This window comes from Fundulus heteroclitus, chromosome 5 (genome assembly GCF_011125445.2).
Source record: "Fundulus heteroclitus isolate FHET01 chromosome 5, MU-UCD_Fhet_4.1, whole genome shotgun sequence".
NCBI lineage: Eukaryota > Metazoa > Chordata > Actinopteri > Cyprinodontiformes > Fundulidae > Fundulus > Fundulus heteroclitus.
The window spans coordinates 17,675,633-17,747,721 of record NC_046365.1 but is presented as its reverse complement, the minus strand read 5'-3'; the positions used below and the strand labels follow the sequence as shown (position 1 = coordinate 17,747,721).

The window sequence follows — 72,089 nt, the reverse complement described above, 5'->3', positions numbered from 1 at the left end:
TCATGGCGGGATGAAAAACCGACATCTGATAGATTAAAATGAAACTAAAAACACTAAAATAGATTACAGAAATCCAATGTTGTACTCCCTATTGATTGGATGTTTATTTTATTTGACAGTTACCAGAAAGGGAATGGGGGAAGAGAGAAGGGAAATGGCATGTGGCAAAGATCTCTGGATTGGGGCTTGAGCCCATGACAACCCTCCATATGTAGGGTCAGGTTTTTCTGCCCCTTCACCACCGCCGCACCACAGAATGATCGTATTTGTTGTCAAAAACTCAAACTCTTCCTGGGTGAATGCTTGTCTTCTACCATCAGCTTGATACCAAGTGAAACCATGTCACCGTGATATAATTATACTCAAGTGAAAGCCAAAGTGCCCTACTTAAACATGCCAGTCAGGCTCATCCACATTTTTTTAACCGCTCTGCTGCCTACACAGTCTGAGGCTGTTCTGCACTTTGCATGACAGGCAGGGACGCCTGATTAAGGAAGAGGGATGCTTCCTGTCTGCCCGATCGATGCCAAGCCCCGTTTCCTCCTCCTCCTCCTCCGGAGAGAGAGAGACCAATAAAGGGCGGTAGACAGAAGGCTGCAAGAATCGTGTCAGGTTACGAAACTATTCAGGCTGCTGATGCAATCCTGCCACGCAGATCTCAGGCCTCCCATCTGCTCAGAACCTTTCAAAGGGTTTGCGGGGCTCACAAGCGCACACTCAAAACGTAATAAAACCCACTAAGTGAAACTGAAGGACAGATCATCATGACTGCGCGGGGAGACATTATCACCCCTTACAAGCTATACATGAAGTTTAGATTTTGCCAAGAACTTCTTTGCATTGTGTTTAGGCTGAGCTAAAACGCAGCATTTGGAAAATGATCCAGCACATGTCAGCTACCTGGTAACATTTACCCTGGGACTTCAGTTTAAGTTAACGTTACTTGTTAGATGTGGGTCTTCCTACTTATAATGTAAAACTAGCGCGTGTTCCACATAAAACTGTGTAGATGTGTAGCGTGCATATTTGAATTGATTGCCTCTTTTTCTCTGACAACGGAAACAAAGCAAGTAGAACAAAGTATGTGATCACAGGGACACGTCTGACCTGCTTGGGTAAAGCCTGGTAGGATGGATCATGTGATGGTGGCCGGTAGGCAGTGGCATGTGATGAATGCAAACACGGTGTTTTAACACGGAAGAAACGCTGATCTGATCTCACTCTGACTTACTTCCAAGTCACAGAATGTCAGAAACTGAAACATACATTTCTGTCTATTCACTAAGATTTTTAGATATATCATCATGTGAAGTAAATGTTGCAATTTCACATTGATTTCAACACACGCCTTGCTAGAATATTCAGTTATAGATTAAGCGTTTTATCACTTTTTAAATTTATTTAGATTTACTTAATGATATTAGCATTTAAAGAAAGGTGACTATACCTTTTGGATCATAACTCTGGATAACAATCATGCTATTTTTTGGGCATGTAGATTAGTTTATTCATTTATTTAATATCATTGATATTATTTAAGTTGTACAGCTCTAACTAATGTGAGTTTTGTTTTCAATAAATTATTTCTGCAAAGATTTGAGGTTTGCAGAAATAATTTCTTGCATGCTGTGATCTTTTACAGGTTGGTGGTGAGGAGCAGAGCTAAACCTGGAGCTTGTACCTGCTGAATCCGTCCACCGTTCATTTCGGGGTCTGTTTAGGGATCTTCTTGTAGAAGCCAATCCTCTTACCTTTAGCGTTTGTATAAATAATTGTCTTTTAAATCCAGCAGATATCTTGAAGTCTTTAGTCCTGGTTCGGTCCGAGTGAAACGTTCCTCGTGACACAAGCCTGACATTGTAAACAATCCGCCCGTGTCCTTATCAGCACCAGAGATGTTCTCCAAACATACCTTTGCTCAACATGGTCACATTTTGTTTTTTAAATCTTTACTGTTTCTGATGTGATCCAAAAGATGCCATGATGCTTGATATCTGTATTTGTAAACTTGCCTGGCTGATTTCTGAAGAATCTTTGATCATGGTTTCATGCAGATCGTGTTTGTGGAAGTGGAATGGGACCGTGTTATAGCCCCAGGCTTGATTTTCTTTTGCAGCCAAACTAAATTCTTTTTTTGTTCTTGCATTCTCATGAGCCGTGTTCTCTAACACTTTTTTAAATATTATTTTACTTGGTCTTCAGCTGACCTCTATTGTACTGAATCCCAGTCTGATTTAGAAAATGTGAAAAGCAGAAACAATATCCTCCATGCGATGATCTTTCCTCACAGCCTTTCCCTGTCTGGTGTAGACCAAACTGAATTGACTCTATTGATGTTTACAGCCATTTGCACACAGAAAATGACTGGATCATTATTAGTTTACATAAATACTGGGTTAATGCTGCTGGGAACAGATGTTAGGTAGAGCTTTAATGAAGCATTTGGTCAAAATTTTAATCCAGTTTGCTGGATTATATCCAGTGATGCTGTTTGAATATGTTAAGGTGGGCGGGCTGTGTTCATGACTTTAGTTCAAACTAGAGAAGGAATTGACTTTGATGCAGTTAGCTGTTTATCTTCTGGTTTGTTCTACTTGTTTCATTTGTGCTGTCTCATAAAATAACAAAAAAAAAAAGAAACATCAATAAGAGTTGGTCTTAACATCATTAAACAATGTCTCATTAGACATAGTGAACATTTGTATTGGTTCTTTTTAAATTTAGAAATTAAACATACAATGCCTTTAATCCTAGATATTACTTGGTAAGTAATCCAGGTTGTGGGTGATTCTTTTCAACCCAGTTTTTGGAAACCTAAGAACCAGAAATTCATCACCCAAACCCATGACCCAACCTGATTTTTTTTTTATCCGCCCAGGTCTGTATCAGAGTTAGCAAAATAAAATCAACAATCTTTAGTGAATATGAGCATGTGTTGCTGCCAATTATTGTACTCACAATATTTCTAAAAATATGATCTCTGCATCATTAATCCTTTGCTCATCATTTTTATAAACCCATCATCATGAAAATACACTTAAATAAAATAATTTTGATATTTGCTGGTGCCTGAACTCATATGAGCTTTATTTAAACAACATCTAATCTGGTATCTTGCAAGAGTAATAATACCCCTTGCTCATTTTTGTATTTTCTTGCATTACCACCATAAATATTAGTCAATATTAGTGTTTTTTAGATAACTATAGAGGCATGGCAGTCTGTCTAATTTGACAGCTCTTGCAAGAAGAGCATTAAACAGCGAGGCAACCAAGAGGCTCATGAAATCTGTTGAGGAGCTGCAGAGAACCACAGCTCAGGTGGGAGAATCTGCTATTATAGTCACACCACAAATCTGGCTTTTATGGAAAGTGGCAAAAGGAGAGTCATTATCAATCCTGTTTGTATTTTGCCACAAGCCATGTAGGAGACACAGCACACACGTGGAAGATAGAGCTCTAGTCAGATGACAGCAAAAAGGAACTTTTTGACCTAGATACTACAGTATGTGTGAGGAAAAACTGATCACACCATCCTCACTATGAAGATAAACAAACCAGCTGAGTGTAACAGGAGAAACCAACAATATGGACATGAAAACAGACAGCTTAAATACCGGGGAGGAGAGGGAGAGAGAAAACACGAGGAACAGGTAGAGTTAGTCAGATGACTATAGGACACCGGTGAGAGCAACGAAGGTTGAGAGCTGAAGGAGAAGGAGAATGATAGACAGGACAGACAGATCCCAGGAACTAAAAGAGTCAATCCAAAACCATCAAACTTCCTGGGGATCTTGAGAAAACCAGTTAAAAGCTTGCAAAAGACTTAGACGAATGGGGCAGATGCATGCAAATGTGCAGCACATCTTTCTGATTTCTACTGAAACAAATCAGATACCAATTAGGATTTTCTACCACTTCACAGCTGTGCAGTGGTTTTTAAAGCACATGGACTTGTTGGTGGTTACGTGAAAAAGTGTGGGAAAAGTTCAAGGTCTCATGAATATCGCCACAGAGCCGCATGGTGAAGTGAAAGATAGTTTAATACAGAAACAAAAAGGCAAAGACAAGGACCTGGAAAACAACAAGGAACAAACCAGAACAAGGGGTAGCATAACGGAGGAGCCGACCAGGAGGAAGAGGAGACCAGCAGTTTAAAGGGAGTTTAAATAAGGGAGGAAACAGAGGGGTGGACATGAGAGAGTAATTAGCAACAATGACATGATGGTAATGAGCTGAGAGAGACAAGAAGGAAAGGCAGAACCTAACAAGAATAAAAAAAACACAATAAATAAAGAGACTCTATGACTAAATGACCCCACTAATGACTGAAATAAAGACAGAAGACAGGCAGGTTGGAAGCAAAGATCTGATAGAAGTAAGAATAAACTAAATCCATAATGCACCGAATACTAAATAATGACAGGAAACAAGAAGGAAACAACAGAATCTACAGACTAATAAATAATACTAAAAGGTGAAAAACCGAGAGACTGCACGAATCCCCAGGAACCTAAAAATAGTCAAACACTTGGGGATTGTGAAACAAGGTTTATCTGTACTTTTGCAATGTGCTGTACATGTTGGACAAATGTACAGCACCTTTGTTTGACCTTGGATTAGAAAATGCTGTTCTCTCTAACAATTCCCAAACTCATGTCCTAAGTAACTAGTTGTTTAGCAGAAACGAGAAGGGTCATGTGTCAGCATTAGCCGTCAGTCCCTAAGAAAGATCCCATACCTGAAAACCTGCACCTGTGAGAAAAGAGGCCTAAGGGGAGTTTAGGTTTGGTATTTTCAAGCTTGCTGAAATGTGGCCGTTAAATGTTAAAACAGATATTTAAACAAACAAAAAAAAAATCTGTGTCATTTAAGGGTCACTTCCTTTGCTACAGGAGTTAAAAAAAAACGCTTTTCATTTCTGTGACATTCTAAGTTTGTCCTTTTGGCTAAACAGTGCTCTGCTCCGTATGGTTTCCGGCGTGGGAGTTCCCATGAAAGTGGAGACAAGGGTTTTCACTGTTTAGCCCAGTGAAAGGGATCCAATGGACAAGTCCAGAAAGAACAGAAAAAAAAAAACACAGAGTATTGTGTTGCTCGGTTAGGAAAAAGGATACTTTGGTCTGTGCCATACAACATAGGGATATTTATCACTCCAAATGATAGTGATCCAGAGAAGAGATGTGAAAAATAGGTTAGAATAGGTGGGTTATGGTTCTAATGTCCAAATCATGGCAATTACTTGTTTACTTATTTTCAAAGTCGCACAAGGTTATAGTTACCAAACAACACCAATAAGTCACAAAATGCTAATAGTGTATGTGCATGAATAAGATACTATATGCTGGTAAATCATTAACTGAACCTTTAAATATTAAACCGTTTTCAGATTTAGTGGCCTGCAAGATATCTGTTAAAGGTCTCTGTTAAAAATATAGTCTTTTATTTATTTATTTATTTATTTATTATTTTTGTTTTGTTTTTTGTTGCCTGTGCACAATTTCATAATGAAAAATTAGCTTCAGTTCCTTAACAAATATGGAGATTAGTTTTTACCTAAAACCTTGGCTCCTCGCCCAGCCTATTTTGGAGCAGTTCCTTTTTGTTACTAACTATTTAATCAATACTCTGACTGTAGATATGGGCAATTATTTTCCCCCAGCATATATGGGTGAGTAGATTTTATTTATTGATATAATTTCGTGAACTAAACAATTAACACAGATCTGCCCTGTTTGAATGCCATGTTCCCTTGTCTTTCCCATTTTGAAGGGATGCAAAGGAAATGGGCCCCACCAACACGGGTGGTGAGCCCATGTAAGCAAGGCCCCTGGAGCAGGGACTATATCAATATACATCACTGTGATGTGCGTGGCGAGTCACATCGGCCATATCGGAGACTACAGCTGATTAGACAGACTGATGTCATGTCTCCATGGCTGCCTGGCACAAACCTGCCTGACGGGCAGATGAGAGCGGCTCACATGTTTCCTCTTTTGCTGATGTCATCGTTTGGTCAATATTTGCATTGATCCTGTAAATATGTAATACTGCTCATCAGCTGGATCCAACAACAGAGCAGGTTAATGGTTTACTGAAAACACCTCGGTGTGTGTGTGTGTGTGTTTGTGTGTGTGTGTGTGTGTGTGTGTGTGTGTGTGTGTGTGTGTGTGTGTGTGTGTGTGTTTGACAACTCTTCCCACCACGATGCAGGCTGGACTAGAAAATAGTGCAAAAGAGCACACAGTGTAGTTCTATTTCAGGTAAACAGAGCTGCTGCAGATAAGGCCAGAATATGTGTGTGTCAGTGTGTGTGTATTTACTTTCATCTGAGTGAGAACATCTTTTTCATATTTTACCACCTAAGTGGAGACATTAATACTATATTTAAAAAAATGACAACCTTTATTTTTGGTCTACACCTTTTTAGGCTAGGGGTTAGGTTTAGGTTTAGCACTAAGGTGTAAATTATGTTTAGGTTAGGTATACTGGTAAAAGTTAGGCTTAGGGTCAAAGTTAGGCCATTGAAAGGGTTGAAAATGAACGGAAGTTAAGGCAATGTCCTCAGTAAGTATTTAAAACAAGGATGTGTGTGTGTTCTTGTATTTGCAGCTCAGTGAGAACATTTTCTGCTCATTTTACTAATAAAGTGGGGACTTTCATGTAAAGTTTTTTTTTTTTTTGGAGGGGGGCTTGGAATTAGGTTTAGGACTAAGGTGTCAATTAGGTTTAGGTATAAACCTTAAACGGTTAAGGTTAGGGTTAAGCCATAGGAAGGCTTAAAGATGAATAGAAGTCTATGGAAGTCAAGGCACGGTCCTCAGTAAGTATTTAAAACAAGGATGTGTGTGCGCCTGAATGCGGTTGTGCGTGCGTGCGTGCAACAGGTAGTGAGAGGTTTTCTATTTCCAACAAAGCGTGACATGTGATGTGCATTGTTCACAGAAGAGGAAGGAAGAAGTGCTACAGGAAAGCCAACACACTTTGAGTTCAGCCAGTGTGACTGTAACCCCCCTGCTGACAGCTGATGTCATTTTGCCTGAAGTGCAGCATTCCCAGTGGCTGACTGCACTCTAGGACAGGTGGAGCCAGTTTTTTTTTCTTCTCCTTCTCCTTGAAATGTGAATATGTGTTAAAACAAAATAGCTTTGTCAGCAGCTGTGATGCCATTATTGTTGTTGCTTTTGCATCCCATGCTTTTCTCACTTTGTACAGTCCAACTCCTTCAAATCTTTAGTTGAATCTTTATCATTAGCGTAAAACAACTTCAGGGACGAGTTGTTCTTATATCTTAAACTGATATAAATGACATAAAGTTCTTTTTTTTCTTTTTTTTTTTCCAGTCCTCCCGGCTAATGTCTTGTTTGTGTGCCAGGCCGGAACACTTGGATGGCCACTCCTCTGTGCCAGGCTACGGGGCACAGTTTGCATATGTGGCTTCACCCCCGAGGGAGTATCTTTCTAAGCACATAGTAACACAACAGGTGCCCAGTACAGAGCTGAGCACTCTTACTGGCTGGTTAAGTGTTGAAATTTAGCCCCCTTTAAGCCATAGGTGTCACTTTTATGACCTGGATGTTGTGTTGGTTGTATCTCCAGTAATAAGTTTGCACTTTAGTTGCTATAGTTTTGTCACCTGGGAACATCATTAGCCGGCGTACCTTTAAGTTTAGCGCTGTACTCCGTCTTGTCGGACTGACTCCTCCTCACCAGCGTCCCCAGGTTGATGTCACCTTTGGCCATGTCATCAGCCACTATAGTGTCCGTCTTTCTCCTCTCCAGGTACCGGAGGAACACGGGCCGGTTTCTTCTCTTGATCACCCTTTCCTTGTCCTTCTCGCTCCCGCCGGCCTCCCTGGGTTCCATGGTGAGCCTGTCAGTTCCCCCCTTTTCTTCAGGTCAGCGAAGGAGAACAGGAGGGTAGAAAGAGAGAGAGAGAGAGCGCCTGCCTGGGAACTGCAGCAGGTGTACAGTTCACTGTGTCCCGACTGCCTGCTCTGCACAGGTAGCTCAGCTCCTCCCCATCTACCTGTCACGAGGGCCACACCTCTGCACTTACCGCGCTAGGCTTTCCTCCCTTTGGACCATCACAGCTACCCACCAAAAGGACATCATGTACTTTGTCTTCATTTAGAAGGTTTGAAGGAAGGGACAACCTGTTTGAAATGATCTCTTCGCTCCTAAACTGAAATAAAATGGAAAGGGGAGAAAAAAAAATGTCTCTGACTTACTGATGAGGTGCCACCTGCTGATGAGGAAGTTAAATAAGGTAGTCATGCAAATGGCCTGGATATAAAACACACTGGGAATTTATACTTCCTATTTACACAATAGTGAATGAGAGCAGTTTCAGATGTCTTGTGCTTTTAATCGTGAACAGGTACACATGTGCATCTCTACAAACAGAAATATGATTCAAAAGTTCATTTATTGGGCTATTCAATTCAAATGGCCCAACTTATGTATTTAGTACACACAAAGTGATGTATACATATGTATCTATCTATCTATCTATCTATCTATCTATCTATCTATCTATCTATCTATCTATCTATCTATCTATCTATCTATCTATCTATCTATCTATCAGTGATGTATACATATGTATCTATCTATCTATCTATCTATCTATCTATCTATCTATCTATCTATCTATCTATCTATCTATCTATCTATCTATCTATCTATCTATCTATCTATCTATATATATATATTCCTGTTAATGTTTATGAATATGGCTTTTAGTCAAAATTCCGTTCCTCTGAAAACTAACTATAAGAAATGATTTACAGAAATATTGACCTACTAACAAGTATGACCATGTACTGTATAGTATATACCCTCAGTACTTGGTTGGGCAGACTGATGTCGTCCTGTGGGATGACTTGCTACATTGGGGCAGCATAACATGGAGGCGGAACATCTGTAGCCCTGCTGAGGTGTTGGTGATAGTGGCTTTTGGCTTGTCTGAGTCTGGTGTCTCTTCTTCCTCTTGACAATAACCCACATATGTTCTCCACGAGAGGCCAATTGCTGGTCTGTTACGCAGATTGATACCGTGGCGATTATATCGCATATTGGTACTTTTGCCGGTGTGGGCAGGCACCTGCTGGGAAATGAAATCAGGATCTCCATGAAGCTTTTCAGAGGGAAGCATGGTGTGCTCTAAGATCTTCTAGGCAGCTTTTGCCAACTTTGGACTTGATCAACCACAGCTGACCAACAACCAACTGCACTCCATGGCGTCCCACATCATCACTGATTGTGGAAACAAGCAACTGGGTTTTTGGTTCCACACTTTCTTTAGACTCTGGGACCTTGATTCCCAAATGACATGCACATTTTACGTTCATCTGAAAAAAAGGACTTTGGACCACTCAGTTTTTTCTCCTTATCTCAGGTAAAACACATCTGACAATGTCCCTAAACACAAGCAATACTACAGCTGTTGCCCATGTGCTGGAGCTATCTGTGAGTGGTGACTCTTGAAGCCTTTTAACTTTTAAATGGCTTTGTAGTTCCTTCTATTAACTTTGGGTTGAATATTTTAATGGGAGTTGAGATACCACTGAATCTAAGTCGGCATCTTAACTGCAGATTTAATTAAACAATTGCATGATAGATACAAATAGCATCTTCCTGTGTTAACTTTCTAGGGCCAGTCAGACGGTCCCTGAACATGAACTGGCAGGAAGTCATCCACATACAAGAAGTGTGATTGAGCCCATCTTGGAAACTGATTGAGTTATTCCTTTTGGGACTTGACTCATTAATGATTCAAGTGATGGCAGGGATGTATCCCTGCCGCCCCTTGACAATGCCATTTTATTGCTCTCCACACAGCATTGTTGTTGTTTTCTCCCTGGTACCAGCAGAACGCATTGTACATTGCTGTGAAAAAGTATATGCCCCCAAAAAGATTTATTTATTTATTTTCAGTCACATTTAAGTGTTTCTGATAATCAAACACATTTTAATGTCATAAAGGCAGTTTTGAAATAAAGATTTCATTTTTATTTTGTAAAGCTGAGTTCAGTATCATCAGCCACACGCCAATCTGATTGCTGTCAAACTTGTAGAATCAAGAAATCACCTAAACAGCAATCTGAAATAAAAGGCCTTGATAAGCAATACATCATGCCCTAAGCTAAAGAATTTCACGAACAGGTGAAAAAAGAAGTCATTGACATCTATTGGTCTAAGGAGGGTGGCAGAATAATTTCTAAGGCTTTGCGATTACAGTGAGAACCATGATCCACGAAGAGAGGAAATATGGATCAGGGGAGAACCTTCCCAGAGGCGGCAAACCTACCAAAATTGCTCCAAGAACGCAGTGACAACTCATCCAGGACGTCACAAAAGAACCCAGAACAGTATCTGAAGCACTGAAGGCCTCGCTTGCCTTAGTTAAGGTCATTGTTCATGACTGAACCATAAGTAACAGGCAGAGTTACTGTGTGTTAAAACACACAATCTACACAACCAGAACAATGATCCAAAGGACACCAGCAATCTTTTATGCTTAAAAAAAAAAACAGCTGATGCCATGAGTCAACGTAATCCGTCGATGATGGGTAAACCAGCATTGGCAAAGGTAACCAAAGAGCAGTTGTGCCTTATTTTCCTGCTTTCTCGCTTAAAAAAAACGCACAGATACAGCGTATACAATAGTAAGAAGAATGAGTCATGTTGCGCTTCCAGGGAGGACTTGTTTAGGTAAACCATACAGACTCAAACACCGTGAAGAAAAAGCCAAGAGAGAAAACAGCATAATCTGTTTGCATAGTATAATTGCTTTGTGCCAGGGGAGCTATAGGGCAGCGTCTTGTTGTTTAACATATAGTGCAGTTTCTGTAGCTTGCTGAAAGACAGAGGTGTACTCTTTTAAACTTAGCTAAACTATACAGACAACAATACATAGCCTCAGAGAGCCCATGCCCTTCTACTGCAGAACAGTAAATCTGTTTTGGCTTTTTATTTCTGTCTTTTCTTTTTCTTTTTTTTTGGCTGTCTACGTAGATTTACCCCCCAAAAAAAGGTATTTAAAATTTAAGCTTGCAGCTCAGTGTAATAAAAACCGAGCCTGGAACTTACTTTTATAGATTGTTGTCAAAGCTCCATTGGTGACATTAAGAAAAAACATCTGAAGATTTTGATAAAGCAGCTTTTATGGCCGGTATGTTGGCAGCTGTGTTCGTCATTTGTTTGAAGAGAGACCAACTATAAAGGACGCACATCAAGGTGAGCGGGAGGGGTGTTTGTTCAAGGTATATATACGTGTGGACTTTGATCGTGATGTATTGTGGAGATTAAACCTTAGAAAGAAAATAAAGAACAAAAGGGTAGGCTGGGGGGGAGATTAGGGCTAGAGTAGAGCCTTTGTTTGGATCATAAATCGTAGCTCATTTCGTAGCTCATTTATTGAATATCTTGATGTGGATTAATGTTCAAAAAGTTACACATCTCACTAGCAGGTGTACAATCCCTTAAATCTAGAGTTCTATCCGGTAAGAAAATTGTACTCAGCTTTCAAATTCTTTGCGAACATGGGGATATTTAGTTGATCTGAGGTGTAGTTGTGGCAGAGGACCCAATAATGTGATCATTTTTGGCCATTTTAAAATGCAATAAAGCCAATACATTAAAAAAATAATATTAAGGAGTATTATGTTATTGGCTGTTTTTATTTTATGTAAATTTTTATTTTACCAGGAAAATCCCATTGAAGTTAGAACCTATTTTTCAATGAAGTCCTGGCCAACAGCACCTATAAGCACTCTAAAAAGGGAAAACTTAAATCAGTTACTTCAAGAGGTAACAACTGAATTAAGTTCACCCAATGAATTTTATTTAGTCCATAAGTTGTTATTTAAATAAATGAAGTTGGTAAACTAAATTCAATTACTTGTTACCAATTAAAGCAATTCATTTAAGTTGTTTCTTTTTATTTCTTTTTATTTTTTTCATGTCCTGTCTGGCAGTGTAGCATTAAGAATTGCTGTCTTAATGCCAAAGGAAGCCCAACAGATTTTTACTTTCAGGATTACTACTTTTGCCATAGTGCTCCGCTTAATTTAAATATGCAAGAAGATTTATTAGATCTTATTCTGGGACTATTTCATGTTCAATGGACATAAAAAGATAGAAGAAAAAAAAGAAGGAAAAAAGATGAGACAACATTTGAGTTGTTTTCAACATTCTCTTTTTAGAGTGTACCACAAAGTGATCAAGTGACCAAATTCATCCATCCATCCATTTTCAAACACGCCTATCCTTTGTGGGGTCGCGAGGGGTGCTGGGATCAAATTCTTCTTACAGTAATTAACTAATTAATCAAAGTGAATTAAGTGCTGTGTTGTACAGTTGCTTGATACATGTATATGTTGACTAAGACATTCATATTTTTAAAAACTGAACTACACAACGGTGGCGAAACAGTGTTTCATTTCCATGAAATGCGGTGCTGTTTTTGTATTACATCACTGGCTGCAGTCATTACATTTTCAAAGGATTTTAACACAATGTAACTCCAAAAGTTAAAATGTCATTGGTTTAAACGCATTATTACACTATTAGCAAGATGTTGCATTGTTGTCTTTATTACTTTTGAAGTGGCCTGAATTCATAGCAGACATTACACTGCTGGCCATTATTAAAGGACTGGTTGCTTGCTGCAGGGCCACGATAATTGAACTTACAGGGAACTAAACGCACTCATACATTCAAGAAGTCATTACAAATAAAATCTAAACAAGGGGAAAATAAACACAGACAGAGTTGCAATCTGGACTGGGTGACAGGAATCACACACACAGGCAGACTTTAAAGGAATAAGGTAATAATGAAATATCTTTTTTTTAACCTCACAAATTTATCGATAAAACATGTAGAGACAATAAAAAAACGATCACTGGTGCGGACCACCAATCAGTGTCTGCAATAGTGGTGGGAATTAAGGAACCTAGAGGAAATTTTTACAAAAAAGGCAAGACTTAACCAGACATTCAGCAAAAATAAGAAAACAGTGGACACAACAGACCAGCACAATAAAATCCATCGCTTTGAAATTATTTTGTCAACAAAAAGCTTTCAGTGACACACTGTTGTTGGTATGCTGAAGTGCATCAGGGAGCAAAGATGACAGCTAGATGGCAGTAAAATAAAGCAACTGCCTTTGAAAGGTGGACAAGTAAGAGACTTTTAAAGGGAACTTATAAATACAGATTAATGTCAGAAAAAAAAAGAGAGTTCAGAACCCACTGGTCCGTTAAGAGGAGGCGTCTGTTGTCACTTATATGCAAATCTGGCTGCATGTACAACGGCCAAATGAAACTTCAGCAGCAGGAACGGCTGCCACTGAGAAATCGTGTTACAGTTTTCTGAACAGTCCAATTTTGCACACATACAAAACCTTGGGAACATCAGTCTATACTCAGAGTTGTAGCCATTATGGAATAACCAATCACTCCTTCAGCTTTAGGGTCTTTAAATTGTGAAGCTAAATTCAAACTCCTCTCTGTTCTGTAAAGGTAAATGGTGTTCTGAGCATCAGAGAAACAGAGAAACAACCTGTAGGGAGTCAGTGCTCCCTACAGGTTGTCTGAACATTAGTTTTACCATTGACAGCTCAACTTTCTGAGAGCAGCCAGGAAATGTCCTCTGTAAGCTCCTTGAAGGTTATTGCTGACTTTTACAGTGTAATATTTGGAGAACCGTCCACTAAAGACTGCTGGAGAGAGGCACCAGCTCGTCTGTGACCCTGCAAGGACAAGCAGGTGTAGACATTGGATGGATGGATTACAACAATTTATTTTTCCAACACTTCAGTTTAAAACACCAGCCGTTTTTTTTCCTACCCTTTGGCAATCCCAGAGGGACATTTAACCTTTATGTTATGGATAGGAAAACATGTTTCTACACAGCAATGATGAAACCAATTTTTATTTATGCTTTTCAATAGGTCTGGGCGATATGGCCTAAAATCCACATCCTCATATATTAAGCAGTTCACTACCACTAACTATGGATGTGTTATCATGGATGATAACCCACCCCAAAGGAAAAGTAAAGAATGTGATGGGCCGTACTTCACAGCCAGTTATGTTGATGGTACGATTCCCCTGGACAATCATCACAGCTACATTATCTCAACAGATGTGCCTCCCAACAACAACAAATATCTCTAAAATGGCATGTAGGATAAAAAATAAAATGATAATAATAACCCCTATGGAGCAGCCGCACCTGTGGTCAACGTTATACAAAGACACCTCCATTAAAATGTGCACATTTACCGGTTGCCAGGTGCAGCCTGTGCCCAAACCACTGCACTCACATGCATCTATTGAGCTTGGCAGCTTCAGCTACGTTTGGGCCATTGTCTGTAGTAGTCATGACTCGTGACAAGGGCCTCTTCCTTGATGTCCCGTGCAGACAGCATCGATCTTAAACCTTGTCCAACCATCTCCCCGGGATTGTCTGGAAAATAAGCCTTCTTGATCTCTTTCATGCTCCGTTCATCGTTGCAGTAACGTACTGTCAGACTATTGCACGGGTCCATTGTGCAACTGGACCAGAGATGAGATGTGGAACCTGGTGCTTGGGTCCAGCATCAGCAAGTCCTCTTCAAAGCGCCCCAAAGCCTAAATGAAATGAGTGCTGCTGTGTGATTGGCTGGTTTGCTAGAGTTCAAAGGCAACTTTGTATGTGGAAGTTCGAGTTTCGGTCTAAATTTGACCATGTGAGAGAAGTTTGTTTTTTTCCTCTTTTTTTCTTTTTCTTTACTACACTAGAGCACTGAGCTATATAATACACTGGAGTGCTAATCGCCGGCTGTTAGAACGAGTCGCCTTGAAGCAACCTGCCGCCATATTGGTACTCCCTATTTCCCCTCAGTAACTAGGGAATATGTGCGCTACAGCATCGAATAACGATGATTTTCTGATATTCAGGGGGGACTCAAAACATTTAAAATGTCAAATGCCATATACTTTTATGTTATGTTCTAAAACTATCAAGTACTGAGAAAGTCATGTGCTGAAATATTTTGCATTTTATTTATTTAAATATATATATATATATATATATATATATATATATATATATAACATTTATAAATATATGAATAACAATACACAAAAACATATATATACATATATATACATATATATATATATATATATATATATATATATATATATATATATATATATATATATATTTCAGCACCTAATTTCCCAGTACTTAACAGTGTTAGTACATCCACTGACTGTAGAATTACCTGTGAAACGTTTTCACACAGCCAGAAAACTGCTTGTTGTTGGAACCAAATCCTATGGGATTCTGTGACAGTAAGGAGTAGCAAGATGGCGGCCAGTGACTTCAGTTTTTCGGCAAAATCAGCACTCCAGTGTATTATATAGCTCAGTGCACTAGAACCCTTTTATTTTGAAAATCTAACCGCCCGCCTCGGGTACCACGTTTCCCGGACGCGGAGGAAATAGCAGGACGGGAAGCAGGAAGTACTGATCGGGGCGGAGAAGTGTGTCCATTATAATGAGAGCGCCGCTGCTCCGCTCCTCGCTCGGCTGCTTGGCGACTCTTTTCGGTGCGTCTCCGGCGTCCAGCATTGATAAGGGGGTCAGACGCACAGCAGCAGCAGCCCTGCCACATCTGTGTTATTCCAGAAAAGCCATGCATTATCAGACAGAGGAGCGAGGACACCCGAATTCTGCAGACTACCGCATTTATTTTAGTAAGTCCGTCCCCGCCGCGATGAATGGAGCCATATATGCTCGGATTTACTTGAGGGGATCACTGACCCGGATCTGAAATGTTTGACCTACAGGTGCAGCCGCAGAGCTTTGTGGGCGTGTTGCCTTTATTTACCACCAGGGCTTAGTGCGTCCTCAGGGCCATCAGATTATCAGATAGTAAATGGAAAAGTGAAGCAGTGATGCTTTGGAACATCATCGCCACTGTGTTGCATGCATGTAATATTTCCTGTAACCACTGCTGCTGTGCCGAGACGCTCTGCTTGCGTCCGAACTTCTTCTTCTTGAATTTTATTGGCGGTTGGCAAACAGCAGTATGGTGCACTACCGCCATCAACCAGTAAGGAGTGTGGACCAGAACTAACAAGCTAATAAAAAGGGGGGGAAAAATATACACTGCTGAAAAAAAATACATTTATAAATAAAGGGAACACTAAAATAACACATCCGAGATCTGAAAGATTGAAATATTAAATACTTTGTTATTTACATGGTTGAATGTGCTAACAACAAAAATCACACGATCAATGAAATCAAATTTATTGACCAGTGGAGGTCTGGATTTGGAGCCACACTCAAAATTAAAGTGGAAAAACACACTACAGGCGGATCCAACTTTGATGTAATGTCCTGAAAACAAGTCAAAATGAGGCTCAGTAAGGTGTGTGGCCTCCACATGTCTGTATGACCTCCCTACAATGCCTGGCCATGTTCCTGATGAGGTGGGATCTCCTCCCAGACCTGGACTAACATATCCACCAAGGGCCATTTGTGTCCCCTTGGAATAATTTGAATGGGTAAGAGTTCTGGCCCTTAAGCAAAAGGAACAGAAACAGATGGGCACTTTTTGTAATTTTTGAAGGTTGATGTCATAAATGACAAATTTATAGTTGGTTAAGTGTTGGGTACTAAACAAAGTATTATCTTTTAAGGGCCATGTTTTTTTTTTTTTCCTATTGTTTTTCTTCTTAGTAAGTAGGGCCAAAAACATCAAGGCAAGGCAAATTTATTTATATAGCACAATTCAGTACAGGGACAATGCAAAATGCTTTACATGATTAAAATATAGCAAATTAAAACAGAATAAAAGCAAGTAGGAATAAAATGTAGATAGAAAATAGAACAAAAAAGTGGTGATTCAGTTAACTAGAACAGTTGAAGGCAATCCTAAACAAGCTACTATTTCCTTGAAAACAGACTTGGGTGTATGGACTTAATTTTTGGAGAAAAAAAAAAAGAGTTATTGTGTTTGTTACTGGGTAGAGACTAAAATCGATTTCTAGAGCAATCAAACAGAAAACATTTGACCCAAAAAGTTGGAAAACTGTTTTTTATAATATGTTTTTTATACTTTGTTTCAATAAAATACCACATTTTAAGTTTATTCCTGGGCACATCAAAGGAAAGTAATTCCTAATATTATTTAAAGGTTTTATTTTGGAAGGGGGGAAGAAGTGCTTTCAGCTTCTCAAGACACGTTGGCTAGTCTTTTTAATTTTATATTTTTCTGTTTAACTCATGAATTAGTTTCCATCAACAATATAAGCAGAAAAAAAGGGAAATAAATAAGGTTTATAAAACTTAGAATCAAGAGATATCACAACTAAAAAAAAATTCTGCTGGTGGTGTCACGCCTGTCGTTATGGACTGACTGCACAGGACCACATGTAGCTCTGCTGTAAATCAATAAAAAAAAAAAAAAAACTCTTTTTGGCATCTTTGTGACTCTTTGTCGCTTTTATGCTGATGATATTCAGCCGTTTTTCCAAAGACGTCTACGAGGAAAAGTACAGTCGGTACGAAACTGGTTTGATTTCCTGCTAACTCCATCGTTATCGCGCTGCTCTTTAGGCATGCAGCTCTTTGCCTTATTTGATTAACAAATGTGTTTATTGTCTCCTAGAAACCTCTGATGGGAAATACATTTCACCTTTCCATGATATTCCGCTTGTAGCCGAGTCAGATCAGGTAACTGGTTCCCCAGCTGGGCTTTTGGTTTCCGCCGAATTCTAACGTCCGAACAATAAATCACTGTCATTCTCGTTCGTCTTTCCCAAAAGAATGACGACGTGCCAGCTAAAAAACCCAAGAGCGAGAGAAAGGTATTGTCCTTTTAAATATATACTCTAAGGCTATTTTATGCATGCGCGCTACGTCTCGGGTTTTAGCTGTCCCCGTCTCTTCCAGGTGCTGTACAACATGGTGGTGGAGGTGCCTCGGTGGTCCAACGCCAAAATGGAAGTAAGTGAAAAGCTTCCTTGTTTATCTGTGCACAGCCTTCATATGTGTTTACATCCTGTTTAAATCTGCAACAAAACAAAAATGATTGCTACGATTTCATGACATTTGCTCTGGGTCATGTCTCCTATCGTAAACATTTGCTCTGCGTAGGCTAGTTTAAGGCTTTCATCTTGCACAACACAGTTTCTTAGAGCGTGATTATTGTCTTTTCTGTTCACATGTTGAATATTATTTAAGTTACCAAATTGTAAAGGAAATGTGTGCCTTTTAATAAAATCCAAGAAGTTCACAGTTGATCTCTTTCTGGATGGAGAACAGTAGAGCCCCTGGTAACAGCCTTCTACTTCCTTCTTGTTTACCAGTGGCGCATCTGACTTCCTAATTCCTGATGCATATTCATGAGTACGGTTCCCAATCAGTGTTGAACTGCATTCCTTAGCAGGAGATGGAGTCTAATTCATAAAAACCGGCTGCCGGATATTAGGATGCTATTATGATTAGTTAACATTTTCACCGCTGTTATTGTCTTCTATCTTCACCACGGCCTTCGTGAATCAAACGTGCGTCCGACAGAAAAATAGGTGAATGCTCCTTTTCGTGCTCATTTCAGGATTTAAGGCAGGTCTCAGCCTGAAGTTTAAACCGTGTGGATTCCGGTGCAGTGGAGGAAATCTGTTTTTTGGAAATTTGTTGACCCTTACTAGTGCAAGATTTTAGGGAATATGTTATATTTGGTTATTTGTTTCCCAGTTTGCTTTGAAGACTTTGAAGGCTGATTGGTGAAAAAAAAACCAACACATTTTTAGACATCTGTGGCTGAGCAGAGGATTTCTCCGTAGGATGGCTGCTGTACTCCTGGGCTGTGTGCGGGATTAACTGCTGACCGTTGCAGAGGGCATTTAATAAGCCTGGAGCAAGATCACGACTAGCCTGTAAGGAGATTAAAGCCGTCTGCGCTGCGGGTAAATCTCACAGTGTTGTCCGCTGAGACAACGGTTTCCTGAATCAGTCGCTATCAAGTCGAGTCGCTCCTCTAATGTATGTTATGATGGAGTTACGTTGGGTCCAAAGCGAGCGCCATCTAGGTGGGAGTTGTTGGACGGTGGGATGTTTCAGCAGGAAGTCTGTAGTGGGCATTAGGACTCTGGTGACTAAAGCAAAGATGGGTCCGCTCACATCAGGGGAGTGGTGGCCTAGTGGTTAGAGTGTTGAGCTTGGGTCCCAGAGGTTCTGAGTTCAACTCCCACTGCCTGCACTCTGGGTCCCTGAGCAAGACCCTTAACCCCCGACTGCCCCGCACTGACGACTCGGACCCAGAACCTCATCCAGCACGTCTACAGCCAGACTTTTTGTGGAACAGTTGCCATAAAAATGTTAAAATGTTAACCCCAGTGTTGTAGTCAAGTCACTATGCCTCGAGTCCGAGTCCAGGTTCGAGTCACCAGTGTTCAAGTCCGAGTCAAGTCCAAGTCATTAAAAAAAAAATCTGAGTCCGAGTCGAGTCCACTACTCATCCGAGTCGAGTCCGAGTCGAGTCACTTATTGATCCAAGTTCGTTGTAGGAACATGCCGTGACGTGACGTATGACATGAATCAGTAACATTCCATTGCACTAATAACTCTTTCGCTGTAGTTACCCTGGTTTTACTCGGTAAAACTACCGCTTTTTCCAAGTCTAAGACGTCTCCTAACCATGGTTTTTAAACATTGTTGTTATGGAACGCGCAACAGCGACTCGAGGTACGCTGATAGGCCGCATATGAAGGATGTTAAAGCCGCAAGCGGCGTCGATCGGCCCTCGCAGCCAAGCGCACTCCGGCCTATTGGCCACCGCCGCGGTGCCGGCCGGCCGGCTGGGTTCGCGCACCGCCGGCCGCCCGCCACCGCAGATGCTGTCACGCATTTTCCTCGCCCGTCCACCGGGCGATTCCCACAAAACGCGTTCGGCAGCGTTCCCCCATTACTCACAACAAATCTGGTGAAGATCGGTCGATGCAGCGAGGAGATACAGCCGTTGGATAATGATAATGCATTTGGCCACCGGACCGGACTAAATTGTTCGGCGGGCCGGAAAAATTATACCGATTCCTGGACGGTGACTACAAACAGAAAAAAAAACGGCCGATGACGCAATGAACGCCGAGCAGGAGAAAAACATCGACTTACCTTTCTATCAACTCGGCCCGTTTTTCCAGGCTTTCCGAGCCCTCGACACTCAAGCCATCGTTTGAGCTGAACGTTGGTATGTTGTTCCACAGTTCTACCAGTAAAATGAGCGCCTGGACATCCTTTTGTGATAGTTTAACAGCTGAAAAGTCGGTCATATCGTTGTATCTGTTGCATGTGTAATAGCTGGTTGCTACGTGCGCTCTCACACTGTTTGCCCAACCTTAGCGGCAAGGGGCGTTGCTCATGAGATGGTGACGTCACGTGCGCGGTACGACATTTAGATATTAAAATCATACATCAAATAATATTCTAATGACATATTAAAATTATAGCCTAATGATATATAAAAAAGTCGAGTCTTTTTCTCAATCTCCGAGTCAGAATGATCTGAATGTAGGAGTCCGAGTCCAAGTTCGAGACATCAGTGCTCAAGTCCAAGTCAAGTCACGAGTCTTTAAATTTAGCTAATGACTCGGACTCGAGTTCGAGTCTCGGACTCGAGTACTACAACACTGGTTAACACATCCAAAGACTTTATGTGAGGACTTACATTTTAGGTCATTAATCGTCTGCTGAGGTGCCGTTGCTCAAAAACCTGAAAGAAATCCATAGTTTTTACCGTCTTTAATTTATTCATTTCACTAATTCTGTGGGCGAGGCGTGGTCTTTAATTTATTCATTTCACAATGAGGCGTGGTCTTTAATTTATTCATTTCACAATGAGGCGTGGTCTTTAATTTATTCATTTCACAATGAGGCGTGGTCTTTAATTTACGAATGTTTAAAGCTACAACGTCATTCGTGCCTGTTAATTCGTATGCTGGGAATGGCCCATAATACACACCTTTACTGGAACAGGATGTTCAACCTGTCCGTTCATCATTTCTAAAGCTCAACCTACTCCAGTTCTTGATAAATAACGGCTAACGTCCTCTCCCTGAGCTTTTTGATGGTTGTCACCAATCCGTAGTGTTCAGTAGTTTACAATTATACTATCTTTTTTAATCCACAGCATGTAAAGTATTATAGCTGCAGAATATCACATCTGAGCGGTCATCTGTGGCTTTGACGTCGCAGACGCTGACCTCTTGCTGCCAGTTGCGAATCAGTGTGGAGCTTAGACATAAATGCATATTTCTAAATATTTATCACTTTCTCCAGATTGCAACAAAGGAGCCGCTGAATCCGATCAAACAAGACGTGAAGAAGGGGAAGCTGAGATATGTCGCCAACGTATTTCCCCATAAAGGATACATCTGGAACTACGGGGCCCTCCCACAGGTGAGCAGAAGCACATAGGGGGGCTGCAGCATTTTAATTTTAATGCACGCCGTGACTTTTAGAGGCACGCTGACGGCTCTGTTTCATTAAGTCAAGGATTTTCTCTTTTATCCGTTATATTCTGTTAATCGTGCTGTGTTACCATCCCAGTCTGCGTCGGTAAAGCACCGGTTGTACACGGCAGACGTTTCTGCAGTGTCCTTTTTGCATTTTATTGCCTATTTTGTCAGCTGTTTAACGCTAGTCGTAAGGTGTGACTTTCCTCCTTGCTTTTGGACTCTTCCTCGGCAAAGACCTGGGAGGATCCCAACCAGAAAGACGAAGAGACGAACTGCTGCGGTGACAATGATCCCATCGACGTTTGCGACATTGGCACCCAGGTAAGCACCGGCACAGGTGTCTGCATACGCTGCAATCTACGTCCACATTGGTAAATGCCAGAGACGTGTGTACTTTTGGTTCCTGCGTCTAACGTTTACCCGTTGACCTGTCCTCCAGGTGTGCTCTCCGGGTCAGGTGATCCAGGTAAAGGTTCTGGGCATCCTGGCAATGATCGACGAGGGAGAGACGGACTGGAAGGTCATCGCCATCAACGCGGACGATCCAGATGCCGAAAAGCTCAACTGTGAGTGTCACACAAGCACGAGCTGGCAACGGTTTAGCACAACCCACCATTAAATCTGTGCTTTACCGACCTGGAGAATACCAGAAGGTTGACTAGTTTGGAAATTCACTTTCTGTACGAGGAATAAATGAACATTTAATTATTATGTCAAATGATATCATACTAGAGTCTGGTAAGATTTAGGATAAGATGATTCAGACTAAGATGGGAATTTCATATATATTACATAGATTCATTACACACAGTGATGTTTCAGTGCTGTTCATTTTAATTATTATGTCTTACAACTAATTAAAAAAACAAATACAGATCCAGTTTTAACGTTTGAATCTTCCATAAGACCCATAGGAACATATTCTAATGCAGAAAGACTGTCTTACTGGAAAGCAGTTCTATGTAATGCACAGGACACGGACTGAACACGTTGTCGGGCCTCCTTTTGCGTGATGTAATGCATCAATGCAGCGTGGCACAGAGGCGATCAGCCCCTGGTGCTGCTGAGGTGACGTAGAAGCCCAGCGTGGGTCTGCATTGGTGGGTCTGCTGTGCCTCGTCCTCCTCTTGCTGATGGTCCTAGCCTGGTTGCCTAATGGCGAGTGGGTGGGTGGGTGGTGCACCACTCATTGTGGGTGGGTTAAACACTGCCCCTCCGTGGGACCATTGCTTAGTTTCACGCCAGACGTTCCATCCAGAACATGTGATACTCTGGTCTAAAGCGCTGATTATGGCAACTTTATTCTGTGCCTCTATAGACTTTCTCTAGACTCTGGGACCTTGATGGCTAAATTAAATGCCACGCTTATTTCAAAAGCAGACTCCAGTTCAGTACTTGTTTTCCTTACCTAAGGTAGGTTTGATTTAATTGTTTTTTATTGTAAAGAGAGGTTCAGATGGTGACCTCACATTAGCTCTCTGGATGTATCTCCAGTACTATTCACCCATCAAGTTTTCATTGTCAACATGGATCTGCTGACATTCGGTGCTCTCTAAACATACTGTGTGTATGTTTAGGGCTCTGGGTTTTTTTTCCACTCGGCGTAATTCTTCGAATCCGTAGAAACCCGCCTCTGTAGGTTTGCACTTGAGATTCATCTTTTTGTTTACGCTTCATCTGTTTCATGGAAAGCTGAATATTCCTCTGACTTATTAATCTAAAAATAAATAAAATGTTTTATCACTCCTCCCCTCAGGTATCGAAGATGTTCGCAAGAGCCGACCAGGTCATCTGGAGGCTACCGTTGAATGGTTTAGGAAATACAAGGTACCCGACGGAAAGCCTGAAAACCAGTTTGGATTCAAGGGGGAATTCAAAGACAGGGTCAGTTTTGAAAATAAACAGCGGAGCAGCTGCGTGAGGCTCAAACTGAATGTGCTGACAGGGATTTCTCTCTGTTGACAGGATTTTGCTGTTGAGATCATTAAATCCACCCATGAGCACTGGAGGGCACTTGTGCACAAGCAAACAGATGCAGGAGGGATTGAATGGTAAAGCAAAGACGTGAAAAGCGGAGTATGGAAAGTTGAGCTTACATCACAGGCTTGTTACTTTTTTGTTTTTTTCCTCAGCAAAAACTTGTCCTGCTGTGACAGCCCGTTCCGGTTCAGCGCCGACGAGGCCCGAGCCATCGTTAAGTCGGTGAGAAAAAACAAAAAGAAAGTGTTTCATCGTTGTTTTTTGCTAATTTTATTTAGTCGATTTTTTTTTATTCCAAAAATGGATTATCAAACAACTACAATGAAGTGCACAAGTTTTATCTAAACAGGGTCAGAAATCCACACACGGGTTCAAGCTTAATGCATTTATGTTTCAGATTAGTTCGGGGTCATTCCTGCGGTTTAATGTTTGATTTATGCCTAATTTATAGATTCAAAGAACACATTATGTTTGGGATTGTTCTTCTGTTGGGCCACAGAATTCATCCATCCAGTCCAGCATTTTCCTCTCTCCAAGATTCATACTCAGCCTTTTCCTTCCATAACTTTCCAGGTCTGGATAAGTATAAGGGAAATGTTGGATTATCCCAGAATTTTTTATTTTTTCCACTTTCTTAAGGTCAAAAATCTAACATCGCCTAATAGATGCAGAAGTTTTCACAGCGATGTTTATTTAATTTAAATGCTTTATCGTCCGTTTCCCACGTCGCATCTTGATCTTAACATTTTAACCATCAGTCTTTTGGTTTTTGACCAAACAGCCGGTTTGGTCTCTAGACAACTTTTTATCCAGGGTTCTTGAACAACAGAGAAAAGGCAAGTATCTTCAACATAAAAAAAAAAAAATTGTCAAATGGGTGTAATATTTTATACCTCATTCTTCTGAATGTCTTAAAAACTGAACCGATCTTGAAAATTGAGTCAGGAAAATCCTGAATTTTTTAAATGAAAGTACGTAGGGACCCCGGTGCTCTACCCTATCTGGGCATTGCACTTTGTCTTCTCACACTGAATCGCCCTCAGCATGATACTGCCATTACCATTCTTCATGGTTGGTGCGGAGTTTAATCGTTTAGAAGTCTCATCTCGATTCCTTTCTACATACTTGTTGTTGTTGTGGTTAAAAAGCCCAGTCCCCTGCTCCTCGGACCATGACGCCTTTCACCAGAAGGCCTTCAGCTGGTTCATGTGGGCAGCTGCAAATTCAGTCAAACCTCACCGTGCCCATTTCGGAGCAGAGGTCTTTTGGTTGGAACCGTTTCAGTCAGTGTTAACATTTACTGTGAAGAACGACGCTGGTGTCTCAGCAGTGTTACAGCTTGACAGGCCTGGGCCTTGTCGGTTCCTGTAGCGGTCTTGAATATCCAAACTTTGCTTACTTTATGTTCTTGAAGTTGAGAGTTTGGGTCAGACGGTTACATTTGGACACAGTTCTGTGTCTCAGCAACAATCCAAAACAAAGAGTAACATTAGACCTCTGGAGTGGCCCTTGATCTCAAATTGTACGGACTAAATACAGAACCCAGGTCAGTGCCAGGAAACCAAGCAACTGTGCCAGGAAAGGTTGCCGAACATCCAGGGAGAAGCTTGTTGATGGTTGCGGAAAGCAGGCAGTTTCCCTGCAGCTTGGTAAGAGACATCGATCCAGATATTATAGGTGGCTTGGCTTATGTCTATATTTTAGCTACTCTGGGATTTTGACTGTGTGGATGCAACCAAATCAACAATATATGCAAATCTTCACACTTAAGTCCTGTTTTTAAAATCACCGTTTTAGTGTATAATCGTTGCAACCAGCATGATCTGATAAAATAAATGGTTTAAACTCCCAGATGGATGACATCCTCACTCTTGAGAGTACCTAAACACCCGGGTGGAACGGTAAATCTGACAATGATTTCAATTTCAGGCTCCTGCTCTTGGTAGTGCACATCCCGTTCCTTCAGAAGGTAAGAAAAACGTAACTTGGCTTGATCCGTTGGTGCTTCCATTTCTGTTCTCATCCTGTATCTGTCTTTATCTCCTCCAGTAGACAAGTGGCATTTCGTATGAACTCCGGAAGTCTCCTGGGAACCACGAAAAGGTCTCAACGTGAAGTATCACTAAACCTGCAGCGTATTTTTTTGAATGCAGGTGGATTTATTTTTCTACGTACTCGCAGTGGCGTAACGTGCCAATTACATGTAATGTCATCGAGAAGGAACAAATGGCAGATAGGGACTGTAGGGGTCAGCAGACATGCAACCCTATGGAGTTTTTGGATGGTGTGATTTTTCTTTTAAAAAATACTCTAAATTGGTTGTGCACTGGTGTATTTAAATTTTTTTTTTGGTGATGCTCGGGGAAAGGTGCACACTAATCTGTCTGCAATCACCAGAAATTGGCCAGATTTTTCAGCTACAGACATTTTGTACACAGTAAAAAACACGTTTCTAATGCTGAATAAATGAATAAAGCAAGTTCTGTGCAGCTGTGTCATTGTCCAGTTAAAGAATGTAATTCTCACCTTGATTAAGTAGGGGGGAAAAAAAAGTTACAACCAGTTGCTTTAAATAAATATAAGTTTTATTAAAAAAAAAAAAAGAAACACCCACATGTCAGCAACATCAGGAATGATACAATTAACAGCTTTCAAATAAACTGCATCCAGTACATTACAATACTTACAGTATTAACAGCCAACCTCATTTCATTGTTATAGCATTACCAAACTTCAAGAGAACTTGGGCCAAAAAAAAATAATAAAAAAAATTTACTTTTTTTTTTTAAAAACCTTTTTTATTTTTAGTGTCTAACTGCAAAAAGACCAAGTGTGTACAAACTGCTGGCTTAGCCTGGCTGAGTTGAGCAGATGAAAAGCAGCACAGGTTAAGTCAGGAAAGTCATTCAAGTAAAGTTGACTCACTCAGAAACACTTCAAGTATGGCTATGCTTTAAACCCGCTTCCGCTGCCTCGGCTTTCTCATCGACAACCTGCTACTGTAGCTGGGTCCTGTACAATTGATATTCAACATATTTTTTATTTTATTTTTATTGTGAAGATTCCTTTTTACAAAACAATTAAAAACTAGAGCCTCTAAACGACTGAGCTAACATAACTGTAAACATTGCTGCGAGTGAGTGTAGTATTTACAAAAAAAAAAAAAAAAACGAAAAAAGAAAAACTTCCTGGATAATCCATTACATTTTTATTCACCTGGAAACGCTCCAGCTAGGATTTAATTTTATTTTTTTTTATTTGAAAGATCAAATACGTGGAGCCATGCGACAATTTGACAGAACGTAAAGAGCCTAACATGAATATCAGTGAGTTGTACTCCTGCAATACAAATTCTCGCTATGTACAATGTAACATAATTTATTTTTTTAAACACATGTACAATTTGTTTAAATAAAACTTTTTTTTTTACTACTTCTTTTCCTGAAAAATAAAGGAAGTGCTTTTTAAAAGAAAAGAAAAAATCAACATATGAAATAATTGGGGGAGGGGGGACTGATGTTCAATTAAATTGCCTTAATTAAGTGGAAGAAATCACCAGTTACTAAGTGGTTATAAATTAAATTTACCAACACTCAAGCGCAAAAGATGTGCAGCCGCATTAATCGCTGCTCTGGTCTTGCTTAAAAACAAACAGATTGCTTCAACTTAGTCAATATCGTTCCCTTTTGTCAACTCAGTGCATTATGTGTTGATTCGTTAAGCAGAAAATACCCTCACCAGCTAAAATACAAGTAGAAATTCTGCAGGATAGTATCTGGGTTGTTGTTTCTTTTTCTTCCCATTTTGAATTTGGGTGAAATCTATTAAAAACAAGAAAACGACGGGGACTCCGGATGCTATAGCGAGTCCCTGACTGTAACAAAAAGGCTTGACGACATAATTAGTTAAAAATCTCCCTGATTTTACAGTAATGGTAAAGTTCAACTGATACTTTCGAAGCACACTGAAACTAAAATGAAGAGCTTCCTTTTGCCTGTTGGCGGCCTAATATGGTGAAAGTAGCACGCAACAATGAAAAGATTTGTAATAATCCTATTGCCGAGCTTGTTTTTGAGGTATACGACAGGTTTATACTTTACATAATTTATAAGCCTTCTCGCTTTGTCCAGAAGTTTCACATTGTACATTTCTACTAGGCTGAATAGCACCTTGTTGAAATAAAAAATCAGCTGAAACCTAAAGAAACACCATGACACTCGCCACAATTTTACAACATACATCCCAAAAGTCCTATAAGGGGAATTAACTTACTGTACAAATCTCACCTTTTAATCTTAGTTTGATCACAACGGGGAGCCAGCTGCCCTCTCCACACTGAGCCCACCCCGCTTTGTGTTCCTCAGTGTATAAAAAGCACATTTACTGAGCACCACAGACGTAAAACTATGTGTAATATTCACAAGCCAGGATGTTCGCTGAACCTACAGTAAGGAGCTATAAAAACAGTCACAAAGAACAGCAAAGCAAACCTGCTAAAAACTAAAGAGAAGAAAATATTTTTTTTGTCTCAAAAGGTTAAAAATGCACCACATGAATGGCTCAATTGTACAGTATAAGTGACATCAGAGAGTGATAAAAGCACCAATATGCTGACATGTTTAGCATTTTACTAGATATGCATCTCCATTGACTAGAATATTATTGGAAACTTGAATTTATTCCAGCAATTCAATTCAAAACGTGAAACTCATACGGATTCATTCAAACAGAGCGATATATATCAAGCATTTTTCCGTTAACTTTTGATTATTACGGCTGGAAGCCGATGCGAAATAAAATAAAAATCCGCGTTTTCGAACAGAGATGCTGCGATGGGGATTTGATCTGGCATCAATCATGGCGTAGATGCTGACTGCTCTTTGTTATCGGCCCTAGGGATGAGCCATTTGGCCTTAAAAATAGCTCCATGCTGTTATAGTTGCTGTGATAACAATACAAATTGTAATTGCTGATATTCTCAAAATAACAAGTACTTAAAAATGAATGGCAGTATCTTTCTGCAATTATACGGCTATAACTGTATGTGAATGCATATAGGAAAAGGCCCACAAATGCAAACACTTCTCTAAAAGATAAAACCTTGGCAGACCACTTCAGTACAGTTGTGACTGCTGAAAAGCACAACACAATAACTATTTATTCATATTGTGTTCTCACTGAACACAACAATGAGGAGAGAAAAGCAAAACTAATGATCCCAATCACTTAGATTTAAGGGTTTGCTATGATCAACACCAACAGTTGATCACAATAAATTACATTTCTTGCAATTAAACTTTTTTTTCCACAACAAACTACATAATTGCCCCATCTCTTAATTGGCATCGCTGCTTTTTAAAAATAGTTTTTTTGCATTTTGGGTTTTCATTAGCTGCTAGCGCCAGCCGTTGTTATGACTTGAAATAAACACTTGATACTCCGCTCTGAGTAACGGACCTATAAAACGGCTTTCACTGTTTTTTGCATTGAATTGCTAAAATAAACCAGATTTTATATGATATTCTAATTTACTGAGTTGTACCTGTAATTTTTTTTTCCAATACAGCATAACCCGATTTGCATTTCCTTATGTAACAATGTGAGGAAAAAAAATGAAACTTAAATGATTAAAAAAGTGCTCCAAGAGACACGGACTTCCTAAAACCGATGGAGACGCTCATGGGAGTCTCTTGTAGAGTGTAGTCTGGTTTTAGTGTGAAGGCATTCGAATAATAAAAAGTGGTGATAAGCAGACTTTTCAGCACCGTGAGTCCTGGACTTCACAAAGTCAGTGTTTTATGCAAAGAGTAGAAATTTTGTACGAAAAAATAAAGCCACCGTAAACGAAACTTTTGTTTCCAGCTGAAAAAGATCCTTGTGTGTCAGACTGAAAGCACCACTGACTGTTCTGCTAGGTTGCAAGAGTCACCGCGTCCTCCGTAGGATCAACTAGTAAAGCTCGGTTTGCATGAGAGGTGAGAAACAGTACTTTTGTTTTTCATCACAAGGCTGCCGTTAGTGATTTGATGCGTGCGGATTGTGCTGTAGCACCTTCAGCTTCCTCAGAGGGTCTTTCTACACAAACTGACTGTAAGGCCCTGTGACCTTGGTAAATGCATATGGAGTCGTCGTGACGTGAGTGTTCGTTGTGAACGACGACGACGATCCCTCCATCAGTGCCTTGATGAAACGCTTGTATGGGGGTTCCCCGGCGGGCTCCGATGCCTCCGAATGCTCCCGCTTGCCCCCCTTCTTGCCGCTCTTGCTCGGAGTCCCCTCCCCGCCGTTCCTCTCGGCCTCTTCCTCCTTCTCTCGAGCCTTGTCCGCCATCTTGGCTTCCCACATGGCCAGCCCGTGCTTCGCCTCGTTCAGGTTCTTGTGCTGGTAGAAGACCAGGGAGATCCGCGTCGGGTGGTTGCGGTCCGGGTTCTTCAGGGGCGTGGTGGCGTGCAGCTCCCGTTTTGCGCACTCGATGAGAACAGACCCGTGACTCGGAGCCACTGCCACGCCGCCGATCTCGGGATCCAAGAAGTTGTGCTCGTTGTCGGACCACATCTCTGGCTTTTTGGGCGTTGTGGGTGTCGTCGGCATCCCGGGCTCCTGCTTAATACCGGGCAGCGGGGGGCCGCCGTTGGGAAGACTCAACCCTGGCTGCGTTTCGGCGTTTAAACAGCCGCCACTGATGTGAGCGGGGAGCATCTGTGGGCCAGGCATGCCCATCTCGGGCTTGATTTGCATATGGAAGGAGTCGTGGCCGGGGATGTGTGGGCTAGGGGGCAGGTATGGTTTTGGGTACTCTCCAAACTGACTCCCTTTACTGACAGCAAGTGCATAATCCACGGCACCATGAACAGGGGGTGCTCCGGTTAGGGGGTCAATAAACCGGGTGTCTGAGGTTCTGGTATGGCCAAAGGGGCCATAATGCCTCACGGGCTGAGGTGGTCTCATGACACTGTAGCCGTTGACTTGGAAGCCCGGCTGACTGTACCTAGACGGGTAGCTGAGCTCAAAGCGTTGCTGGACACCATACTGCTGCTCGGGGTAGAGCGCAGGCCGCTGCTGGCGGTACATGTCCAGCTGCTTTTGGTTCGCCGCGTAGAAGGGATGGTAGCTCTCCACCGGCATTCCTCCGTTACACTGAAGGCCTGGTTGCGGACGATTCGGCCCGTTCATGTAAGCGTTTGGAAGAGAGGGAAGGTAGGAGCCGGCGGGTGCTGATGGCTGGGGGGTGTACATACTCTCTGGCCTTGGAGGGCCTGGAAAAGAGCCGGGGCCGTTGGAGAACCTTGGCAGAGCAGCGTTTGGTGAGGGAGGGTAAGGGGGGAACACGCCTCTTTGCTGCTGTTGCTGAATTTGCTGTGGCATGGCCCCGAGGGGGTATGACGGGTGACCCGACTGAAGGGGGGCTCCCACAGCACCTGGAAGGCAAAAGACCGCAGAAGATCACAGCCTTGCAGCCGGGGAACAAATCTGTTTCATGTCTTTTTTTTAACCAATTTACTAATTGGATACAGTGCTGTGAAAAATAAGTATTTGGGGGTTTGTATCAAATGTTCCTGTCAGACAAAAATACCCAGAAATAAATAAAAAAGCAGTTTGAATTTGATGACTGTGTTGTAGTTTTACTAGGGGTAAAATTGACAGGAGGAATTTAGTCCCACTCTCCTTTGCATAATTGTTGTAATTCAGCCAAACATTAACTGTCTTTAAGCTCAGGCCAAAGCATTAAGTGGAGGCTTTGACTAGGCCACATTTGTGTACCTGTTGTTGTGCTGTGGGTCGTTGTCCTTTACCTTTCAAGAAGTTATGTCAGTCTCTAGAATATTTGCTAAAAGTTTTGGGGGATTAAAATATGTTTTTTTTATGTTTTCTGTTATGGGCCTTTGTGTTATTTTTGATCAGGAGTGTTTCCACAGAGAGATGTCAGTGAGTTTTGTTTCTTATTTTGCCCAATGCGTCTCTTATTGAGCTCAGTTAGGCTACTTCCTGTAATCTAAGAGGTTTTTGCTGAAGGGATTTCTTGAAACTGAAGGGCTGGCAGGAATCAGGCTTTAAATTAAACTCGACTTTCAGAAAAATTGGGTTAAACTTTGCAAAGTGGGCAGCCACGTTTTCCCTTAGGTATAGGCTGATCTAAATAGCTTACTTCCTCTTAATGATTAAAATCTTCATAATAAATTATTTACCCTTCTGCATATAGTTAGCTAGAGCCCATCTCGCTCCACAATAATCTAACATGAAGAGGAAAAAAACATCAGAGTTCAGGATACTGCTGGAGGCTGCCATAATGGCGTCTGACAGACATCAGGGCACCAAGGAGCTGCCGAGCTGCTAAACCAGGAGCAGAGTTGGTCCTCCATTGTTTTAAACAAGGATTAAAGGACAGCATCAGTTAGGCTGTCAGTAAAATGGGGAGTAATATATCTGCTTTCATTTGGATTTATGAGAGGCTGTATTTTATGCTGTCTTCCTACAGTCGTTATAAGACTCGTACTGCTTTAATGATTGTTTTGCAGATGTCCCTTTCACCTTGTGCTTTGTTGTGTCTGTAAACGGTTGTTTCCCCTAACAAAATCAGGTGTCTGTTTCAAACACGGCTCATTGAACATTGGTCTGATGCCTCTGATGAAGCTCATGTGTGCTTTTACATTCTGGGAAACTATTTTATGTCGTCTGGGGCGTGACAATTATTGGGCTTTGATCAGTGGTCAGAAGTCACACCCTGTGTGGTCGGATGGGTATTTACTTTCCAAAATACTGGTTTTTAGTTGATTTTCTCACGTACATTAGCCAGGCTAATGTACTTTTTTCCCACTGAGCCAAACTGTAGCATACCCTTTGTTGTGGAGTGGATTAAAAGAGACTTCTACTGTGGGATCGTATAGGAGGAGAGCTGTAAGGTTTGATTTAAAGATCCGTCTGAGTCCTGGTTCATCCAGGCTACGGCTGGTTGATATAGGAAAAAAGCACATCGATAAAATGGAAATCAGACTGAGCGATATTGATAATTATCAAAAGAATTTAAATATATATATTTTAAGTGCGGCCCTGGCCATTTTATGCTGTTGCTTGATGACCTATTTTAACTAAAGAACACTGAATTCAAACGCTGAATAAGTCTTAAAAAGAAAAAAACAAACACATGCTCCCTAAAGTCTATGAAAGTTGGTGACAGAGCTTATCTGGATCTGGGTTTGTGATTGGTTGGGAGGATGTAAAGACTGTAGTATTAACCTATATTGCTAGGCTAGAATACTAAAGGAAGGAAAACTGTTCTTCTATTGAACTTTTTATTGACCCTTTTTTTTTTCTATTGAACTACGCGTCTATTGATCGATATATATCGTTAGTGAATAATCTTCCAGCCCTAATCCAGGCATTATTAAGTGGGACGTAGATGTAATGGTAAGGAACTTTAAATATATGGCCTTTACTAAAGTTTCCCAAAGAACTCTTGATAAAATGTCACTCTACCTGGAAATGGAGCGCTCTGAACAGTGTTGTCGTAAGTGCCGGCTTTTGACTTGGCCAGAAGGGCCTTTTCCGCCTTATCGTTTGAGCTTTCCAGCGTGGCGTTCTTGTTGGCAGCTGCCTTTTTTGCATCCAGCTTCTTCTGCCGGCAAGACTTGGCGGGCTCGGCCAGCATGCGCACCTCGCGACGAAAGGCACTGAGGACTTGGATGGCCCCTGATTTTATTTTTTCCTGCTGGCCCTCCTCACTGCCAAACTCGTCAGTGTTCGAAGCCTTATAAAGAGGTAGGACGTGGAGCTGCTCATCCTCTGGGATCTTTCCAATTTCTCGATTATCCTCCCTCGTTAATGTACACACCTGCAGAGGAAAGGTACAAGCCAGAATGAGTTAAATGCAGTTATCGCGGCTATTTCTGATAAGCTCTGATTATAGCCCAAAATCCCAGTAAGCTCCATTTAGGTTTGCGGTTGCAACAAGACAAGATATGATAACAGTTATAGGGGCGTGAATACTTTTGCAAGGCACTGTAAAAACACGTTTCCTAGGTCCGGCTTACCACAGTGCTTCCTCCCTGCATGTTGTGGAGGTCTCTGTGAGCATGGGCACAAAAGTCCAGACATGCAGTGACTCCGGAGAAGGGGCGCCCATCCTTGAGCCCCAGACGACAATCTGGGGCTCTCTGCTCATGTTCTACCTACAGACAGAAGGAAGAGGAATTAGAAAAGCTCACTTAACGTTACAAATCCCCCCAGCAGCAGCACCTGTGTATCGACTGATTGACTAATGACAGGGATCTACGGTAGACGGGGCGTTCGCTGCACAGGTCAGACTCACACATGGACTACTGGATTCTCTCACACTACCATCAAAATCTAAGCCGTTCTAAATCGCAGGGGCCTAAAAACAAAAAAAAACGTGCACAAGATAAATGTTCACTTAGAATCTTCCTACAGGCAAATCATGTATGATGCATCTTTTTTCAGGATGTGCACTGCCTTTTTTACTGAATCCCAGAAATAAGATCCGGAAGTACAAAGTAAATTTATTGAAAATTATTTTCTGAAACAAAGAATTTAATCTAAAGATACATTTGACCTTTTTAGTAATAGTATTTTACTACACATGTTTTTTGATATATTGAGGTTTTATAATGGATATACTCACCTGGTTTCCATAGGCTTCAGGTGCCATGATTTTATACAAGGGAGCCAGTAATGAGGCCAAATTTTGAAAGTTTTTCTCCAGGTTCTCTTCCTAAAAAGAGAAACATGTTTAACAACAATTTAAATACCACCGTTTTTTTTTTTTGTTAATTGTAACCATGACCCTCAATGTAATTTGCATTTAGTACCTCTCTGACATCATCTCCTAGTAGCTTAAACTTCCTCGGGATTTTGCTGCGGGCGAACTTGCAGCCATTATAGTACATGCTCCAAGAGCAGCCGAAAGAGAAAGAAGCACCGCTGGCTTCAGGATTGAAGCCCTGGCACGCACAGGTCCTCCTGGAAGTGGAACATATGTCTGTGTTAGACAAACTAGTGACAAACTGGGCTAAAATACTCTGAATAATCCAGAATACATGTATGCTATGCGGTTATGTCTTGAGAATCCTGTATTTCTGATATGTAGGTATTACAGATCTATTTAAAACAACTGAACATTGTTGAAAAGTTATTTTAGATCAACACTGCAGTTGGAAAAAGTCTAAATGATAAAGATTCATTAGAAATGGTGATGCACTTTAAGTATTTATTTTAATTTAGATGTTTTACAGCTGAGGAAAAACCCAAAAGTCTTTCTTAAAAATAGATTACATAAGAACAATACATATTTTTTTATAGAAATAACACGTAAGCCTACTTATAATGAGTAGGCTGTACTGGATATGCTTCTTTTGCACCATCATTACTGCATCACTGCAGCATGACATGGAGGCAGTCGGTCTGTAGCCCCGCTGAGGTGCTATTGATAACGTGGTCAGTGTAGGCAGGTACCAGGTCCAGAGAATGAAACCAGCATCTTCATAAAGCTTGCCCGCAGAGGGAAGCTTTGAATGCTGACCTGGGTACTAATGAAACACTGAGGACCACTGGCAGATGGCACGGCTCCATAAACCATCGCCGGCGGTGAAAACTTCCCAGTGGACCTTGGATTCGGTGTTTTTCCTGTCTCATGACGTTATCCTTTACATAAGGGATGCAACATCTGCAGCCGATGTCCTGGAAGCAGCAGTGTGTGCTTTGCCCCTGAGCCACTGGCTCCAGCTGCAGCTCACAGCTTTTTAATCTTCTCCAAGCTCTGCAGTCACAGTCCTATCCAGGCTGTAGGTATCCATGTGGCTACAGCACAAAGTTCTGCCTTCCACTCAGCATTTGATTAACATTAATTTCTTAGTGTCATCCGTGAAAAAAAATAAAATCAGCACATTCATTAAAGCCTCGCTCGTTGCCCAGGAACTTATTGACAGTATTTGGCGCCACATATCTGTGAGAAGAGATTTTCTGTAGTATCCTGACTGCTAAGCACTCTGTGTGCTGCTTAAAGCTACAAAGTGTGATGACAGAACTGGCAAATACAAAACTGGCATCTCATTAACGGGTTTGCTCCTGTATTAACACACACATCGTGTTGGCCCAGTTTATTTTTATTCATCATTGGTGTGAGGAGAGCATGAACACCATTTGTATTTTCTCTGTTGTATGGTTCCTTATTTATTTATATTCTATTTTCAGTTTTTTAAATAGCTGATCTGCAGTTTGCCAACATCAGTCGGCATATTTTTATTAGCTGTAAGCCGTAATTAATCAACATTAAGAGAAATAAATTCTTGAAGTTTACCACTCTGTTATGTTATCTATTTGTGTTCACTGCAAAAAGGGAACTAAAAGCATATAAAGTTTTCTTGAAATTGGTGTATTTTGCCTTCATTTGAGCAGCTAAATAAGACTATTTGCCAATGGAATTACTATTTTTACCCCTAAAATAAGATAATTAGGAATTCTGCTCTTGAAATAAGATGATAGAGATGAATTGTTCCTATTTTAAGTGCAAAAATCTTATACAATTGGCAAATAGTCTTAGTTACCTGCTCAAATCAAGGAAAAATACACTAATTTCAAGAAAACTTTACTTATTTTTAGTTCCCTTTTTGCAGTGTAAAATCACTGAAATAAATTACCTTTTCTCATGGTCTAATTTTTTCCCAATGCCCTCGTAAACCTTTAAAGTGGGTTGATTTAATTGTAAGTACAGCAGGGGCGTTACTTACTCCTCGTTGAAAGCACAGCGCCTCTGCGTGTGGGCTCCGTGTTTTGTCAGCGTCTCACGCAGCTCCAGGTAGAGGCGGTCGGCCAGACTGGGCTGGATGCCTTCCCACACCAGGATCACGATTATGATGCAGGCGGTGTCGCACCTGTGACCGGTACGCTCACGCACCAGAACCAGGAGCTTTTCATCCACACTGGATCGCCGAATCACCTGAAGCACAACACACAGGTGTTATGGAAACATTTCAGGGCAGCTGCTTTCTCGCAATGCAGATACAAAAAAAACTATCCAGACCCATTTGGCGATGGGGCATCCTTGTGTGCTTTTCCCCTCCTTGCCGGTGTAAATTACTTTCTCAACCCTGATGGCTCGCCCGCTGAGGCCAGACCTTAAACACGGAGTAAAGACGGTAAGAAAAAAAAAAAACAAGTTGCAAATCTCGGCCAGCTTTCCTTTAACTGCTTTATAAATTTATGATCAACCTTTTCTCCATCAGCTCCCGTATGCCAGCGACGGTCGGCGCTGAGCCCAAATGAGTGTAGTACGGACCCTCGTCCTTCTCAATGATTTGATCTAAAGTCAAGCAGCATAAATGTTAAGAATTACATCAGGAGGCATTGATCACATTTCCTGGGCGGCGGTGAGAGACTCACCGACGCAGTGGCACGAGGCGATCTCATATTGGGTTTTCATGGGAGTATCCAGAAGGTTCTTTACAGGGGTATCCAACAGCTTCATGGGGGAGTCGATGAAACTCTTCAGGAGCTGCTCCTTCTTGGGAGTGGAGTCCAGCGTTCTTTTCAGAGCTGCGGCGGGTGAAGCTGCTGCGGCCGAGGAGTCCGCCCCGCTCATCTCCGCGTTGGTCGACAGGATCGTGACGGGCCCCGAGGATTCCACCTTGACTTTACTCGGCGAACCGGCCACGAAGGGTTTCTTCTCGAACACGTTCAGGAGCTCGTACTGTCTCAGGCTCTGCTCCATGGAGGCGATGATGCTCCCCGGCTTCTTGTTCTGAGCGCACAGGGACTGCTGGTTCTCCTGCTTGATCTGAACCCCGACCATCCCCGCGTCCCGCGCCTGAAACGCCGGCTCCTGCTGCCACGAGCCAGGCGGCTCCACTTTCACGGCTCTCGGGTTTAGTTTGGGCTCAACTGGGCTGTGAGGGGAGGGAGGCGGGCCGTGGCGCTCCTGCCGCTGTAGCAGATGCATGCGCAGAGCCGCGTGCCTCTGAAAGTCAACGTGGGGACCTGCCGGTCCCAGAGGTAGTCGAGGTCCTGTTTGGAACTGAGTACAAGAAGCCCTCGCCTGCTCTTCGGCTTTGGGATACATCCGTGGTGCTGACTGTTGGTGAAACAGAGCCTGCGGCAGGTGAGGTTGCGACTGTGAGGAGGTCTGGGCGAAGTCCGCCCGGCTGGGCTCATGGCAGTGGTTGTTAGGCTGCTGCGGTTGAACGTGTTTGAGGTTTTGGCTGCCTGAGTTTACGAGACACGGTCTTTGATGTTGCGGCTGTTGCATCTCCGCGCTACTATAGGTCAATGCTGAGGGGTGGCTGTGCTGATGGTTGCTGCTGAAAGGCTGGTCTGGCTGAGGCTGGTGCAGACCTGGTGGAGGCTGGCTGCGAGGTCTGTAGGTGGGCGACGTCAGCGGCTGGCCGTCGAACTGCGGCGGGTGGGACAGCGGGCGCTGGAGGTGACAGTGCTGCTGCTGGGTTGGCACAAACTCGGCTGACAGTATCTCCTGCAGGTCCTTGTCCTCGTGTAAGTGCTCTGAGTCGGTCGGGGCGAGGTAGCAGTTGGATTGCTGATTCTGAGGGATTTTCTGGAGCAAATGTTGCTGCATCTGAGGGGCTTTGGAGTCGGACTGCTGCCACTCGTGGGCCGGGTTGTGCTGAACCGAAGCGCGGTGCGTTTGAGCAGGGGGACAGTCCGGCTGGCTTTGCTGGGAGCCGGGGCCTTGGCTGGTATCTGTGAAAAGCTCTTGTGCCTGTGCTTCCCTGTACCTCTGCACCGGGTTTGGCTCCATTCTCTGGTTTTGAACCTGGGGGCTGGCGGCCTGCTGTTCTGACTGAGACTTAGTGGGGAAGTCGCTCCACATGCCTTGCTCATTTGCCTGGGAGGACGGGCATTGTGTCGGCTGACGATGGGCATGAGAAAGATTCCTCTCCATCCAACCGGTTTGGCTGGGAGTGGAGCAGGAAACGTTGGCTCCCTGGTGATGCGCGTTCTCCATCCCATTCACTGAGCCCAAGTGATTTTGCTCCTGGAGACCGGCTCCCATGCGGCCGTCAGGTCTGTGCTGCTGCCCGGCATTATCCTGGAAACTCTGGGTTTGGCTCCTATAATGAAGACCTAAGCCGGCGTCATGCTGCAGAGCAGCTCCAGGTTTGTCGCTTTGGCTGTTCTCGTGTACGCCAGGATTGAGAAGAGCTCCATATCCGCCTGCCTCTGCGTTCTGTAAGGAATTGCTGTGGGTCAGAAAAGACCTTGGGTTGTACTCCTGCTGGGCCTGGGTATATGTACCTTGTGGGTTTGCGTTATCTGGAAAACCCTGTGCCCCATTGGGATGTCTTTGCGCTCCCCCAGAACAAGATGAGGGCGGCTGCTGATGGTGGTTCGCTCCAAAGTTGCTGGAACATCCATTGACTAAATAGTTGACAGAGTTGTAGCTGTTCACGCCTTCTGCAGATGTTGCAGGCGGCGGCTGCTGCTGCTGCGACTCTGACAACCCTGAGGTGAGAGGAGGGGGTCGAGCACCTTCAGCGGCTGAGTGTGCGGCCAATGAGTTGTTGACAGTATCCAGCTGTGGTCCAGAGGCTTGTGGTGCAATGGACACTTGCTCTGGATAGTACTGAGACAAGGTTTTTTCCAACAGGTCACCCGGAGTGCTTTCTATGGTTGAGGAAGATGATAGAACACCGTTTGGAACCGGCTTATTTTGTGGTAGACTGAAAATATCTCCGTTAGATAAATGACAGCTCCTTATATCAAAATCAATGTCAGTCTGAGCAGAAGTGCGCTCCATTTCGGGTTTCTTTGTCGACTCGGAGAAGTTTTTCGCCAATTCATAGCTTGAGTCGCCGTTTTCTTTCATTTCGACGCCCACTTTCATCTTCTTGGGCTGGTGGGTCGGTAAGGACTGCTCAGATAGTCCGTGCTTTGCCTCTCCGTTCACTAAATCTCCGTTCATCAAATCTCCGTTCATCTTGTAGAACCCCTGCTGGAACATTGCTTGTTCAGAAGCAGGGACGCTGCAGCTCTCCCTGTACCTCTTCATAGAGCCGACGGCTTTGCTGGGCTCGTATTGCACCACCTCATTAATCCAGCTCTCGCCGTCGCTGATCTGCAGAGAGTCCTCCTGTGAGCGCCGGGCTCCATTCTGGAATTTGTGCGAGCGGTGGCGAGACGCTCCGAACTGTCCCAACATCAGACTTTCTTCCGCCGCATGGTTGGCCTCTTCTGTTTCCATCTGGCCTGCTCAGAGCCCATACACCAGCCTGCCCTCTGTCCCACCTGCAGGATGGATACACAGGATGAAAAAGTTAACTCCTTTGCATGTTTTTTTTTTTTTTTAATTAAGCAGACAAAATACAATACAGAGCACAGCTGTTATATTATAATTACTCGTTTAAGCAGCAAACTTATTTGAGGTCGAGCCTTGCACGTGTCACTGTGTTTTGAAACTAAATGCATCGAGTACAAAGTTAAGGAATAAACTGTTTAATAGTGGTGGGTATCATCTAGTATGAGCCGATTCGATACGATTCTTGATACATAGCTCAGCTTGATTTGATTTGACTCCAATCTCAATATTTATTACTTTCAAATTAATGCTCAAAGTCATTTAATCAACAAAACCAGCCAAATATTATATTTATGTTAAATTTTTTGGACACTGATATATTAACAGGAAAATAAAGTGCATTTGGTTCGATGCATTTAACGTATCAAAGAAACCAAAAATGTGCCCAAACGTCTGATTTTAGCGACAAAGGCGCTTCTAAAATCCTGTCGGTCACTCTGCAAATTCGTCTCACTTGCACTTCCTCGCTGTGAACAGTGATGGCTCGCTGTAATAACGCCCCCTAGGGGTTGGGAGGTATATCGATATTGAAAGCCAGAATATCGATATGAAATTGTTTTTAAAAACAACAATATTAATCTTTGTATCGATTTCTATGTACAGCCCTACTGTTTTAAGTTCATAATCTGCAAATATTAACCACACTGATACAATTACAACATATATTACTCTGTGCCTAACTTGTGTTTGGGATTAGTAAAGCACAGTTTGATGCCACGCTGTACCAGCGTCTCCTGTGTTCAGCTGGGTTACATGACAATGCTGGCAAAGGCTCATAGTGTTCTTGAAGGGACACATGCTTGCTGCTCGTTGGTCATTATCAGTCAAAGTTAAACAAATCATTCAAACGCGCTGACTAGTACACTCACATCCGATGAGTTAGAATATTGTTGAAAAGTTTAATTCTTTCAGTAGCTCAATTCACAAAGGGAAACACATTATATGAGTATAACATTTTAAAGCCTTTATTTCTGTTATGATTTCTTTCCACCTCAAGCTAACGAAAACACAGCATTTAAGATTTGAATATTGCATCAGACCTATGAAAAAGCTAAATTTTTCATGCAGAAATGGGGGCTTAATGAAAAGTATGTTTAATACCAGCTTAAAGGTTGATTTTCTTTTCGAAAGGTACTTTTAATTAAAAAAAAAACAAGCCTCTTAGAAATGCATATTCTGATGTTTGACTGCTTATAGGATGGCTCCATAGGAAAACAATATACTGCAGATTCTTTGATAAATGTATTAGTTTTGATTACAAAAACAGACCTAAATACAAAAAATCTACATTTATGCATTAGAAAAGACACAAGACGGCCAGAGTTTCTTTTAGTTTTGATGCATTTTATGACAAGGTTATAAAAACATTTTTTTCAGGATCTGAAGTGCCATCTGACTGGAAGTGATCTCTGACAGGCGGACTGGTGCATCACCAGACATTGCAAAATATACCCACATATGAATATACAAGTATTTGGAATGAGGACATTAAATACTTTAAGATCTCTCTCTTTAGGTTTATTAAATGGTCAATAAAATTAAAATCTTTTGGCGCAAAACACTAAATCTCTACTCTTTACTAGATAAAAAATATTATTGATGTTAGGTAATTAAGTAATTATTTGAAGGTGAAAAGGGTAGCCTCTAAATATGGGTCAGTCATAAAGAACCACATTTCTTATCCTAATTATGTGAAAGAGGATGCCAAGACGCATGAAAGCTGAGACTGAAAATGAAGGTGATTCACGCAAACATTGATTTCTGACCGCTACCCAAGGTATACAATTAATAATGTGTTGATTCAAAACGACTAAAATTAATTTAAATGATACCATTGCTCATTTTGTAATAATAAATGTGGAAATTAACATTTTCTTCAGGAATTTGGAAAATGTACAAGTACATTAGAACAAGATCTGCCAAAGTCGGCGAGCCAATTGACATAATAATCTGCTCCTCTGTGCCAATCACCCTTCCAGCACATTAGCAGCTATCAGGAGCTCTGGAGTCAGAGTGCTAAATCTCCCCCTAACTAGACAAGCTGCTACAAGAGGGTCAGGAAATCTCCCCCAGTTGTCACCAGAGGGTGGGCATCTGCCTGTTAGCAGCGCTCCAACAGACTCGCTCAGCTCTCAGGTGAAAGGCAGCAGGGTTATAAAGGCGTCTGTTGATCCTAGACTGTGCTCAGAGGAATTAAGATTTAAATATGCTATTTCTAATGATCCATTTAAAACTTTTTTAATCTATGGAAATCTAAATATGTTGTTGTGTTGTTTTTCCTTCTGCATCAAGTACATTTGTTTGCCAAAAAATATGAATATAGGATTCATGCTAATAATAATAATATGGTGCAAGGATTGAAAAGCAGTGAGCCTGGATGTAACAAAGACGAAAACACCCGACGGTGATTAACTTTGCATGATGTAAGCATCAAATTAGGGGAGAAAATGAATACCTCCTTCAATTTTTTTTAAAAATCTGCAACATCAAATCTGTGGTGATGCAGGAAAGAGGCAGACTAAGTGAACCCTGCTTCCCGGCCCCATGTGAATACCCCTTTGTTTTCAGTCTGTTAATCAGCAACTCTGTCTGGACGAGAACGCTGGTGTTAAGCTGCTCCCAGGGCAGCTCCGTTCCAGGGGACGCTCCGTGGTTTACAAAGCACCAAAAGACTCCAAGCAGCTCGTCACAGTTGGATACACCCACATAGGACGGTGGTGGCGGCGGTGGGGGGGGGATCTTTGCAAACCCAGAACAAAGCCAAGAAATCCCAGCTGTGTGTGCGTCTATCCGGGCTTTAAACAGATCTACAAACACACACAGCTACCATGCAGTGATTTAAACCCAAACTTCCAGCAGCGCTCAATATGCCCATGACTGACAGGGTGAGATGTTTTTGCTCCAGAAGTAACGCAATAAACTAAACCACAGATATATAGAAGTCAGATGAGCGCATGCTCCCTTAAGGTCATATCTACTTTGATCTATTTTGGTTTTCTAATAGTTACAAAGCAATAAACACTAAGCGGCAGTTTGAATTATGGCTCCCAAACTGAACCGTCCACAAATATCTTATTCCAGCACCAGAAGTCAGTGTCTTTGTTTCTGTGCTATTGTTTGTCTCTCCCTCCCTCACCACCCTATAATTACATGTAAGGTTCTTCTCTACTCATCCTGCCATCCATCTTTTCCCTCCTGTTCAGTCAAACATCCAACCCAGACAATAATCCACCTGGCTACACCGTCTCCCACACTGTAATTGTTTTCTTTCTTTCAGTCACTCACACTGCAGTGTACATAGTTTACTGAGCAAGGAAAGAGCTTCTTAATAGAAGGTTTAAGACAAAAACAAAGCAAGACTGTTGAAGGGTAATTCGGAGGAAAAAGGAGGACATAAGCACCGTGTAAAAGTTTGACCACCATACAAAAATTTAGGTTTCTAGTTAACTCGTTGACCTAAATCCAAAGTTTTGCAGACACTAAATACACCAAACCCAAGTACTTACGGAGTCTCCGCGGGCTGCTGGACCCTTACGGGGATTTATTATGCAACAGCGTTTCACACCTGCTTAGCTGAAGTGTGGACAACCACTTTTATTTCCATCAACATGTTTTTAATAGCGCTTAAAACTGTCAGTGAGTATCCATGTGCAGATATATTGAACAGACAGACGTGGCAGCATCGTGTTAATCAGCTGTCAGAAACTCTGCCAACAAGTTCCACCCGGGTTAGTGTGTGATCAAACGTACTCATTATTCTATGAAAACGATTGCATAAAACTGTGGGGTTATACTTCTTGAAAGTAGAAAAGTTGCATCTTGATTTTGCAACAAAAAAAGACGTCATCTCCCAATTATTATGTTGGACAACGTAATGGTTTGTTAGTTAATTTTGTTAAAAAAATATCTACGCACCAAAAATGTATTTATTTAAAACGTCAACACATTCTTCTTTTTGGCACCCCGCAACATGTCTTACACATCATTTTGATACACTTTTGATCTCTTAATTCTTAGCTACACACATGTTCTTTGTACTATTTGAAAGTTTAAGGTTAACTAAAATAAAATGAATGGTATTTACACAAATACAACTAAATCCTATATCATTATCTGTTTTTATTTAAACTGAAAAACAATTATTTTAATTGCCATTTAAATACACTTCCATGTTATTTTCTCTGGCTTATAACATGTGAGCAACGTTTCACTGAAGGTTTCTTCTCGTTAAAAATGTTTTCTGCCCACCTTCACCACATGCATGCTCAGTCTGAGGGATTACCGCCAAATCAGAGACTCAACGTAATTGAATTTGAATATGTCCAAATATGCATGATTTCAACATTAGATTAGATTTAATTTACTATAGTTCTGTATATTACTGGATCTGTGTGCCTTGTATTGTCCCTTGAGATTATATTTTATGTGATTTGTCTATATAAGACTCAAAGTAAAATATAGAAATTCCCACCTATTGGGCCGAATATCATCTCTTTTAGCAGTTTTACTCCCTATACAGTAACACATGTATAAGACGCTGATTAATTAGGATGACTATCTACATGGACAGCCAGCCTGCAGGAGGCAGCTTAGCAATAATGCTACTTATAGCTTGCCCACAATAGTTTTACAATAGTGTTATCTTAATGAGACTAATGGGTGACACTACTTTATTTACCAACGATGGCCGTCTGTCTTTCTTGCTGCCGGAAACCTTTACAAAACACAAATGTGTCTTTCTTGTAAGAGGCTGTAGTAGTTTTCTTTCAGTCAGCTGAGTGCCTGTGTGCAGGGGCAACACTGTATTATTCCATTCTGCCTTTGGCCATAAAAACACAAGTCACTTCAGCACTTCACTAAACTAAACTGTAAACCAAAGGAACGCTATGGTGGAAAACAGCAGTTTGGAAAACAATCCTTGTTTTTATTTATGACATTAAACAACGTGTGCAATTAATATTTGCTCCAATTTCTGCTGTACGATTTGCCCTGGACTGGACTCGCATTCAAAAAAAGAGAAGGAGCTAGTGAAATCTGAGAGCCGCCATAGTATAGACAGTTTGCTGTGACTTGGCAACCCCGTGTGATATTCATCACACCAACAGCTGCTCGGAGGCTCAGGTCTCTGTACTTTCAAGTTCAGACCTTTAGGCAGCTATGTTTAGGAAATCCTGCAGCAAAAAAAAAAAAAAAAAAAAAAAAAGTTTCTTCGGTCCCATTGAGTCTACAGACAGACACAAGAACCAGAATAAAAATGTCAGCTATGCGTAGCACTATAAGGATTTTAAAAACACCTTTTACATTTTGGGAGTCAACAACTATTTACGGGGCGATGTCAAATCTGTAATTTCACTATTAATTTGCACAGCATTCAAAAATTCACCACTGATTTATTGGGTTTAAAGATGTACATTTTTATTTGTTTTTCAAGCATTGCCCTGTTATCTACTCTCTAGTTTTGGAGAGTTTACATTTTTTTTATGTATCTTATTCACTTTAATGACGTTATACTTATAACGCCCATTGCATTACTGTCTCAATCTGTCCGCTTCTTTATAATGTGTTTATAGGGTTTTTGTGACTGCATTATTGTGCTCTTGTATTACTGTAAAAGTAAGCACATTGTGAGTATTGAATTCTTCGTATGTGTACACATACCAAGCATATAAAGCTGATTCCTTTAAGTTAAACATGAAAATAAATCTTTCTGCTAAAGCCCAACAAACAGGCAGACACTGGGGGTACAACACTTAGAAAGCTAATGCACACTTCCCATGTCGCACTAGTGTTTTGTTCAATCGTTCTAAGAATAGGCCATGATGTCAAGTACACATTTCCTTTGGTGAGAGGGCCTGGTTGAATTTTCCTGTTCAAAAGATAAGAAAATGAAACTTGCACAAGTCTAAAGACGATACATTTTCGAAGGGCCTAATGCAGGTAGAAGTCTGTCAACGTCTGAAATGACTTTAATTAGGAAGCTTGTTTGACAATTGTACAACTTTTATGCCTTCACCCGCTATTACACACTATCATTTTCCCACTGTTGAAATGTTAACATAACTTTACTTAAACACCATGACACACAACAAAACAACAGAAAAATGAGCCTGCTAACTAGTAACATTAGGCCTGAAATCACTGTACCGTGTATATTCTGACAGCATAGGCCAGAGCTAATAGAGATACTTTACCCTTAGCAGTCCTTCACTTGCGTAATTAGGTCAGATGACTTGCATAGCAGTGCTTTAGTGTCCCCGTGGTAAACAGTCAGCCCGAGCTGCTGCTCCACAAACCTAATGACCTCTAACACCATCGTCACCATCCTACAATCTAGTCGATTGTGTCAAAACAAACGCGGATTGACTCCTGACGACCACTCCTGATGTTAAGATTAAGATAAGCCTGATTAGTTCTAAATTTGCAAGGATTTTTTTTTTTTTTAGAAATATCAGTGCATGACTAGAATCTGAAATGTTGCCACAGAAAAGGAGAACGCTTTGACAATGCCTGTTTTGATGTAGCACTTGAATATTGCATGGTAAGCAGTTTGCATGATGGCAGCTCATGATCTATAGCTTGCTTCTGCACAGAGGGAGGCAGACTGCACTGAAAGGAGTTTTTAGGAGTACAGGATACTGTAAAAACAAATGGAGAATTCAGAACAGCATAGCTTAAACCTAAATGTGAGCCGAGTATGTTGGTATTGATGGTGAAATGCTTCACGGGCTCGATCAGACACATGCCCATGTATGGTTTGCATTGTACAGGGTATCTTGATTAGGCAACCTCTACTTGTGATTTATGTCACATGGCACACTCATGCTGTGTGCCCCTCAAAGGCTTGGTTTTACATCTGCTGTCTCCTTGTTCATCTCCACCGCTCTCAACATATGACACCCCCTGACGAAGACACAATTTAATTCCTGTGTCTGCTGATCTCTCTTCTGCGTGAGTGTTGCTACACTAGTTACTTTTTAAGCAAAACCGACCTTTATGGTAAAACAAATATAAATAAATAGGTCATGGTAACGACCCACAGCGTCAAACTAGATGAATCTGGGACAAAGTGATGTATTAGAAAAACCCAAACAGAATGCCTTTTAAACGTATAGTTACAAAAGTACTCATACCCTTGGATTTTTATCACATTCTGTACAGGACAACCAAAGAAAACGCGATTTTATGTGATTGACCGACAAACGTTAACGCATAATGGTGATGTGGAAGGAAAAGGATACATGACTTTCTGCATTGTTGTTTTTTTCCCAAATGAAAATCTACAAAGTATGCCATGAATCTGTTTTTTTATCTCCTTTTAAGTGGACTCTAATAAATAAAATCCATCCTACCAACTATCTGCAGGAGTTAGCTAATTAGTAAAGCGTCCACCTCCTAGACAACATAAGCTAACGCTAGCTGTTATTAGCTTGACAATAGGGCTGGACGATGTAGCCAAAAAATATATCACGGTTTATTTCTTAATTTCGGTTGATACAATCTAATTACAATATCGATATAAACAGAATAAAAGCCTCAGAAAGATGGCCAAGAAGGGCCACAAACAGTACAAGCATATGACAATTATTTTGCCATGTTTATAGAATTCCTCCAATATAACATTTTAGAAATATATTCATATTGAATTATTGTCCACCCCTACTTGACCAACAGCCCCCGTCGAGCTGCCCTCCGAAACGCTCCACTGCCGGAATGCATCCAGAGAAGCAGCGAAACGACACACCAGCGCACCCCCCCATCAGCCGTCCTCCGTTACGCTGAAAAAAGACCCTGGTGAGGACCATGTGTAATTCAAACTCCATTTAAATAAAGCTATTCCGTAAAGTAGGGTTGATGTTATAAAGCAAAATCCCCAAGCTTGACTTATGAATAGTAGATCCAACATCTGTAAATGTGCAGCATTCGACACATCTGCAGAGCTACCAACACGTGACCGTTCACCTTAACCGACAGGCCAGACAAGCACAGCATTGATCAGAGACAAACCCAAGAGGCTCATGGGAACTCTGCTAACAGGACTAGAGAATGTGGTCAACAAACTTGGACTTTTTGGGAAAAGTGGCAGGAAGAAAGTCTTAAGAAGTCTTGCTTACAGGTTCCCACAAGTCAAGTGAGGCACACAGCAAACATGTGGAGGAAGGTGCTCTGCTCATATGAAACCCAACACACTAAAATACTCTTTTAGGAAAAAAAACATACTGCACATTATACTGAACTCACCACTTTAATGTTGATATATGGTGGTGGCAGCACCTTGCTGGGGTGGAGGGGTTCTTCAGCAGAGGAAATGGGAACATGAATAGAGCTAGGTACAGGGCAAGCCAGGATAAAAATCAGTTGGAGGCTGGAAAAAACTTGAGACTGGGGTCAACCCCAAAATGCACCCAGAGCAGCAGTGGAATAGTTTCAATCAAAGCATATTCAAGAGATCGAGTGGTTCAGTCAAAGTCCAGACCTAAATTCAATAGAGAATCCATGATGAGACTTCTAAGTTACTCTACACGCGTGCTCTCCCTCCAGTCTCACAGAGCCGGAGTAGTTTTGCTAGGATGATTGGAAGAACCAAAATGTAATTTTTTAGATGTGCAAAAACTGGTAAAGGCACACCCTGAAAAGGCTTGAAGCCACAGTTGTAGCAGGAGTTGATTAAAGAGTTAAAACCACATATCCTTTTCCTACACACTACTTGGTGTTGGTCTATCACATAAAATCCCAACACAATGTGAAGATGTAATGTGAAAAGGACTGAAAGCGTTCAAGGTGCATGGCCACTTTTGCATGGATCACAATAAAACGTCATTTTCTCTTCCATCCCACAAGCCAGAAGCAGTAAGGCACAGTTTTCTAAAACCAACAGATTGTTTATTTTCTACTATAAATGTTGCACAGATTAAAGATTAGCGTTTCTAAATTGGTTAGCTTTTAGATTTATTTTATATGACAATTTTAATGTAAAACCACCTTTAGTGTGTATCTTTGAAGTACCCCTTGGAGCTCAGTCATAACAAAATGTGCAGTTTATGTTGAATGGTACATTGATGAGTACATGCTATAATTTTTAGACTTTTTATGTGAAAATATTTATTGCTGAAAGGGTATTTGGTGCATTTGCCTCTTATTTTGCAAATATCTGCATTCCAGAGTAACCAATATATTATAGACTAGAAGACAAGAGGATAAGTGCAGCTCAGTGGGGAAATTCAAGTGTACCAGCAGCAGTGTGAACGGCAAATAGAAGCATGCAAATACATACAAGGGCACAAATATAAAAACAAAAAATAAGACTAACGTGTTTTTCTCTGGAAGTGAGCTCCTTTGTGTTGGTTTCCACTCAGAAGCAGATGAAGGTTGTTATCTGGACTTCAGAAGCTGCATGTTCAGTTAGGCACGTGACTGCCATTAATAACAGCAGAGGTTGCTGCAAAGCTTGCTGTGTGGGGGGAGGGGTTTTTCTTTGGATTGCACAACATTCAGGGACAGCTCTCTTGAGCGCACCTCAGTTATCAGTCGTGGCCTAAACTTTGGATTGTGACGAAATGATAGTTGCATCACTTGGCAGCCAGAAGCAACAGACCTATTTGTCCTTCCGGTTCAGTCCTCCCCCCCCCTGACTAAATCGTTGACCAAAACTAGGGCAGCTCCGCAGTTAGAGTTAACTTCCTCAAAAACTAACCTCTGATGGGCCAATAGCACAAAACAAAAAGACTGCACTTTTCCTGCGGCCCATGTTCACAATAAAGAACAGTTTTCATAACTGGTTGAGTGTATCTTCACATTTTCCTTTGAGTCTGACGGCAAGAGCAATAGACTCTGGCAGAGACAAAGGAGACATAAACTTCTGTTTGTAATTTCTTCCCTGAGGAGCCTCCTCCCCCTCCATATGAGGAAGGGATCTGTACAATTGACATTGTTCCTTATGTGTAATGCAAGACAGATGTGGCCGAAATGTGGAGGTTCCCTCTGCCGTCTGTTTCATGCAGCATTTTGTCACATATGCTCCTGTCGTCGTAGCACGGCAAGAGTTCAAACTATAGCCGTTTCTACACCCAAGCCATTCAACCACCTAAAAGCTATAAGTACTAATCAAATTCATTATTTTCTTTATAAATAGATCACAGTTAAGAAATAAAAGCTGGAAAACGTATAAAATGACCTGTAGCTGGTAACGCATTGGCTGGTATCAGGTTCAAACTTTATGCTAACCATAAGTAGAAATACTCTCAAAGTGTCACTTTAATTGCAAAAGAACTAACACACTAAAGTTTAAAATGATCAATTTGTTTTATTAGAAAGATTTACAACTAATTCCTACTGCTACTAAAATAGTACAACTTTTAGTTATAACGGTTAAAATGTTATCAATAGATTTTATTCATAATTTGGATTTTGATACATAGACTTAAAGGGGGCATGCCATGCTTTTATGTTCTACATTTTCACTTTTAAATCATATAGTTGTGGTCCATATGAAGTGGAACAACAATGCTTTTCTCTGAATATTTTTCAGCATTCCTAGAGACTCCCAATAAAGTGTACTAAATGTCTAAAGTGGTAGCTTTTATGTAGCGGTATATGTTGCACAGAATGTTGCACCTTGACACAGCTCTGCTCTTTATAGCAACTATGAAACCTTTGGCAACATGGGCTTCAGATTTTATCAGGATATGTTGTGGAATTTCTTGCAATAATGATAAAAAGTATTTTAAAATTTCTGGTCTTTGTGCCAATACATCTGTCACTGCATCCTGTCAGAGCCACACAAGCATGCCTTAAACTACTTCTTATGATAATTGCTTTCATCCAACAACCATAAACAGCACAATAATTGTGTGTCCCTGACAATAACCTGGTATAACCTAGGTTTTTAGTGAGGGTATCTGCTCAGTTAATGGATATATTACTCCTAGCTTACAAACTGCTGTTTTACAACAGCTTCCCCTTAGTAAGAGTGATGGGTGTCGCAATTAACAAAACCAAGGGTTTTGAGATCAGCCAAATCGATCTTTTTTTTTGTAATTGTGGGAAAACTGAAAAAAAAAGAAACAAAAAAGTTAATAGAAGAATCCAGAACCAGCAAGCATACACATTTTAGATGCTAAAATGTTGTCTTTTAACACAACAGACTATTTAAAACGTTTAACGGCCTAAAATAAAGATTATTACATGTCGGACTTCTAAAGACTTTTTATTTGGTCTTTGGTCTACTGGTATTTGCTCCAGACAGACAGTCTAATGTTGTTTTTAGGAACCAAAATATGTTGCACGAGTCTGAACAGTGCCCTAAAGAGTGCATTTTTTTTTAAAAGCAGATGTTTAGTTAAAAGGGAGACCAGAAAGACATTTGCCCAAAACTTCAATCAGCATGCGACTGCTGGAGCTCAAGAAAGAATCTGAAGAATTTCAGTTTATAGACAACACTCGCTGCCATCGCAAGAATCCATTACAACAACATGCTCCGGTGCACGTTGTCCAGTGCAGAAACAAACATGGGACAGAGCACTGGGTTCAAATCAATAGTTGGGGCGGGAGTTTGTTGATTATTTGTTGGGGTGCCTTTTAAGGTAAAATTTACACAGAGAAAGGGAAGGGGGAAGGAGAGCAACTGTCACCAGTCATGATACAAAGCAGGGTTTTATTATGGTACACAGAACTTTATTTCAGCGCTAATGATCAGAGTACATTTTTGTGCATGGTCCAAAGAGCTGAGGTAAAGAAATGCTACACGCAAAATTAACATACCTCCTCTTAAAAAAACCATAGAGCTCTATTAGATAACAGAGTCGGGCTTTGAACCGTTTCTCTGCTTTTTGACGTGCGAGGTGGAAGTGACTAACACTTTTTTTTTTTTCTCCTGGCACCCAAGCCTAACCCAAATGCATGTCAACTTCTGAGAACTCTGTCAGACCTCTACACATATCACAACGTTTTAAAGTATTAATGCCAACCGACAGATATCTTGATGACACGAAGGTGTACCTTTTTTGAGAACTGGATTGAATTTCAGTGTTTTGGCGGATGACTCATGGAGTGTTGAGCAACATTTCAAAGGCACAGCTTAGAGAGGACAAAAACTTCTACTTCTTGTTCTCTGCCATGAGTAACTCAACTGTTTTTTTTTTTTTCGACCTCTGCTGGGGATAAACCCCACCTCTGTACATCTGTGACACAACCTGTTTAGCCAGTTTTCCAAGAAAACTATAACGACTAGTGTGCCAAACGTCACACTGGTATGTGCAGCTTTTGTCTGCTAAAACGTCTCTGATCTGCTCAGCGCAAAGTATTTAAATCCAGATTACGGACTCAGTGGACTAGACGGTAATATATGTATTACTTTGTTAATTACAGGATATGAAGTCCTATAATTATCTTAATAGATTTTTGCTTTTGCTTCTGTATATTTACTTAGTTTGAGATTCCCGATATGGAAACTAAGCAGTTTTTCTACTCTTCCCCATTTGTTCCAAGATTTCAAATGTTCAACACACTGTGTTGAACATTGGTTCATCTTTAACCGAAAGCTTCTAGGCTTTTATTTTTTTCCCTGTTTTGTTATGACAACCTAATAGTACAACCTGTCTGGCTTGGAAGCTCCTAGAGCGAAGTGCACATGGAGACTTTAAACCTTCTTTATGCCCTCAAGCTGCATCACATGGAGACTTAAGAAATGAGCTCCTGAGCGTACAAACCCACTGACCTGACTGACCCCAGTCACTCGCAGTGCTGAGCTTTTCCCTCCAAACTGCCCCCCCCCCCCCTCCTGAAACCCCCCTTTTGTCCGTGCAAAAGTCAATATATCTGACCAACTTGATGAGCTGTGCACCAAGCAAAGTTAATTTCTTTCTAAATGCACAGTGGCTGCAACAACCTTTTACCTCATGAGCACTTCAAAGCCCATCTGGTCTAAACATTACCCCAACTGCAGGAATAGCTCGTGTGCACACATGTGCTTTCTGCATTGATCCTGCCAGTAGTGCTGAAAAAACCACAAACTACATTTTGCTGTTGTCCCCTCACACTTCAAAACCGAGGGAGAAATTTCAGTTTTAGAGCGCGTAGGCTGGTCACAAATTACATTTAGAAATTGCTATAAAAAGGACCAGTGTGTTAATGTGCAAGGAGAATATAGCAGTGTTTCATTGGTTTCTAAACAACCTGACCTAAGCTGCTGTTGCTAAGCTCCCTCTTTCCCTCCACTGAGCGAGAGGCACGTGACTCTCATTGAATAGAAATCACAAATCCTCTGAGTGACGAGTGTTATTGTGATTCAGGGCCTAAGTGTAAGGGCTGTCAGACATCAACTATTTAAGAAATCTTTAGTGTTTTAAACGCCATCTTAAATTTAATCAAAGGCCACCGGTCCTCGTGTTTTACGGAGCAAACCGCCACAGCACCCGCTGTTTCTGTTCCACCTGCAAGTGTAAATAAAGGCACCAGCTGCCCCACTTGTACGTTCTGTTAATGAAACCTTATATTGAGCCCGAGTACGGAGAGGTAGTTAGTGATGTCATTCAAGGCGTCTGGCAAGTTACGCTTTTAAAGGACAATCCGGACCAGCTGTCTGGGCTCGCCATGTAGACAGCGGGGGCCTAGAGGGGCCCTAACCCGCGGTGTCTTCTAGCCAAACGGGTCGTGTTGTAGAGCCATTTTCAGATGCAGAACAGCAATCAGGGGCATTTGTTAAAAAACACGTAAGAACCCTGACGGATCAGGCTTCCATTACTGCATTTTGCATCAACTTTGGAAAAGGTTTTGTCCGATGTTTAACTAGACTGGGCATCTGCTCTTGTCAAATTTTAACAAGCTCTGCTACGATGAAGGCAAACTTTTGTCTAATGATTGTTTAAGCAGGTGTGGAAAGTAGGCCCCAACACTTGGACATATGCTGGTAAATTAAAGTAGTGATGGGTAAATCTCACAGTGGCGAATTTGAAAAGTGAACAGCCAGTAGTAAGAGTTGTCCTGCCATCTAAAAGTTGTGTGTTTTATCCCAGCTACCTCCAGTCACATGTTTATGTGATCTGTGTATTGGTGTACGATACGTGACTATATCTCTAGTGTAAAACGATTTCAGTGGTCAATATGACTAGAAAAGCGCATTTTAAATTCTTTCCTTTTTGCTTCTACTAAATATGGTAGAATGCGTGACAGAAACCACCAAACCTCCTCAAGCAGAGCCACACAGCTATTTTTAATAAGAACAGCAAGTGTGTTTTATGAGACTGTATAGTAACTTGTTTATTTATAAGATCTGCTTATAGTCGACTGATGAAAATATTTAGTGACTCATAAATATATCAACCAGGAAGACCTTACTTACAGTTATCGTGGTTTGATCTGAAATCATAATGTGTCCCATTTCCTAAGACATAACTGCTTTGTGAAGGAATCAGACCCAAAATACATGGAAATAGGGTGTAAAATAAAGTAGTCATAAACATGTTACAAATAATTGATGAAAACAACTGACCACAAAACAGTAAACTAATACGCAAAGTTTATCGTTAGTTCAAAATGTTTTTTTTTACAGTTACAAAACAGGAGATAAAATTGGCAAATTCACTCAGAATAATGATTTAATGTAATTTTCCTTATTGTCTACTTATAGTCTACTGTAAATAAATGTAGTTATGCACCTCCAGTAATTAATCTTTACCAGCAGGAGGTAACCCATACTTATTTTGGTGTCAGCGGTTATAATCTGTTATATTTCATTTGAGTGCCAAAATGAGGGTCCAAATCTATTCAGAGGAAATGGACTATCTAAAGTTTCAAAAACAAAATATACAAGTAAATACAATGTTAGATAATATTTGCATTTTTGGGATTAACTCCATCCCAAAAATACCAAGATGAAATATTTAAATACTTGACGAAATGAAAGTAGTAAGGGATAAAATGGCAATGCATGGGAACAAAAATGGGTACGAAGTAGCAAAGGAGTAAGAATTATTCCATTTATTTGCACACATAAGAAATAATAGTATTTTTAAATACACTAATTACATTGCTTTTGTTACTGATCGCATTTTGCGCAATAGTGTGTCTGTAATAAACAGTTGCTGGTACAAATGTTTAAGTTTCCATCGCTGATATAAGGTCAAACGTCACAGAAAATCAAGTCTTACAAAATAAATGATTAAAACAAATCACTTTTCAATAATTGCCAAGCTGGTAATTACGCTCTGCTACAAACTTCTTCAAAATGTGAGGAGTTTCGTAATAGAACTCAGTCTTTTTAAGTTACTAGTGCAGCTTATATTCTTTTTAAAACCATTAAATGTCCATGAAAATCTAATGCAACAAGTTTTCTTCACAAGCTAATATTTATGTAACACAGGCCGTCATGAAGGAAAAACTAAGATTTTTTTAAATGTTTTGTCCGTTACTGGTGTGGTGTTGGCATTACTTTTAAAACCAATATTACAATGACTTATTCCCTTCAACCACAACGCCATCCTTCAAAATGTATTTATAGCAACAAGGGAAACGGCTTGTTAAGCTCCCAACCCGCTGCTGTTAATAAGGCCTTGATCGCCACCAACAAAGAACGTGGGAAAAGACCTGCTTACAGTCTTAGACCATAACTGGGCTCTAACCGTGGCTCTTAGCTTGTCGCGGGCTTAAAGCGGCGAACGCAGCAGCCGAAGCTGATTGTCCGAGCGTAGGAGGATCAGCTTGGCGAGAAGCAGGAAGGGATGCTATTTGCTTTATGGCGATTACGTAACACCTCGCTTGCCTGCCTCTCAGCGGAATGCCCAGGATACTGTTAGTAAACAGAAAAGCCATGTGCGTATCCTCACGTGGCAGAAGGTTTTGAGCCGCTGCCCGTGCTGTCTCACCCCAGAGGTAAACCCTGACATCAATACATGCTCACAGGGCCAGCAACGCTCTCTGCAGCCCGGGGGACTCCCAAAACAAGCCCTTATCATTCTCGCCCCATAATTACGTTTTGGCTCAGCTAGCGGCGCAGGACATCGTGGAAGAGGAAGACCGTGCACGTTTACGACTCGTGCAATGTGGCAATGACGGGTCACTCCGGTATCGCTAGTGAAAGACTGACGTATAAAAGTGGCCTGCGCTAGGACTGTATTGCAGCTATTTTGATAAGGTAGAATTGCCCCAGGGCAGAGTATGTTTTGAGAGTTTTTGACATATTCTTGGGTAAGTCAATAAAAAAAGAGGTGATGGACATCTCAAGAGAACTTTTAGTATATCAAGGAAGTCGGTAAAACCAAGGCAAATCTGGACAAGAACTCTATATCTGAGGCATAAGGAAATTGTATTTTCTTTTCCTGTAGTTTGCAGCCACTAGGACAGTCTTCTGTGCTTTGTTTATCTTAAATTCTGTGCAAAAGTCTAAAAAAATGTATCAGTGAGTTATTCTTATGCACTTGCATGAGATTGTGGTTTCCTGTTATTCTCTTGATCTCCATGGAAAACAAACCCTCCACGGGCAGGCAACTGAGAAATCAATATTGCACCAATCAATATACCAGTCTTTGTACTCGCCATTTTGTCTTGCCATCTATAAGCAGAGCATTTTAAAATGTCTAACCCCACCAACACCGGCATTTGTGCTGTAGACAGCCCCCACCCACCCTCCCAGGTTGGAAAAATGATACTTGGGCTGGACGGAACAGGGTCAGAGGTGAGGGCTTGGGCAAAGGCTTGGGTATTGTAGGCAAACAGCATTGTTGTACTGCGCTATGGCAACTGGACATTCTTCCCAAAGGTGATATTGTCTTTGCCCCGGGAGTGACTTAGAGGGGGCTTACCGCCATGACGAAGAAGCTATCCAACCGCACGGCTTTATCTGTAGGTGTGGAGAGATGAGAGGAGCTCTGTGCATGAGATTGATCTATGTGGCCCATCCCCCACTCGGCCCCCTGTAGCCCTATTAATGCCGCTGCCCTTTCAGCTATTTATGTCAAAGCAGGCGTGCAAAGACCAATGAAAATTCCAGTTGTAAAAATTCCTGTTTTGTTTTTTAAGTCACGTCTGGCATTTGTAAACAGCTTCAAGCCCGGAAAATTACTATTGCTGATGTGTTTTTTTCACCCCTAATCTGAGAACAGTTTAATAAAGTCCTACATGTGGCTGATTGATAAAACTCATTGTTGGGCCCTTCTGTGAGACGACATGTGCAATATTGTGGAAGGGGAAGAGGCGGGGTATTGCTGTTTATACAAGTACGTACATGCACAGGACCATCACCTGAACCTAAGCAGTCACAACACACTTAAATACTACCATATACAGTATAATTAGTTTAAAGCACATGTGTTGACACTGCATGCTCAATGACCATAAGCTATGTTTTCCCACAGCCCACGTTTTGGATTCGGTGAGTTCACCACAAAGAAGTTTGTTGCACTATTTAGACATTCGGAGTGATTAAAGAGGGGTACTTGATCACAAAATGAGGACTTTTGGGTAGAAAGACACATTGTTTGCTTTGATAAGCACGGGGCAAAAATAAAAAGATTTATGAGGGAAAGGGAACATTAGGGTGAGAGTGGTAATAAACGGCTCTCATAAAAGCTCGGAAACAACAAGCAGCTGACTCTGTTTTGAACCCAATGCACCTTTCTATCTTGAACGCCCTCCGGTATCCATCCACCTAATAGTGCACCTCAAAGATCTACAATACTAGAATGTGTACAGTTGCGAAGCCCTTTGCTGCTCCCGCAGGCAGCCCATACTGTCGGGTTACATTAAAGGTCAGCCACCTCACACACATGCTTTTTATGTCGTTGTGACCTAAGGCTGAACTGACGCTACGTTACGACTGCAAGCGGCAGAATACACAAGGCCAATATACAAACCCTGCAGGTGATCTCTTTCATTCAAATGGGCCATTTAGATGTTAATGTTAAAGAAGCTGTTTGTCAATTCAAGAAGAAACTAACAACCAATTAGATATTGGCTAACAACGAGGCACTAGATCCTTGAAAAACCTAGAATATCGTTATATAAATAATCACAAAAAAGTAGGCTTTTGGACCATTCAGCTTAAGCCAAATCGTAACTTCCCATGTCCATACTTAAAAACCATTGCATACCCGTTCGTTTTTCTTTGTAGTTGTGTACTTTGATGAATAACTGGTTAACCAAGATATGGATGACGAATACTGACATAGGTGTGAATGATTATAGTTTGTTTATTCATGACGTTTATACAGGGCGAGTTAAACAAGGGTAGAGTTAATAAGCCTTTGCTTCCTCCTAATCGTTTTGCAACAGCAGATAGTTTTATTTCTGTTCTTCTTCTTCTATTGTATAATCAGTTATGAAGCTTGACTGGCATTGTTCTTTGTTACATTAATAAGATATTTCCTTATTAACGCTTATATGTTAGATTTCATTCATTCATGATTTATGTAGTTAGATTGTCACAAGAACAGTCAAATGCTATGCGTGTTATTACACATTATAACTTATTTCTGTTTATTTTGGATCTTATCCCCCTTTGGGGTTGGTTTTCACTTGGAAAATATCAAAAGTTATGACCTATAATCAAACCAAAATAACAATAAACTCTAAATGTTCTACTAGATATTAGTTATACAGTTGACATAAAAATATTTTGGGTCATTGGTTGTCAAAGGGTGTAGAAAACGTTCCCCTGACAGGTAACAGCTGACCGATGGCCAGTATGAGACAAGCCACAGAAGTCGATGAGTGATGATTTATGAAATGACAGAGAGGCAAAATGACCAGGTCTATCAGCACAAAGACCAGGTTCTGGGTCAGTTTGTCACTTCAAGACCCCCGTTTTGTACCCAAGCCTTTTTCCTACTTCTATTATGTATCCCGAAACGAACCACTTCTTAACCTTAGAGCCTTGGGAATCACCTTCTTTCCTTTGCAGTAAATTTCATTTTGGCCAGCTAATTATTATGAAATATGACTCCCCATGACCCCTAATCAAACTGAATTACCACTGAGCAACCTCCTCCTGGGAAAAACTATTTATTGGAGTCATAAAACCATTTCTCATTACAGCAGACTGTGTGTAGATTACACACACATTACTGGGTTGTTTGTATTCATAGTGGATACAAAACACCTATCTGATGGTAACAAATTGATGCAAGGTTGGAAAATGGCTCCATTTCGTGCCTGAAAAAGTTGCGTATGAAACAAAGAAAACTACAGAATGACCAGCAAAGTAACCAAAATTACAGATAAATATTTTCACATATAAACTAACTATAATATATTATTCCAATAGACATATTTAGCGTGATATATAAATTAATGTTCCTATAGTATAATGTTTATATTGCAAAAATCCAATGGCACATTATAGGCAGATTTGTGTTTTACTTGTGTAGTTTATTAAGTGATATATAATAAATGTGGCTATGTATTAAAAAGTGTGTTAATCATACTTTTCTCTTGATTGGGGTGGCATCCCCTGTAGCAGTTATTAGCCTAAACAATAACACCTTATAACGGCATAATGCGAAAGTTTTATTGTTACAAAAACACACATTTACAAGCCTTTTTTTTATTCAATATTTACAACAGTGCAATAACAAGCTATTACTTGTTCCAACATGTTACTATATAGTTCAAACCATTCCTGTTTTCCCCAGATAGGGCAATATTTTAGATTTTCTGGGTTGGTATCACTATGCTTCCAAATATGTTAAACTATGAGAAAATGTAGGAAATTAGTTGACTGATTACTTTTTGAGACACAGTGAAATAGTCTTAAAATATATACCAGACGTGCTCCTCTTTCAATGGCCCCTAATGGAAAATGTTTTTGCTTATAGTTGTTCTCCAGGGACAAGCCTGCTTTAGGAAAGATCTGCTCCGAAATGACCATTTGTGTTCTGCTTCAGGTAATGGTGTTGTAAGATTGAGTTTCGTTTGATTCACAGCTTTCTGACCTTGTCCCCCCTGCCTGCCCTCCACCGCCACCGCCACAGTTCTCCTCTGTTTTTGCCTCTCCTTGGGATTTGCCTTTGTGTCTGTGTGTTTGTGCGTGTGTGTGTGTCATGCAGTGGTGAAAGCTACGAAAGCTGATTCACAGAGATACACACAAAGCCAGGAGCTATTTCGGCTCTGCTGCTGCTGCTGTGCAAGAGCAATCCCCCTCAGTGCTGGACGAGTCCAGGTTGGACTTTTACTCCACCGTTTATAATCCTACCGGACATAAATAGCAGCAGGTATGAAGGAGAGCTTAGATAGATAAAATAATAATAATAAAAAAATGCTTTTAATTTTTTTAATAATCTTAAATATTTAAAAACCCTACACATTTTAATGGTAATGTCAATCCTAGACATGTATACAAACGTGCATCCAAGTGAAATGAGTTGGACAGGGGAGTGTTTTTTTCATGATAAGGAGGAGGCACAGCAGTGGTATTTGAGTTGTGCCTGAAGAAAAACTCCTCAACAAGCTGTGCGACATTTTCTACGATCCGTTTCAAATAAGCCCAGCAAGGAGACAAGACAGCAGCTTTCATGTTCAGCTGGCAGAACCAGAAAGAAAATCGTCAGCCATGTTGAAGTAGCTTTATCTAACATCCCCTCCTTATTATCTTGGCTCTTGCTTTTTTTTTTTTCTTTTACGGTGGGGGACATCTGCTCTGTCTCACCTGACTAGAAAATGAAAGACAAATCCTCCTAAGGTTCCAGAGGTAAAAGGGGGTCAACAGAGGAGTAACGACCTGAGCACGCTCTTACCTTCTTTTTATGTCCCTCCACTTTGTAGAAATTCCAGCAAATCGTCTGGATCGCCTCTTTAACAAATCCTATAGGGCAGCCATCTTGCCTCCTTCTGTTCTATGAAACAGTCTATGCTCCACATCAATATTCATGGAAACCAGTCTGACGTTGGATCTCATCATCAGGAGAAGCCCGGGTGTCGCTGTTTTGCCGGCCGGAGGAGCATACTTGCGCGTCAGCCCGGTGCAAAGGCAGCTGTGGCACATAGAAAAGTGGACGCGGTCTGGCTTTCGGCTCGGGGGGAGACGAGCCTTCCTGTGGCAGCAATCTCAAAAAGAGACAACGAAAAAAGAAAAGTAGGAAAAAAAAACAACACAAATTCATAAAAGCACTTTCCTGCTGAGTCCTTCTCACACAAAGAGACAGGTTTTCTTTCCCTCCCCTCAGCTCCCTCTTTTTTTTTTTTTTTCTTCCTCCCTCAGCCGTACACAATAGTGAACACTATGATGGCTACCCTGAAGCACTGGAGTGGATTCTGTGCAGAAAACAGGACTCCACCCACCCCCCCGCCCCCCCAACCGGTTCACTTTTTGTTCAATATTGCATGAGTCCCAACTGTCTGACTGTGGCAGAGCAGAAGCTCCCTCCACCCCTTCCTTTCTCAGACAGGAAGCAAAAAGTGACTCAGGGTTTTTTCCCTCCGTTTCTCATTGCCTATCTTGAGGTTCCTTTTTTTTTTTTTTCAGTTAGAGGTTAAATGACTTTCCATTCGATGTCACAGAGTTGCTTCGCAGTTACGATCGGAACCGGCCGGCCGGCTCTGGAGCTATTTCAGGCGGCCGCGTCTTATTTTGGAACGCCGCCGGCTGGTTTTTTAGAGAAACTCGGCAGCTTGTGTGCAGGAAGCACAGTTCGCCTCACACCTCTGCCAAACATCTTCCTCCTCCTGTTGACACTGGCCACGTGGGCTTGAGAGAGATCTCTATCTCCTCCAAGCATGCACAAACTAAAACTTTAACCAGAATTAAAAAAAGAATTGTGTATATAGATATATATATATATATACATATTTGGGTTTCACACAGAGCTGAAGGGTAAAAACAGTTGAATAACACTTTCATTTTACCGTTAAAATTCCTTTCCGACTAACAGGAGTGTCTTCTCTTGAGAATAATCTGCTTTTCGCCGTGCTTCGGGCTTAAAAGGGAGACCCCACCTCCTTCCCAGAAGCCCCTGCCTCGGCTGCAGTGACATTTGTTGACTCAATACTTTCAGAGCAGAAAAGGAGATTTGTTTTTAGACAGACTGGGGGAGGGGGAGAAGCAGAGAGGAAGGAGGAGTCAGGTCTGGACTCCAGCACAGATGGAATAAAGCCTTCCTCTTTGCAGTGCAACTTATTACTAGCAAAGGACAGTTTTGTGCTCGGAGGATGTGCTTGGTTAACAATAAACTGTTTGATCCTACAGAAGTAGTGAGAATAGCTCGCTAATTAAGAACTAAGTCAGTTGAAACAGGACAGACATGTCTCAGACAACCTGAACAGACCAACAATGGTGGCTGAAACCAGATATTTGCATAGACTTTAACAGGACACGTAACCTTTTTTTTTTTTTTTACTGTGACATAATATCACACTAAACATTTCCTGTTTTAGATCTGATCTTAGGTACCAAAATATGTTCTGTGTGTTGGTGAGAATGTGATGAAATGATGAGAGATCTTACAACTGCTACTGCTTCCTATTCTGGACTAATACTTGTGATAAATTTGAACAACAATAATCATGATTTTCTTACTGTTACGTTTGTAATAGATAGCTAGAGTTACATTTACTTGAGTGTTGTTCTGTTTTGAAATAAAAGACTGTTTATAGCTTTTAAAGGATAAAGAAGCTGCTAAAAATGGTTGAGGTACACAATGTACTACATTTCTAAGAAAATAGAATATGGCGAAATTTGCTCTTTTGTACTGAGCTACAATGAATTAGGTTGATTGTTTAAGGGCTCTGTTTTATGTAGGGAAATCACAATACTGTAGGAAAAAAGTGAGATATCTTTGTCATATTACTCACCCCAAATGTTATTGTATGCATTGCTAGGACAAGCTGCAAATAAATACAAATAAACTGAACCAAGGACCTCGAAATTTTTAAGCTACATCTCAATTCATCAGCCAGAAATTCGAACCTTAGATGCAGAACGGCTTTTCCAAACAGCACAGAGCCAAATTAATACTAAAGTGACTTAGCAAAAACAACAAAGCTCTAATCTAAGCGCCATAGAAAACGTTCTGGGCAGAGCTGAATCGGTGTGTGCGAACCAGACAGCACATAAAACCCGACGCGCTCACACCGGTTCTGTCTGGAGAACCAGAGTTCCAGCAAACTACAGGTTGATGCTGGTGCACGGAAACCCAAAACATTTAACCCAAGCAGTACAGTTTAAAAGGCAATTCTATCAAATGGTAAACCATATAAACCTTTGAATTTGGAAAAGTACAAAAAAAAGCTCGTTCACTGTTCAGGCATTTAGCAAACAGAAATCATTTTAGTAATCCTAACAGCCTAAAAGGAAAAGTTGCTGTTTTTTATGCAGCAGCTGCAAACATCTGGTTTCAACTGTATAAAAAGCAAGTTTTGGACTTTGAGGTGTGTCTATGTGACGTGTTGTTTGACCCACATCTTCTCTCAGATTAGACCCGAAGTGCCAGGAGCAGCAACTTTGAGATGACCTGTGAAGATGCTAAGAGCAAATTACTAAGGAGCTCTCTTTTCCCTGTTTATACCAGGCTGCCCCTCCACCTCCCTGTGTGCTTGTAATCGTACCTCTAAATAGCGCTGCAGGGCTTTCAGTGGTTGTTTGGACTGGTAAGTTTCCTTCCATCTCGCCGTTTCCTCAGGCTGGATCTGAAAGACAACAAAGTGAGCTCAGTCTGCGTATCTCAGAACAGAAGAACAGCGATCCATGTTCAAAATGTAAAAGATTGCTTTCCTTCAAATTAGGGAGGCCACTAAAAGTGTTTTTGTCCATTCATCTGTCAACCGGAGAAGCTCCGTAATGACGGTTCTGATCTGAAGACAACACGGAGGTCGTTAACGGGAGTTGCAGAACTGCTGGCGCTCTCAGGGAGAACCACTGCTAGTCCTGGGTCTGGGCCAGAGCAGCAGAACTGACTGATAGCTGTCGCCTATCTCTGACCGTTCACAGCGATACCAGCGCTTCCTAAATGCGACTCCACCACCAGGACTCCCAACATTACCACTTTTATGTTTTTTTTTTTTTTCCATAAGCAGCAGAAGGCCTCCAGGTTGCTTTTTTTAGCGGATTTAATCAAGCTTTAAACCGTTTTTTGTTTTTTTTACTGCCAAGATTTGCTAAATTAGCATTTTTGCATGACAACAGCTGTACACTACAGTTTCTGCACATGGACCACCAATAACACCAAAGCTGATTGGCTGGCTGTGTGATTTTAGTTGTAAATACATTTAATAAAGGACAATTAAGAGTCAAGGCAGCATTTTATAGCGCATTTGAGGTAGCGTTAAATGGGCATAAGATATTTAAGAGCTATTAAAAAAATTAAGACTTGAACATGATAGTTCTCTGAATTTAAGACTTTTTAAGGCTTTAAATTTTGATTTTCATCTTCAAGACTTTTTAAGACGCCGCAGAAACCCTGCTAGCATCTTCTGGTAATTACTGTGACGACGATAAAAATCATTAAAATTGCACATCAATCTCTGCATGCAGTCAAAGATCCACAAAAAAACTAATGTTGCTCTAAAAATACAGTGCAGACAGTTCCATTCCTGCTGAATTATTGCAACCAATCATATCCGTAACCATAGCTGCAGCATTTCTTGATGCTCTCATCGAACCGAAGCAACAGTGGGAAAAAGAATTTGTGCACTAAAGGAAACAATCCACACCACACATTCAGCTTATCAAGTTTGCAGAACATCATCCTTAGTTTATCGTTATTCTCACAGGCTCATTTTTAATGAGCGTAATGGTGCTGAGGCTAACATTTGAGAGCAACATAGAAAGGGCAGTAAACGCTCTTGAATGTGCATCAGTGAAGTTGTAAACCTCCCGGACAACGCAAACTAACGCTAGCTCCACGAACATCCCAGTGAGGTGGTTCTGGCAGGGCTCCCCCTTTCGTACTGCACTGCGTGAATGCTTACTGAAGCATCGAAAAAATACACCTGCCCCCCTGCGTTCCCCCCGTTACGCTGAGAAAAACAAATCCTGGTGAGAACCCTGTATCGCTGCGTTCCACTGACCACAGAAGTCGGATCAAGGAGCTGGGAAAGGCGTAGCATTCAAGTAAAAAGCGTTCCAGTTAACACAGTCGGAGAAGTCAGGATTAAAATAAACACAAACAAAAGGTCAGGATTCCAATATGGCTGCGGCCGGGAAACCTGTAGGTTTGTTTGTCGTAACTCTTAAGAACGTCATTTAAAGCATGCAAACAATCACTTTTATTTGTCTGGTTCAGAGTTGCAGCTGCTACTTGTAATTTTAGACGCACTCTTACAGTTGTCTTGTAAAATAAGCATGCATTTGTCACAGTTTACTGTCAGATCCATTATGGCAGCTCCTCGAATCGACAACAATCGGCCTTAAAAAATTTTACCCACTTTCAAGTGGAAGTCCCAATTTATAGCGGCCGCTCTAGTTGACTCTTCGGATCAGAAGTCAGGATTTCTACATTCTGATTGCAACTGGAACGTAGCATTAATCCCGTTGCAAAAAGTTGAAGCAACAAAAAGGAATAAATTGATTATAAGACTTCGTCTTATTCAAAGCCATAGTAAATTTTATTTGGTCAAATATAGGATTAAAACAACGAAAAACATGCCTAACGGTGCTAAGCTTGGCAGCAAAGTCTTCAGTTAGTGAATAGTGTAATTTGTCAACAACTCCGTCGGGAGAGAGGAAAATCCTGCAGGTCACTGTATGGAGCGGCAGCCGTCCAGAGATGCAACCATTTGGACAAGCTGGACCATCCAGGTGCAGGAAATCCTCGCTGGGCCGCTTCCTCCGACAGCTACTGTAATTTGTAAATCTTGTCATTGCTCTGGGCCTGTCGCATTTCAAAGGAATGCAGGCGTGTGCCGTCACCTCATGTGTAAACACAGAGCGCTGACCTCCCGCTGACCCAGGGCAATCAAAATTTAGGCACACTTGTCACTTGGCTGCTTTCTCACCTAAAATGCTCAAATAGTGTCAGCTGTTATCACTCAAAGTGATTTACACCGGGCCAGGTTAAGATCCGGGGCTTGCGGTTAGGGATCTGTGCGTTAATACATGTTTTTTTTTATGGTCTTCCGTAACCCTTTTTCTAATCACATAAAGACAGATCTGCAAGACAATGGATAAAACCAGTCGCACATTTACATTATAGCAAATTTTAAAAGTGGTAGATTGTTTTTCAATCTACACAATTTCAATCTCAACAAAATAAACTTTGATTAAAAAGAGGATCATTTTACAATCGCATCTTTACGACATGGATGTGAGATCCCACTGAGTAGCTACTCCTTATTAGATGTGAATCGTTTGGCCCTAATGAGACGGAGACTTTCACTGATGGCAGATTTGTGATGGGATCCACTGATTTACGGCCTCCTCAGCCTGGAGAGAGCGGGAGGACTTGTCGAGGTCTGACTGAGAGCCAGCGGGGCTCATCACGAGGCTGAGAAAAGTGTCACCTCTCACAGTCCCTCGTGGCTCAAGCACACATCTCACCTGGGGTAATCTACACATACAGCGGTTTATGTGGGGTAGTAACTGGGTATAATCTGCTTGAGCCAATACACAAAATTAGTGACCCCCCCCCACCCCACCCCTCAGGCCCACCCCCTACCCCGCCAATGAGACGCTGCCCCTCCTCCTGTCTAGAAAGACAAGCAGGAGTCGTTAGTGTGGGTCTCACATAGCCCAATTGTTTAGGCCTCAGCGGGGGTTTTGGTGCAGGGCGGTGGCGATACGGGGAGATGCCATATAAACAGGCAGAGTGAATACAAATCAATTAATGTCCAGCATCCAAGCAGTAAAAGCTTAGTAACTGCAAATTTCAGGTGTTATCTTGCCCTCTATGTCAATTCTATTGTTCAATCATAGTCGTGGGGGTTTTGGTGCAGGGCGGTAGCGATACGGGGAGATGCCATATAAACAGAGTGAATACAAATCAATTAATGTCCAGCATCCCAGTAGTAAAAGCTTAGTAACTGCAAATTTCAGGCGTTATCTTGCCCTCTATGTCAATTCTATTGTTCAATCATAGTCCTGCTTCACAATCTCTTTTTGTGAGCACGTCTGAGCAAAACCTCAGTGATTACCAGAGGTCCTCCCCTTCGCACAGCGGGGTTGGACGAGGCTAATCATGTCCTACTGTTGTTTCTCGGGAAAGAAACCACTTCATAAGATGTGGTGATTAGTTCAGGCATTCCTGGACGTTTTTTTGTCCTCCTCCTGAAGTCCATCTGCGGCCATTTAACTCATCTGTGGCCATTTAACTCTTACACGCGTTTCATATTGAAAGAGTGCGGGTGTGCAAAGCTCGAGGATTATCCCAAGGTATCATTGTGCAGATGAAAAAGATGTACTGATAATACGGCAGTATTAAAAGCTAATGTAATAGAATAAAAACACGTCAATTTGAATTCTGCTAACCTGGGGTTGACATTTACTACCACAGAGACTGTCCTGAAGTGTTCCCACTAAACTCTGGAGGACACCCCCTGCTGGCTCACTATGACAACCCGGCCGGATTTATTGTTTTCTGTAAGAAAATGAGTCTTAAACCAAACCTGGAGCAGTTTTCATCCTGCAGTGTGCTGGACCTGTGTTTTAGAAAGCAGAATGGTGAACGTTTTTAAATAAGAGTTACCTGCATGTTTGCTACATACCTACTGGCATACATGTATTGCAGTTTAGTTTTTGTGTGCGTGAGCCAGTTTTTTCAGAAAATTTCAGTTCTGCAGATAATTAATTTATTATTTATTATTGGTTTTAGGTCTAAACCTTTGACTGGGTGATAATATACCATCTGAATCAGCTTTGGACTAAACTGTTCCACTGTAGCTCTGGATGTATGTTTAGGTTAGTTGTCCTGTTGGAAGGTGATCTTCTGCCTCAACGCTGCTTTATATTTGATGCGCATATGTTCCGCACAGAAATAAGACGTGCGGACATTACGTCTGCAGCATTTATGCTCCGCGCGGCTTTTCCTCTAAAGTAACACTATTCTCCCAGACTCTAGAGGGCAGCGTTGTGTTCCTACGCCAAGCGTACTAAACCTCACTACACGTAGAAGTAGAAAACAGTTCATTTCTTCAAAGGGAGACGCCGATTTCTCTCCAGGAATTGTTAAAAATTTGTTGATCATGGTGATCTTTATAGGCTTAATCATCAAGATGTCTATATTTACGAACCAGCCAGAAGGAGCTCTTGCTCATCCGCCATGTTTTTACACACGGGACTGTCCGTGTAGTTAGGAATTTTCTTAAGTGCGCGGAGCGTAATATTTTGGCCATATTACGGCAAAAATGACACAATATGGCCGCACGAATAAGTCAAGCATAAACCAGGCTTCAGTCTTTTGCAGGCTTGAACAATCCCTCATCTAGAACTACCATGTATTTAGCTCCAACCATTTACTCATCAACTCTGAGCAGCTTCCCTGTACCAGCTGAAGAATTTTTTTGCTTCCGCCACCATGTTTCAACACAAAGGTGGTGTGTCTAGGGCAATATGCAGGGTTAGTTTTACACAACATAGTGGAAACCTAACCCTGCATATTGCCCATAGAGTTTCCATGTAAACAAAAAAATTGTGTTTTGGTCTCTTCTGAACAGATCACCTTCTTCCACATGTTTGCGGTTTCCTCTGCAAGGAAACCGGGTTCCTATGGCTTTAATTAAAAAAATGCACTTCTTGCCACTCTTCAATAAACAGCATATGTATAAACGACATGAATAACAAAAATAACAAAAAATGTCCTCTTAACAATTTCTTCAAATTTTTTTTTTTGCGTGCACCTACACACCCCCGCCAGCCGTCCAACATTACGCTGACAAAAAATCCTGGTGAGGACCCTGACTGAATTAAATGGGACTAAGCATAAATGTTTTCAGATCTTTTCAGATTTCTATGTGTGAACAGTTTTTTCTAAACCATGTATAATATTTTCTTCCACTTCACAACTATGTTTTATTTGTTCCGTCACATTAAAACCAGACGCAATAACGTTTGTAGTTATAATGTGCCAAAATGTAAAGAAAATTTAGGAAGTATGAATACTTCTGTGCCAAATAGTATATTGATGTGGTTTTGCTAATTTTCTTCTGACATCAAAGAGTTGACTTTTTGTTCTTCCTTTGTTTTTATTTTATTTTTTGTGATTTGTGAGTCCACAGCTGAAAAAGAAAATGTTTTTTTTTAAACCAGTAAAGTGACCAAACACATATAATTACTCCTCAAAATGCAAAAGTGTTGTCATGTAATCTATACTTTTGCTTTGACCCCACTAGCTTCAACACTTACTATGCCGAGTCTAGAAAGAAATTTAGGCGTATCACATTACAGAGGCGGCGGCAGCAGCAGCAGTGAATAGTTCTTCCATCACAAATGTGATACAGTCCCTCCATGTGCAAACAGCTGGTGTGCACCAATTGTGACTGCGTCTTTAACAACACAACAGAAGCCTTGGTCGGCTTAAACAACATCCCGATTCACCGTCATCATCGCACAGCTGGCTTCTGCACCCTCCCTCACTCCATCTGCCAGCCAACTGTTCCGGCACCGAAGTCTGTCGCAGCAGCTCGAGTACATTAACGCTACTGTATCTCTCTGTCTGTCACAGAGCTGCTGATGGCAGGCTTCAAAGAGCGATACGTAAAGGACCTTGGCTTTGATATTTTCTTTTACTCTCAGGAGCAATAGTTAAGGAAGTATAAACACACCGCTCAGAGCATTAAAGAAGCACTTTTTAATCATAGTGAGTTAAACTGGTGGAATACTGATGTGGTCAGTTCATTACAGGGGGGCTATTATTGTCGGCTGTTCTGGTGTTAATGGCATTGACAACAAGTGCAACAATGAGACAACCCCGGAAACAGGAAGGCTTTTGCAGGTGGAGGCCACGGACATTTTTTACCACTCTTGTCAGTGCTTTTGCATTTGACCACTATCGGTGTCACTACTGGCAGCATATAGCACTACTTGGACCCTACAGAGGTGGCACAGTCCAACTCCACCTGGAGGTTTGCTGTCTCCCGGCTCAGTCACAAGAGCATGAAGAAGATTCCTGGAGAGGGGCGGTTACTAAAAGGAGAGCCGGACAGGGCCGTCACAGGTCCTTAACCCATCGGCAGGGCCGGGTTCTGCTCCTGTGTGCAAGAAGGGACTGGATGAGTGCTGCCAGAGGCCTACAAAGTGACCTCCGGCGGACCACTGGTGTCAATGTCTCTGACCAAACTATTAGATTCACACTTGATGAGGGTGGTGTGAGGACCCGACGTCCTCTAGTAGACCCTGTGCTCCCTGCTCGACTGGCATCTGCCAGAGAACACCAGAACGGGCATGTCTGGCACTGCCGCGCTGTTCTTTTGACAGATGACAGCAGGTTCGCACTGAGCTCATGTGACAGACGTGACAGGGACCGGAGAAGCTGTGGTGAACGCCATGCTGCCTGTAACATCGTTCAGGATGATCAATTTGGTGGTGGGTGAGTGTTGGTCTGGAGAGGCATGTCCACGGAGAGACGCACAGACCTCAACAGGATCAACGATGGCACGCTGACTGCCACTAGGCATCAGGATGACATCCTTACATCTATTGTTCGACCCTTTGCTGGTGCAGTGGGTCCTGGGTTGTTCTTGTGCATGATAAAACCAGGCTTCCAACAATTAACCCACATACCACCATTATAACATTACATTGAATCAAATCCACGTCCTCTAGTAGACCCTGAGCTCCCTGCTCGACTGGCATCTGCCAGAGAACACCAGAACGGGCATGTCTGGCACTGCCGCGCTGTTCTTTTGACAGATGACAGCAGGTTCGCACTGAGCTCATGTGACAGACGTGACAGGGACCGGAGAAGCTGTGGTGAACGCCATGCTGCCTGTAACATCGTTCAGGATGATCAATTTGGTGGTGAGTGAGTGTTGGTCTGGAGAGGCATGTCCACGGAGAGACGCACAGACCTCAACAGGATCAACGATGGCACGCTGACTGCCACTAGGCATCAGGATGACATCCTTACATCTATTGTTCAACCCTTGGCTGGTGCAGTGGGTCCTGGGTTGTTCTTGTGCATGATAAAACCAGGGCTCCAACAATTAACCCACATACCACCATTATAACATTACATTGAATCAAATCCACGTAGGAACACAGGTCTAACAAGACTGTAACACCAACAAAAACCAACATTTGAGTTGATGCTGTTACTCACCTATCCGGAGGAGGAAAGCTAGTACCGACTCAACCTGGAGCTGCTTCTGCTCTCCAAAACGCTCTTCACCTTGGAAACGCGAGACCACTGTTAATCCTCGTTTTGTCTCTTTCCTTATCTGACAACTTCTTTGCCGAAGACCGTTGGTTTTCGTGGTAAAATTGGGCCCAGATCGTCGGCGGGTGAACACGGTGGTGGCATTTTATGGGCAGGGAGGGGCTAAGCTCTGAATGGCAGCTGTTCACGTGGACGTACACGCACACGCAGCCGGCCCGGCTATCTAAACAAGAAACTGGAGATACAACACAGAGAGACGGTGTGTCACGTTATACCATAGTCCATCAAAGAAGATACAGTTAGTTCTTCACAAAACTATTTCTTAGTTCCTTTGATCTAAAATAATGACATTTTGCTGATTGTTCCTTTAATGCTACAGAGAAGGATTACATTAACTAAGACGGTAAACACAACACTGAGTAACTTATGTAGAACTAATCAGCAGAAACAGATGAGTAGAAATCTTGACTTGTGGAGACAAAGACAATGCAGAACCACTGTGTAAAAGCAGATATTTACATACACTGCCTGAAAAGATACATGATTTTGTATTTTGTTACTTTCAGACAAACCTGACAAATCTCTTCCTGTTTAAGACTAGTGAGGGGTACTGAAACAATATCTGTTAGCTAAATGTCACGAAGTCACGTTTTTACAATGGTATGCTGGCACTTCGGCCCTTTGCCCTCGACAGAACTGCTGTTAAAGGAGTAAGGTTTTTAGGCCGCCTTGCTAGCACGCACCTTTTCAGCTCTGCCCACAAAACGGGACTGAGATCAAGGGTGTGTAAAGACTTCACCAAAACACTGATACTCACATGGTCTTTTATATCTGTCCTGGGGTTTATTTGCACATTCTGCACAAAAAACAGTTCTCCTCTGGTACACCTAACCCGTCTCTTCCAACATGGCAGGACATTCTCACTTCTCATAAGTGTATATCCTTGTTTGTACAGATAAAAGTTGCAGTTTCACACAATGTAGGCAAAGATGAGCCAGACTTGTGGAGGTGCATCATTCTCTTCCTTGTGCTGATGTTTCCCA

The 72,089-nt window shown here is 41.6% G+C and overlaps 3 protein-coding genes across 4 annotated transcripts in view; 1 reads left to right on the top strand and 2 right to left on the bottom strand.

Annotated features, from left to right (window-relative positions):
* Positions 1-8,193, bottom strand: part of arhgef38 (Rho guanine nucleotide exchange factor (GEF) 38) — a 22,026-nt gene extending 13,833 nt beyond the window's left edge. Inside the window, exon 1 of one of the 2 annotated variants that reach the window (XM_012882194.3) lies at positions 7,661-8,193. In XM_012882194.3, coding sequence (XP_012737648.2) covers positions 7,661-7,865 — 205 coding nt within the window. In that variant the 5' untranslated portion in view covers positions 7,866-8,193. Of the gene's footprint in view, positions 1-1,751; positions 1,877-7,660 lie in introns of those variants that run through there. The other variant, XM_021308461.2, reaches the window with a different exon arrangement.
* Positions 8,194-15,488: 7,295 nt separating this feature from the next.
* Positions 15,489-25,981, top strand: ppa2 (inorganic pyrophosphatase 2). The gene is made up of 12 exons (XM_036137039.1): positions 15,489-15,753; positions 17,676-17,740; positions 17,833-17,874; positions 17,960-18,013; positions 21,344-21,463; positions 21,757-21,843; positions 21,962-22,088; positions 23,279-23,406; positions 23,488-23,573; positions 23,655-23,724; positions 25,432-25,471; positions 25,552-25,981. Exons 1-12 carry the CDS (start codon positions 15,555-15,557, stop codon positions 25,572-25,574), a joined length of 1,041 nt encoding a protein of 346 aa, XP_035992932.1. The 5' UTR covers positions 15,489-15,554; the 3' UTR covers positions 25,575-25,981.
* A 640-nt stretch (positions 25,982-26,621) lies between these two features.
* On the bottom strand, positions 26,622-61,020 carry tet2 (tet methylcytosine dioxygenase 2). The gene is made up of 10 exons (XM_012882188.3): positions 60,541-61,020; positions 36,895-39,750; positions 36,724-36,814; positions 36,536-36,629; positions 36,243-36,451; positions 34,326-34,476; positions 34,139-34,228; positions 33,531-33,668; positions 32,977-33,331; positions 26,622-30,920 (listed from the first exon to the last, which is right to left on the bottom strand). Exons 2-10 carry the CDS (start codon positions 39,704-39,706, stop codon positions 29,578-29,580), a joined length of 5,283 nt encoding a protein of 1,760 aa, XP_012737642.2. The 5' UTR covers positions 39,707-39,750; positions 60,541-61,020; the 3' UTR covers positions 26,622-29,577.
* Positions 61,021-72,089: the final 11,069 nt, after the last annotated feature.

What these genes read in the sequence shown, in the direction of transcription:
- tet2 (XM_012882188.3), bottom strand. Translation starts at nt 39,706, where the DNA reads ATGGAAACAGAAGAGGCCAACCATGCGGCGGAAGAAAGTCTGATGTTG. An exon ending in CGCTGTGCTTTCAACGAGGA is followed by an intron (nt 34,477 to 36,242) that starts GTAAGTAACGCC and finishes TTCCACTTCCAG; the next exon opens with GAGGACCTGTGCGTGCCAGG. An exon ending in CTGAAGCCTATGGAAACCAG is followed by an intron (nt 33,669 to 34,138) that starts GTGAGTATATCC and finishes TTCTGTCTGTAG; the next exon opens with GTAGAACATGAGCAGAGAGC.
- ppa2 (XM_036137039.1), top strand. Translation starts at nt 15,555, where the DNA reads ATGAGAGCGCCGCTGCTCCGCTCCTCGCTCGGCTGCTTGGCGACTCTT. An exon ending in ACTACGGGGCCCTCCCACAG is followed by an intron (nt 21,464 to 21,756) that starts GTGAGCAGAAGC and finishes TCCTCGGCAAAG; the next exon opens with ACCTGGGAGGATCCCAACCA. An exon ending in AGGGGGAATTCAAAGACAGG is followed by an intron (nt 23,407 to 23,487) that starts GTCAGTTTTGAA and finishes CTCTGTTGACAG; the next exon opens with GATTTTGCTGTTGAGATCAT.